This window comes from Alligator sinensis, unplaced genomic scaffold (assembly GCF_000455745.1).
Source record: "Alligator sinensis unplaced genomic scaffold, ASM45574v1 scaffold282_2, whole genome shotgun sequence".
Lineage (NCBI taxonomy): Eukaryota > Metazoa > Chordata > Crocodylia > Alligatoridae > Alligator > Alligator sinensis.
In genome coordinates, this window is record NW_005841879.1 from 1 (window position 1) to 57,120 (window position 57,120).

The following is a 57,120-nucleotide window of genomic DNA, read 5'->3' on the forward strand; positions in this document are numbered from 1 at the left end:
GGGGAGAGATCTTGCCAGCTTCTCTTCTACAGGAATTTTATTGGCCACCAGACTTCCTATTAATTAGCAGAAACATCCGTGATCTTGTAGATTGCCCCTGATTTCAGAGGTGTTGCACACTCACCCCTCACTTGCAGGGTCTCCTGGTGCTAAAAAGCTGGCCTCAGGCTTTGGGGATTCAATAAATCTGTTACCACATTCCTCTGATAAATATTTTCTCAGGCTGTTTAGTCGAACTGAACAGCAAAGGGAACTGCGGGTAGCCAGAGTAGCCAAATAAACATTCACATTAGTGAGTTGATTTTCCAGCAGCGTTGGTGCTACTGGAGCTGGCCACCATGGGATGCAGCCTGCTTCTAGCCACGCGTGTGCTTAGTTATGCCATTAAAGGTACATCGACATTTCCGAGATCAAAGGGGACCTGGGCAAACTCATTGGAAGCTTCTCTATGCAACAGGGGAATTGCCAGACTGGCTCAAGCTGGGGGGTCAACTAACCCAGTATCCTGCTTCCAACCGTGGCCAGCAGCAGTTGTCTCAGAGGAAGGGTCTAGAGACCTTACAGTATAGAAAAACCAGACACCAGGACTATATCCTTATAACCCTGATTCATTCGAGTTGGTCTAATAAAAGATATCAGATTTACCCAAAGAACCTGGTCTGCCTATGTCCTTAGACCAACACGGCTACAGCCTACACCCCTGATTCATTATAAAGTAAACTCAGGCATTGACAGGAGCTTATCCCTTCCAAATCTTAGTTGTATTGTTTTTCATAGATAGTCTTTAAAACTAGTGCTTTTTGGTTTTCCATATAAATATCCAATACTTTCTGGACTCCTTCTATAATCCTGGCTTCAGAGATCCCTTGTGGTGAGGAGTAACTGTGCCTCCCATGAGAAAGTCTGCATCCATTGTAAATGTGTTGTCTGAATGCCCACTGGTTATCATGCAACAAAAAAGAGAAATAAGGTTGGATGTGCTCTTGAAGAATTAGCATTTCAATTCAACCCTTTCCCCCCTGAAAATTACCATCTGCCTCAAATTAAATTTCATTTCATAAGTTGATCCACATTCACTTAAAATGGATATCCCAAAAATCCCAGCTGAAATTGCACTTGAAAAAATGGCCATATGTAAGCCAACATGCAGCCTATTTTCTGCAAAGTACAAGTAATAATGATTGCATATCTGGTACATTCACCTGAAGCCAAATAATTAAAAAAGGTCAATAAAGTGTTCACAGCTTCCTATATTCCCATTTGAAAATGTAGCTGCAGAAGCCATTTTTATCTCTTGTGCTACATTTGCCAAAATACTATCTGGGAAATGGATGGTGCTATTCTTCTTCGCTGACTTCAAAGACACCGCTCCTCTCCCAAAGTGGGTTTGGATCCAGATGGTGACCCTCTTTTGGTTCAGGAAGGTTTGCTCCTGGTATTTTGGTTTGGATCAAAATGTTCAGCTACTATTTTGTGTAACGTTGTATAAGGTTTTCAGGTTTGATCCTGCAAATACATACTGAAAAGCCTGTTATGTTTTGTGCCAACATCTTTCTAACCTTGACTGTGTGATGGCATGTCAGTGGAATCAGGAATGGGCTATTATCAGGGAGATAAAACTAATTTTTAAATGTTTCCTCATGCTTATACTATATTTCATCTCCTGCCATCCAAAAGTATCCATTAGAATAATATAAGAATGGAGGAAGAAAGGGAAAAGAAAATGGGTGTGGGGGGGAGGTTTAATAACCATAAATGGTAAACAACCAAAACACCAAAATATAGCTCCCAAAACAAATGAAACAACACTTAGGTTGTAGTAAAATGAATACTGTTTTTTTGTTGTGTTTTGTTTGAAACATTCCAAGGAAAGGTTAAAGATTGATGCCAAAAATGTTGAGAACAACTCTTTCACATATTTTTATGGGATATATTTTGTATTTACAGCCAGATATATCTACAATCTTTTCATTAAATAGCACTGAAAATCCATGCATCTAAAATGCTGCTATATGGTCTCTGGTTAGTAACCACAGCTATGCTCTATAATTAGTTATTGCTATGACTGTAGTAGTTAGGCTGATTCAATCAATCAACCTGCTTTTTATCTTTCTTAGCAGTGTCCCCACCCCTGTCTCTTTTCCTTCTATAGACTTTATTTTATTTCTGCCAGTCCATTCATGACTTTTGTGTGATGTGTTTCCCAGGGAAAAGTAGCAGCATAGGAGACTGGTAGAGGAGGCATCGGGGGGCACATGCCCCCCCAGACAGGGCCGTCCCCACCACCACTGGCAGTTTCTATGGGTGCTCACCAGTCCCATCCCCACCAAAGCTGGCAGCAGTTTCTGCGGGTGCCACCCAGACACAGGAGGCACCAGTTGCCCATGAGTAGCAGTGGCACACCTCCTGCAACCTGCCTGCTGTACCACATACTGCTTGTCTGCGCTTGTCTGGATGCACCCTGAGCTGCTACCCTGCCCTACCTCCTGCCAATTAGTTATGGTTTAATTGTTAGACCTGGTAGCATGGATCTTGAGTTTTGCTTCTGGTATTGCAAGTGAGCTGCCATTCTGCTGGGAGTTATGAATAAGTATAACGAGAGCAAATACAGTCCATCTCATTGTAGTGGAGTGAGGTTTTATTACTAATCCCTGTGAAGAGTCTTGAGACTCAGCTGAGAGGCACTGACACTGCAAAGAATCATCACAAAATATATTTCATAGATTTCATAGACATCAGGGCTGGAAGGGACCTTGGAAGATCATCGAGTCCAGCCCCCCGCCCAAAGGGCAGGAAGTCAGCTGGGGTCATAGGATCCCAGCAAGATAAGCATCCAGTTTCATCTTGAAGGTGTTCAATGTGGGCGCTTGAACCACCTCCGGTGGCAGGCTGCTCTAGACGTTGGGGGCTCGGACAGTAAAGAAATTCTTCCTTATGTCCAGCCTGAAACGATCTTGTAGTAGTTTGTGACCATTCGACCTCGTCATCCCTTGGGGCGCTCTGGTGAACAAATGTTCCCCCAGATGCTGGTGGTCACTCCTGATAAACTTGTAGGTGGCCATCAGATCACCCCTGAGCCTGCGCTTTGTCAGGCTAAAGAGCCCCAGGGCTCTCAGCCTGTCATCGTAGGGTCTGCTTCCCTGACCTCTGATCATGCGCGTGGCTCTTCTCTGGACTCTCTCAAGCTTCTCCACATCCTTTTTGAATTGTGGAGCCCAAAACTGGACACAGTACTCCAGCTGCGGCCTCACTAAGGCCGAGTACAGGGGGAGAATGACGTCCCGGGATTTGCTTGAGAAGCATCTATGGATGCAAGCCAGTGTTTTGGTTGCATCCCTTTGTAATATATTACAAAGGGAAAGGTTTCAAATTGTCATGGATATTGGCTTCTTCTAGTTCTGCTTTCCTTGAAAACCTTGCTAAAGAGAAGGCTGGCAAAGAAAGAAGCTGATAAATTGGACATAGATATATAGCGAGCAAAGGAGCCAAAGACCAATACCTCTAAGACATATGTCTTTATTTACTCAAATATAAATCAAACAGACCAGGAACTTGTGCAAGTAAATCGGATTCCATTTGTATGTTTTTCCTGACACATAAATCTGGCTGTGAGCAGAACGGCATGAATAATAGAGGAACCGAACTCCCACAGCGACTAATCTTTCACTGACGCTGAACTGATAACTTAGCCTGCAAAGATGGAGTTTGGCACTGCTCTGGTGAGTTCGAGGAGCACAAGAAGTAACTTCCATGTGTGTGCAAATTTATCTGGTTTTTGAAAATAGGGGGTCAAAGCTTGCTTGTATGTCTGATACTGTAATAATGACCATAATGCAGGAAACCTAGAAAGGAAACTGGCTACTTGTAGTTTGAGAAGTCAAACCCACTGCAGATGGGCATGCAGTCCCTGGAAGCAATGCCGGAACATCACCCTGGATGCATAAGCCTCATACGTTGTTTCACAACATTTCCACTAGCATGAGAACAAGTCTTGGCAAATTTCCCAAAGGTTTCCCTTTCTGGTTTGGGTATAATAGGAGGACATCAACTCTGTTGCTCTACATCCATTGTCAGTGTGTTGTCGCTGAACGATCTTGTTAGCCCAGAGCTCTTTGAGGACCTAAGACAAATTAATTAGTCTGGATCTTCACCAGTTATGCAGGTGAATAGCTATTGTCACGTCAATAGCTATCATCCAACTTACAACGTGTCTGGCTGACAATAGCTGTACTATCACCCAGTATATCTACTTTCAGGTGTAATGGTGATGGGTTTTCACAGCCAGGGTCATAAGGCTGTTCTAACAGAAGAAAAAAAAAATCTCTCTTACTTAGTAATGTTTTGCTGTCCAGGCTGCTGAGACTGCAGATTTGACCATCTCATAATTTGAGGAGACCTTAGGTGAATCCAGTCACTCCCAGGCATGTTATCGTTTCAATTTGGCAAACAGAGATTATTTTCATAGAGATTCCTCCTGCTTGCAATAAGATGGAGAAAGATGGAACATAAGAGAGGGTTTTACCCTTTTGGCTGACACAGTCAGCTTTGAATGAAAAAAAAGGATCATACAAAATATTATTAATGATCAAATCCACAGTTTTTACTAGCCAGAACATTACTCAAGGTCACATCCTCTGAAATCCTCCTTTGACTGATGGAGTGGTTTCTTCCAGTTTAAATGCAGTCACAATATTATCCCTAATGTAAACTGGCAACATAGATGTTTTTGCAGTTGGTGTTGGTAAAGCATTCCCAGGAGCAGGAGATTACTTTCCACCATGGAAAAACAAATTCTGCCCTCCCTGCCATCACCCCCAATTCCATTCACCTTTTCCAAACGGAACATTCGGTAGGAAATCCTGATGGTGTTACAGCTACTCACACTGAAAATCTGGCTACTTTAATTGGTCCTGCTCACTTGATATATGACATTTTCTAAGTTAAAGTTTTCCAATTTTGAGTGTTCATTAACTACGTCTCCAATGAGGCCTTCCTGGTGCTGTATTAAGTCCATTAAACCTATCTTGCAGTAACGGAAAATGAGTAAGCAGGTCCATTAAGAATAACAAAACAAGAATTTCCTCCAGGGTGTATTAAAGATTACATTAATGTAGTAGGACAGGTTGTCAGTCCTGTGGCACTAAACTGCCTTGCAGCTTTGAATGTTTGGATCTGAGAATTGACTTACAAGTAGTTCTTTTGGGAAGCAGACTGGCGGAGTTATCAGTGGACAGTCACGTACGTTAAGTGAGAGGATGCCGAATGTATTATAAGTGGCCCAGGCTATACTCAAGTGGCTACATGGAGTGACGAGCCTTGGCTACATTGCAGAGATGGAGAAGGGGTTCTCAGGTACCTACCTTATAAAAAAGGCTGACCTAGAGGAGGGGACCCGAACGGTGTTGTATGGAGAGTGAAGAGTGAGATGAAGGGAACTGTATTTAAATAGGGGTTTCTATTCCATCACCATTGAAGCCAATGGCAAAGATCTTGTTGACTTGAAGGGCCTAGACTCAAGGGTGGTATTTTTTAAAGTAATTGTAGCTCATAAAGGAATTTAGAGAAGTATGGTGTTATGCAAATTGATAAAGCTTGCCTATCTATATGGCAGTTACGTGTTGTTGCACAGTATATATGATCTTATATAGTGTCCCATGAATGCAGGACAAAGGGGAAAAATAGAGGAGTATTTCTACCCATCAATGGCTGATGGATCTTGTAGTATGATAGAAATGTAAGATAATATAATAGCTCGGGCTTTGATTTCTGGCAGCCACAACTGATCCCTGAGAAACGCTGTTGGAAGTGAATTCATTTCAGTGGCCTGATTCTGTTTACATTCAAATAGATTGGCCGTATCATGCTACCTTTTTCTGTTTTCTTTTCTTTATTTTTTCTTTTTTTTTAAAGGACTTGTATGTCAATTTAGTGATGAATTCTGATATAAACAGTTGACTGAAATTAGTTTATTGATTATTAATGGAAACCACTCACTTCCCTTGGGGTCAGGATCTGGTCTATGGATGCAAATGTGATTTTTGTTGAAATTTATCAAAGTTATTTCAAAATCTGTTTTGCTCTATTTGTACCTTTTAGGGTAGATGTGATATCTTATATTAGACCAACTAAATAGTTGGGAAAAGGTTCTTTGCAAGGTTTTGGGCACAACACCCTTCTTCAGGCATTGGGAGACTCTTCTGTTGTTCTGAGTTTCCAAGGTAGAAAAGAAGCTAAAGGTATAACATGAAGTCTTTATGAAGTGAAGTTTGTCTTTGGTGGATTTCCAGTGTGTGTTCATTCTGGTACCTGCACCTCCAGAAATGTAATATATCTCATCCAGTGCAGCAAATGCCCTAATGGGATATATCTAGGAGAAACCAAACAACAATGAATGCACACCGAAAATCCATCAAAGACAAAAATATCCAATTACCTGTGGGCGCCCACTTCTTACTAAACAATCACCCCCTCTCTGATCTCTCAGTTCTGGTCCTCAAAGGGAACTTACAAAACACCTTTCACAGACAAGCCTATGAACTTCACTTCATAAATCTACTGGATAAAAAAAACAACCATGGACTTAATATAGACATTGGATTTATGACACATTACAACCAGCCTGACATCTGATTCACCAGGTACCTGCCTGAAGCTTACCATTTGCATTCCTTCACACATTTCTCCCCTTTCTCTCTCTCCCCTCCTATCTCAACCCATTGTCTTCCAAATGTCCACTCATTTACATTTTCACAGACTTCTTGTTATACTGTTAGCTTCTTTTCTACCTCGGAGGACTCAGAACAACAGCAGAGTCTCCCAGTGCCTCGAGTGTTTGTGCCTGAAAGCTTGCCAAGAACGTTTTTTGAACTATTTAGTTGGTCTAATAAAAGATATCACATCTACCCAAAGAACCTTGCCTGCCTATGTCCTTAGACCAACATGGCTACAACCAAGAACCCTACCATTTAGGGTTGAATTCTGAGAAGGCACACAGTACTGATCCAAAGTCCCTTAGCTTATAGGAGCGGAGCAAGCCTACCACTAGGCTTGTCCTTCTCCTTCTCTGTACTCAGTTTCACTTAGATAAAGAATACAGTTATAATGACGGATGAATAATAGTACTTGCCATCTGAACCTAAGAAATCATGTACGATGTAAGTGTAAATATTTCAAATGTCTTCAGTAGCTCCTGTTAGAAATGCTTCTACAGATATAAAAGTGATTTTTTTTAAATCATATTCATGGGGAACAATATATATTTCCAGATATCCATCTATCCATCTGTCCATCTTAGTATGTATCTAGCCATCCACCCAGCCATCAAGTGTTTGTTCTGCTCATATCTTGCAGAATCCATCTAGCACCATATACTAAACTGTTTAAAGTTAGCCAATAGTTGTGAAGGACTCTTTATATTTCACTGTCTAGTTATCTGTGTTAACTTAGATAAATTAGGTCAGTCGGGGAATACAGTCCATGTGCTAAAACCATCAGTGAATGATGTCACAGTCTAACCGAGCCCTCTTGTAAGACTTTAAAAGGTAATTGAAAGGTTATTTTTTTTTTAAGTTAACTTTACTTTTTCTAATGGGAAGTAAATGAGATTCAGGACAGAAGCAGGCAAACTCAGGATGAAGTCATAGGGTGAAGAGAGGGAAGATGGAGTTGAAGATTAATTTGATTAGGATTTCTTAAGATAATATTTGATTTTATGAGGGGTTTAAAAGCAACAAGATCCTTTTGCTTCAGTCTGAATGCCTCCCTCACCATTTTTTTTCAGCCTTATTGAAAGGGACAATTTCATTTTGGAGTCTGGTGGCCAGAAAAAGGAGACAAAATTAATTCCAGTTAGAATAAGAATCTGCAAAGTGTTAGGAGACAAAGAAGTGAATTTGATCAATTATAGAGTGGAACGTCATCTGATTCTTAAGAATCCCAATTATAAGTTTCCAGCAAACACCTGATTTTTTTTTTAATGGGGTGGTGGTATTCTGTTACATTTTAAGTAAATTGTTAAATTATTATTTTGATTAGCCAATGAAAAGAATATGATACAGCTGTACATTTCTGAGGATATGTCATTGGGATGCAAAACAATGGTCTACAAAAGCCAATTAAAAAGGGAAGAGAAAAGAAATTGATCATAGCTAGTTGCCATCCATCAAGAGTTGTGTTATATTGACTATAATAGGAATAAAAATGGACTCTACATGTGAGTTATAAACTATATTGAAAATGACAAGATTTTATCAGAAACAAACCTCCCCCTTTTAAAACTGTAGGCTCATTAAAATAGAAATTAAATCCCTATGCCTTTAGAACTAAAGGAATGGAAGAATAGTGAAGATATCTAGATGTTAAACCACTACCAGAGAGAGAAAGAAATAGAGAGAGGGGGAGATATGTAGAGAGAAAATAGGTATAGATGAGCTTACAGTTCTGTGCCTATACCCCATTTGCTTTGTCACCTAATGATTTACGTACGTTCATTACCATGATTGCCCATTACATACCCATACCATTTCGTGTGGGGCTGAGCAAAATGATAGCCATAAAGTTCCACTACATGAAATATTTTCCAGGTTTCAAATATCATTTCCAATCAGATTCATTCAAGTGGGTCAACTGAAATATATGAATTTTCATTTTAAAAGTCATTTTAAAAGTCTTTTAAAAAATCAGATTTCCATTGTTTCCAAGCAAAATAATGTGCACATATTACTTTGATAAAGCTTTTGCCTCCTTTTTTAAAGATAATATATTCATATTTTGCAACTCCCTCTAGGAATTGTTCCAAAACTTTAAGTGCACAAGAGAAAACTTAATGCACTCATTTTTAAAAAAAAATTAAAACAATATTAAAATACTTCCAAAAACCCAAATACATTTTTTTTTAAGTAAACAGCCAACCAGCCAACCTAACAAAAACCTTACCCAAAATCCCAAACTTGAAAAAATAATATAGATTTTTGGAGGGTTAGGAGAAAGAGCATGATTTTTCTGTTTGCTCATCAAAGTGAAAAATTAATTATTCACACAGCATTTTCGGTACCTGTCAAAATCTCAACTTCATTTAATAAGAACAAGCATTTCTCCACAATCTTTAATCTCATTCCAACTTCAAAAAGTTACGCTAACTACTCGTGACCCCAAAGAAACCTTTATTTTTTTGTATTCAATACTCTATTCATTGACTTCTTGTTTTTGTATTGATAGAAGTTGTAAATACGAGCTGCTCTATTACTTAAAAGATTACTGAAGTTGGGAACTGGGAGATGGTCCCACAGTTACAGTAGTTAATTAGTTAGTTAGTTGTCTTCAAAAGGCCTGCTGCTTCAGTTATAGTTAACTGTTTATTTTTTTCTCATGTATGCCTGTATTTTATCAAACCTGATAATCACTGCAATCTCTATGTAGTTTAATTCAAATTTAGGTTCAGGCAATAGTAATACACTACTTTTCTATCTGTATTTAGTGCAGTTAGACTTCTCTTTTATGCTTGTTAATTTTAAACAGATGAATAATAAACATATGTTTAATTCTGATTAAGTAGGTAAGTCCATTTAGCTTTAAAGATGTATAAAGTCAGTAACATAGGAGCACAGGGCTGGAAGAAAAGAGTCATTTGAATCCGATCTTTCTGCTATCACAGGCAATTCAACCCCATAGTCCTGTTCCCAAATTTATCAAAATCCCTACTAAAAGTGACTTTTTGCTTGTCTCTGTTCTTCCTATGGGAAGAGGGCTGATTTAAAAAAAAACAACCACCCTTCTTCTAATTTCCAGCCTTAATATTTATTCATAGCCAGTTTATACCTATTTGTACTTAAATTCTGTTTTCTTAGCTCTTTATTTGCATTCATATGTATACATTTTCATGTGCACAGTGTTAGGCACTTACATACTTTCTTCACTTGGGGCTATGTCAACATTCACATTGAGTGGCATTGAACCACGATTTGTATTTTTAAGGAAAGTTATTTTGTATTCACTGGTTTGTGCATTATAACATTCTCTGGTTCTTTTATTCAGCAGCCTAGCACATGCAAAGATGTTAACTTTACTTTGTAGAGATAATGATAATATATTTTAAGATAGCCTTATGACTATCATGTGCAGCTGCAAAGTTAAGAATGCCGTTTTAATCATTATTTTTTGGTTGATTTATGTTTGGCAGTTCAAATCTAAATGAAGCTGCAAAAATCATTTGAACAATACTATTGGGGCTGTAGAGAGAAAGGATGAATATTACAAGGTTAATAGATCTATGCAGTAGAACAGCAACACAGTGTCCATAAGCAAATACTCATACTGCTAAGCAAGCAAAACTTGAAATATCAGTGTGATTCTCCATGCCATGAATATTTGTGAAGCAAGCAAAAGTCCAATATTTTGCTGTGCATAAAGCGGGGATTATTGACCCTATGTGACAATGGCAATTTGCTGGCATAAAGATAGGGAAGGGGACTAAGTGTCATTGAAATATAGCAAGACCTGAACTGGAGTAGAGGACACAGTCTAATTGTTTTGGTTTTGAGAACATTTGCTAAATTTTTGCTGGATGTCCCAGCTCTGGACAATCCATTAACATTGCCAAAATTACAAGATTTGAAGAAAGAGGGGCCAAAAAAGAACCTCTTTCAATTCACAATTTATGAATATGGCCCCAAAGGTGATAGAGTTATTAAATATCCATCTATTTCAGCTGTGCCAGCCCATCTACCAAGTTTGTTTTTCCAGGAAGTTTGGAGGGTCCTTCATTCAACTTCTTAAATGTACACACAGGCTGATGGGATGTCTGTTTTCTCCTTAATGCTGAAGTTCATAGCTCTATGCCAAGGGAACTAATGGTAGTTTTAAGAGCCTAATAATTTCCTCTTGCAAGACATAAAGACATATCCCTACCATAGATCTAAGAGCTGAGACATGCACAGCGAATTACTGTGACCCACCGCATGGTTTTTGGCAAGGAGCAAGGTCAGTAAACAATGGCAACTTTTACTGTATTAGAAGCACTCGACATTTGAGAATACAGAGCGTTAGCCTGAAGTTCAGAGGAAGTCTACCAGAGCCTCTGCCCACTAGTGGCCTTTTTCACAGCAAAAGAAAGTGCTGAAACCTTTTCATTGGTCAAGATTCTTTTCTTTTCTTTCTTTTTTGAGACCATGCAAACATACGACCAGATTTTTTAAAGTATTTAGCCACCTAAAAATTATAGGCGCAGAGAGCGGGTATGATCAAAAACACATCTGAGACTAATCCCCACTAAAAAGGGATTTGTCATTGAGAGAAAGGCTCTGAATATTTGAAAAATTCCTCTAGGCTTCTGCATCTTCAGAGACTTGAGTAGCTCTGAAAATCTGGCTTTTCTGCCCAGATCTTCATGGGCATCGAGGCAAAAAAAATCCCGCTGAAATTTAACAGAGTTAAACCCCTAAGCATCTTTGAAGATCTTATTTTAAGTGATTATGGACGTGTCTACATGAGATGCTTAATGAGCATTAGACTCAAACTAACTCTACTGCACATTAGTGTGTCTGGCAAACACCATGCTAATGCACAGTAGACTAAGTCTAATGCGCATTAAGTGTCACATAAAAAACGTTCATCTGTGCTAATGCACAGTAGTGCCACTTATGACGCATTAAGTTAGTACCTGTTATTACAGGTACTAATGCACTGTACTTACAGCTCATTAATGAATGCGTAGATGTGCCCTGTAGTCCTTAGCTGTACTGCCACATTTCTCCTCAAAATCTAAGGTTCACACAGCACACAGAGCTGAGGAAGTAAAAGAAGGAGGAAGGAACCCTCCATTGCCCAAATACCATTGGAGTTGTTTTGCCTGTGAAATTGTACTTCTCCGGTGTGGACGGGGCATCATGTGACATGTAGGAAAATATTTGAAATTCCTGCTACCCATGCATCTCTGCCACTACTTGCCATTGCCTCTCAGGAGGTGTGGGGTAGAGAAGTACGTACCACTTGGCTGCTATTCCCAACCCACAAGTCGTAGGAATCCATGCCTCCCTTCGGTGTGAACGCTAGGAGGGAATGGGCTTCCATCACCCTCTCTATTCCCATTTCAGTGAATCTGTGCAAAGGAAGCATCATCTCTTGCAGAGTTCAGCATCTCACGTCTCTAGCTATCAGGTCATTCTGAAAGAACTAGGTCACCGCGGCTGTACTGGTGACTGGGAGAAAGCACTGGATGTCTGCAGGAAGGATTTTTAGCGTGATTTATTTTACTTTAAAAGTGGTGACAACCAGTAAACAGCTAGGATGAAAACTGCATGTCACAAGAACACCAAAGAACAAAAAGATCTTTCTTCCAAGTGTAGTAATTGCCTCTTGTAACTTTTAAGTGGTTTCCTGAATCAACATGGTGAAGATGTTTCAATCAAGTCAGTGTGCAGTGCAAATTTGCAGACAACTTGCGAAGGGGAAAGAAGAAGAGTCCAAGTGAGCCTCCAGGGACCTTTTTTTTCCCCCAAAAGACTAGACTGAACCAAAGTCTCAGCATCTGAGAATCTGGGGAAAAATTTGAAGCCTAATGCAAATTTTGGGACTTCCCCTCTCTGACTGTAATGGGCCTCACATTCCTGATTGTAAACAGCCCCAGTTGCAAGGAAATTTTAATCTTGCTTTCAATTAACAACCCACCATTTCAATTTAGGGGGCACAGATGACTAAACCTCCATCACGTGTACACGCGCCCCTAGAGCTCCTTCCAATCTCCTGACATCCTGGTCGCGCACCCCACCGCCAGCCTCAGTGTTATGAGTAGTATAGGGACCTTTATCGCATTTCAGCTAGGATCAAAACAGAATGGCAGTGCAGAGTTTTTTGGGTTTTTTTAAACAAGATTTGGACTCCTCCTTTTGCGTGGGAAATGTATGAATTGTGAACTTTCCTCTGAATGCATAATAATAATAGTTGATGTCCTTATACTATTTGTATTTCATGTGGAAGTATGGGGGCCATCATAGAGGACATTCCGACTTTCTGCTACTCTGTCCTCTATTGATATGAAACCCCCAATGCCTTTATGTCCTCTATTTTTCTCTCCAAGAGTCTTTTGAAGTTACTGCTTACCTAATTTTTTGTCCAAGCGTGCGCTTGAATCTGCTTATTAAGATCTATTGTGTTGCTCTCCTATTTGCTCTCCCCCCTGACTCCCATTAAGTCAGACTGATGAATTCATACAGGAAATTCTAATGGCCCTGCATAGCTACACTGCTAACATTACCTCACTGGCCAGATCGCTCATAATAGCCAGGCTATAATTACATATCAGTATTTATACACATATTTCCACTCTTCATCCATCACAATTCATATGGCTTCTTATGTATCTGAGATATTCATTCTTTTTAATGTCTTGTGCTCACAACACTTACTGTGACAGAGAAAATAACAATTCTCCCCATTTTAAAGAAGATGGAGGCATAGTGGAGTCATAGGCCAAACAAGGAATCTTTAGCAGAGCAGGGCATGAACTTAATCCCAGGTAGACCAACAAAGGCACTATCCATCCTGTCCAACTCAGCAGGGTTTGAATTACACTCAGACTCATGGGGGGTCTGCAGCGGTGGCAGCTGGAAGAGGCTGCCGCCACCACCTGAGCTGCTTAGAAAGGTGCAGGGTGGGTTGGGGCTCTCATCTCTTATGGGGGGAGCTCTTGTCTCTTATGGAGAGGCTCAACCCCTCGAACCCCCACTCCCACTGAATCCCACCCTCGTATTTCAAACCCTACAACTCAGCATCAATACTAAGACACCGGACTGTACTTCTGACTTGATTCTGGGAAAGGTGAGAAGAGACTAAGGAGATCAATTTAAAGTATATTTTTCTTTAATCCATGACGGTCCAGTAGGCTTGGTCCTAATTTCATTTAGGGATGGGAGGGGAGCACAGGAAAACAAATGGTCTAATCCAAATTCAACAAGGGTGGAAGTCTGTATAATGAACTGAACTGGCCCGAGGATCATTTTGCTCATCCTTACTTTTGTGAAAATATTTGCAGTGCGACTTTTGGGCCAAGTGAGAGCTGCCTCTATTTGTTAAGAACCACAAAGAATGTTTGGAGTAGAATTCTGGAAATGGCTTTGAATAATGTGGATTAGTGGCTGCCTGTGTAACTTAAATTTTGCCATTAATACATGCCACCGGTAATTAAAAATAAAATCCAAATCATGGCTCTTAGGTAATGAGTTTTTCACCAAATGTCCAAATAACATACTAGAAATCTAACAACGCTAAGAAAACCAGTGATGAAGAGGCTGGCCCTTCTCTTGCACTGCACAAGTCATAGTTGGTTAAGACGAGGCAAGTATTCCGCCCGTGGGGTGGTCAGGAATGGAGAATGCAAAGATACCCGTACCACCAAATCCTTGAACCCAACCCTCAGCTTGGCCATGCCTAACTCCACTTTTGCTACGTAAGCCACTGCCTTGACCCTCCCTTCCTCTCCTTAACACAGAAGAAAAAACCCCCATGAATTGTGCTTCTTGAACAGTCCTCTGTGATAGTGTAGGATAAGGTAGGATAGCTCTAAAAAAGTAGGGAAGTGAACTAAATTAAAGGGTCTCCTGATGCATGTTCGTTGCCCATGCCTTTATCTGCAAGCCAGGTAGAGTACAGGCAGCTTCCCCACTTTCCCCTATTTTCTTGCCAGAGCTTTCAGCTCATGGTTGAAGGGACCATGGGGCAGGGATACAACATGATTTGGTCTTTGTGCTGCTTTGGCTCTGTAGCAGAGGCATGCAAATGTGCCAAATGATGTATGGGGATTACTGGAAAGGACACCCTTTGCTTACTTCAGACTGAGCACTGAGCAGTTCATGTTGGACCTTTTGTGGGAAACAAGCATCAAGAGGATGGCAGGGATGGATACGCATTTAGTCCAGTGGGAGTGCATGCAAGTAAGGGATGCTGATTTTTGGGGCAAGACCTTCTGAGGTTAGAATAAGGAACAGACACTTGGCAATTTGTCACTCCTCCCAGTCCTAAGAAGGAAAAGGAGAAAAGGAAAAGAAAAGAAAAATCTGTGGTTACCAGCAAGGAGACTAGAGATGAAAACTAAAAGAGGTGGATTAATGGACACTCTTGCACAGCAGAGTTCATGCAAACCTTTGCGTTTCATAAAGCATCTAAGTAGGCTACACTCATGCATGTGCTCTAGGAAAAGGAAAACACCCACATGTCATGCCACCTTACTGACTAAGCCACATTTCGTGGCTATTTTACACAAAGGAGCCAGAGAACGCTAGCAGTAATTTAATAAATATCTGTAACTTTTCCCCTATTCTTTTTCTAACTTCTCCTTATTAGTTCCCATTATGAGAGTATCTGACCTCCTCATCTTCAATGTTTCTATCCTCATAACCCCTGTGAGGTGGGGAAGTCTAGTTATCTCCACCTTAAACCCAGGAAACTAAGGGGAAGGGAGCTAGCAACTTGTCAAGGTTGTGCCATAACTCTGTCATAGAGCAGAGAATCAAAACTGAGTCTCCATCATCCCAGGCTTCCAGGTGTGTGCTACTAAGTTCTCTACATTTAGTAGCAATTGAAGTTATTAAAAAATCCAGCATTTAAAATTATTCAGTGATCCAGCCACCTTGAACTTCTCTTGAAGTATCTCCAAAGAAACTCACCGAGTTACAGCAAACGTAGTGCTGAGATGTAAGCAGAACACCATGTTCCTGCTCTGCTCATTATTTATTATTCACATTTAGTTCTCTCTTCCAAGTTGCACCCTCAGATACAGGATATTAAATACCCACAGTCTTTCTCAAATCCTTACTGCATTCTAGAAGTGGGTGGTCAAGAGTCATTTGCATCACTGAATACATACATCATTAATATCTTTCATATTCCCCATGGGCACCACAGAGACCCACGCTTATCTGCGAGGTAGCAGAATCGATATGCTCACCCTGAGCCAGAAGGTCTCTGTCTGAAATCTACCTTGTAGCACTTGCATATTTCCCTGATTTCCTACAGACACCAGATCCAGGTAAAACGTTTGGTCTTCTCCAAGAAAAAGGAATGCCTTCAATGCTGAAATGTTCATTTTATTTATGACTTATAACACATTTTTGCAATTCCAGGCCATGCCACAAGACTTTGACTGCAGCCATTTCCATCAACCCATCCAATTCGCCCCTGACCTCAGGACATGCTGGCTCCATCTAGCAAACACCCATTCAATTCATTTTGCAGTTGCTGGGTACCTGTTTGCTCATCCAATGCCCGTGGAACATCTATGCCTCCCTAAACCGAATACTGTACTTTGTGGAAGCTGAAGGCCAGTAAAATCAACATGTTATTTGTGTTGCCTTCACTGCAAACTGGCACCGATTAGCAATGATAAAACTGACCCATCGCACCTTTCAGTTTTCCTTTTATAGACTTGTCCTCTGGCTGGACTTGTTTAGAATTATCCCAGGCTAGTTACAAACCAGGTTTTACTTATACCATGAGAAATGCTCAATAGATGGGTAGAGTTCAGTTTTTAAAAGCACCCAAGTGATCCAGGAGTGCCTGTGCAATGGGAGTTGTATGTCGGTATAATTGACTTTCCCCTCCCCTGCCCTGACTACATTGCTAAGCCACCCCCCTGGAAAGCTGTGCGAACAGTAGCAGCTGCTGTCTTCAGCCTGTCCTTATTGCGACCATAGGGAGCATGCACCATTATACAGAGGCCCAGAAACTCCCCAAAGTTAAACCAATGAAACAATAGATAAATATCTTTGAGCCATTGGCCCAAGCTTACATCAATAGGAAGCCTAGGAGAGATGGACAAGTGGGATTTGTGCACTTATGCACACCAGGAACGCATGTCAGCCATACAGTCCCATGCTCCTCTTCTTACATTTTACACTGATGTAACTCCATCAAATTTTTCCTGGCGTGTTACGTTCAATGTAGTTTTAGGACTTGCACTGTTGTGGTTTTTAGGTCTGTTGTTGTTTAATCAGAGGTGCTGGGTTTTCCTAAATCCTTCTCTGATGGACCTAGGATCACCCTTCCATGGGACTAGATACCTTCATCACTTGTAGATACCTTCATCACTTAAAAAATCTGACCCTCCAAGATGCTGTACTACATTAGTACATAGGACAGCGTATAGTACAAGGAGCTGTATTAATTTTACCCAAAGTGCCACCTTTTTTGCAAAAGGTGAATCTCCACCTTTTTACAAACGACATATGCGAGCAGCAGTGCTGCAGCTTGTGTAGCCATACCTAACCTAGATAGCTCTCATACTGCTCAGAGTAGTATAGAGAGCTTCCAAACGTTCCCTAGAAAATGAATAAATACCTGAACATTAAATAGCTGTCCCGTCCCCCACCCCAAACCTCAATGCCTTTTTGAGCCCTGCATTTCTGCTTGTTAGCAAAAGAGGCAACACCTGGTCATTCCAGAAGCCCCCGATCAACGCTGACCCTATCAACCCATTCAGTGATTTCCCCTGTACAATATGCACGTGTGACTTTGCAACTCATTCATGGGGATTTTTTATTCCTCTCAAGCTTGGTGCATGACGCTTCAGGCCATCATTGTTCCAGGGAACAAAAAGGAGGATTTTTTAAGCCGCTGAGCGATTTACTACCAGCGAGTTGTGGTGTCATCTTAATTTTGGGAAAAACAAAAAAAAAAAAACAAGGAAGGGGAAAAAAAGAAAGAGCGATAGAGGGAGAGAAAGGAGGTGGAGAAAGGATAGGGAGAAAGGAAGAAGAAAAAGAAAGCAATGAATCTTGCATATCGTATGTAAGCTCCAGGGGCACTGACATTCAGTGCCAGGGCCTTATTTGCATGGCTATTTCAAAAGAAAAAATAAACAGAGCCGGCCACAGCTGCCGATTAGTATGCTAAAGCTGTCCGGTTTCTGGCACTGCCTTCGGCACAGCCGCCGCGCGGAGCTGCTAAGGCCGCTGATGACTAACAGCTGAATCCTCAAACAGCTGAGTTTATCAAGGAGAGGTGTCATTCATTTAAAGCTCGTTTGCTCTCAAGCGATACAGGTTGATTATAGGGGAGGAGGAAATATGAATATTTTGTTTTCTCACGAAAGGAGCTAATAAAAAGAGTTTGAGCAAATGAGACATTAAACCCAAAACACACAATGCTTTCTTAGCAGAGTATAATTCAGCAGTGCAGACTCCATTTTTTTGTGTTTTTTTTTTCCAAGGTTTCTACAGCATTATGTCAGAACATGATTTAAATGTAATAACAATTGTTTGGCTTGTGATCCAGAAGGAACATGTGGTACCTTTTTACTGTTTTACTGTTTTTATAAGCTAAACTACATCAGTTTTGTGTTAGCTTAGAGTATCTGTGATTCCAAGGGAGAACTTGGAGTCAAGATTTAGAAGTTGTGTTTTATTTTATGTTTTGGACATATTTTTCCTTTTGATTTTTTTTTTTTAATGGCTTCAATTGTAATGCAAGACCAAATAAGACCATCCCGGTTTTGTCCCTAGCACTCTCTCTCTCTACTAACTAGAAATGGGTATTAAATTATTTAATTCAACTGGCTTTTTGCCATTCACTCTAAAACCTCAGAGCCACCCAGGGACACATCACATGCAAGATAGCAAACATCCTTTTTAACTGTTGCTTCACTATTGCAAAAGGCAGCCTGTCATAGATGCCCTCCACTTCCACACTTCTGTTGAGTTGCAGATGAACGATGGGAGAAGTGAATTTCAAAGTCACGCACACACATGTCCATGAAAATCAAATACTGATTTTGCACGTGCAGCCATTTATACCAATACTGCACCGGTAGTCATCCCATTAAGGAAGAGAAACAATGAGATGCAAGTCATCTGACTTATCAAAGCCAACTGATATAGCCTGAATGTTTTACATTAAGGATCAAATACTTGTAGAGAAGGGTGTATATTTATTTTATATTTTATATGAGTATTGTACATATATATGTTTGCCTAATTAATCAATTCAGGCAAAAGCAGTCTGCTTACAAAGCTTTCACAAACAGAGAAAGCAACTACCCATGTTGGATAAGAATTTTGCCCGATCCTTTCCCTTGGCTCTATTTTTACAAAATAGGAATGCACTAAAGATGGACTCTCAAATCCAAGCACCTTCCAATTTCAGGACAAAGGCGAGTCACGTTTGCATTCAAATCACTCGATGGTTTAGCTAGGGCCCCTGAAAAGTATCTAACCACCAAAAGATTCACCCATCCTAACAAATACTCTTGTACACAGATAAAGCATTATGACATAATTTGCAAGATGTATCAAATTAAGTTTGAGTAGTCCCAATTTAGACTAGTTAACCATAACTAAATATATATATACACATATTTTGCTCCAGCTGTATTTCAGTGCTAAAGATGGACGCTGCTAGTTAATAAGCCGTTATACGGAAAGTATCAAGACCATGAGCACTCAGCAACAGGTTATCTGCAACCTAGATCAGAAGGATGCATTTTAACCTTTTATACTTTTAGGAAAATGCCACAATATCTTTAATGACTACTTCCAGGGTTAGCCCTAAACCTGACCAGCTAATGTCTCCATCAAAGAAAAGTGCCGTTAAACACAGACCATTCCCTAAAAATGGATTTCCTTGATTGCATGTAGCATCAGTGAATGATTTGCAAAGCAATTGGATTTTCATTTGCTTGTTACTATCGGGTAGCTCTTTTGGCATTGTCTGAAGTCATTCCTTTTGATTGCATGATGTATTTTCAGGCATACACTTTCAGGGCTTCTCTATATGGGGCAATTTCTCAGAATAGCTATAGCAGCATAATGATACTGTACCTTTATGATGAAATTATAAAAACATTTTTGTAGCAAAAATCAGGTTGGTCTAATAAAAGATATCACCTCTACCACGAGCTCTGGTTCCTTTTGCCTCTAGACCAATGTGGCTACAACCTGCATACTTGACCGTTGTGATGAGGCACTCTTAACTCCACAATGAGAGTTCACACAGACAATATAACTATAGTGCTACTATCAGTAGTATCCTGATACCTGCAGACACAACTTTAGCCATGCTCTTCTTTTTTCCTTATCCCTGATCCAAAGCACAGTCCGGTGGGTGGCAAATTGGCTAGAGGGTCGCACCTAGAGAGTGGTGGTGGATGGGTTGCTATCGACCTGGAAGCGTGTGGGAAGTGGGATCCCACATGGCTCGGTCCTTGGACCGATACTCTTCAATGTCTTTATCAGTGACTTGGATGAGGGAGTGAAGTGTACTCTGTCCAAGTCTGCGGATGACACAAAACTGTGGGGAGAAGTAGACACACCGGAGGGCAGGGAACAACTACAAGCAGACCTGGACAGGTTGGACAAGTGGGCGGAAAACAACAGAATGCAGTTCAACAAGGAGAAATGCAAAGTGCTGCACCTAGGGAGGAAAAATGTCCAGCACACCTACTGCCTAGAAAATGACCTGCTCAGCAACTCAGAAGTGGAAAGGGATCTCGGAGTCCTAGTGGACTCCAAGATGAACATGAGTCATCAGTGTGACGAAGTCATCAGCAAAGTTAACTGCACTTTATCGTGCATCAGCAGATGCATGACAAATAGATCCAAGGAGGTGATACTTCCCCTCTATCGGGCTCTGGTCAGACCACAGCTGGAGTATTGCATGCAGTTTTGGGCGCCACACTCCAAGAGGGATGTGGATCACCTGGAGAGGGTCCAGAGAAGGGCCACTCATATGGTTAAGGGCCTACAGACCAAGCCCTACGAGGAGAGACTAGAGAAACTGGACCTTTTCAGCCTCCGCAAGAGAAGGTTGAGAGGCGACCTTGTGGCTGCCTATAAGTTCATCACGGGGGCACAGAAGGAAATTGGTGAGTATTTATTCACCAAGGCGCCCCCGGGGGTTACAAGAAATAATGGCCACAAGCTAGCAGAGAGCAGATTTAGACTAGACATTAGGAAGAACTTCTTCACAGTTAGAGTGGCCAAGGTCTGGAACGGGCTCCCAAGGGAGGTGGTGCTCTCCCCTACCCTGGGGGTCTTCAAGAGGAGGTTCTATGCAGGGGGTCGGAATCAATGATCTATTGAAGTCCCTTCCGAGCCTAGCATCTATGAATCTATGAATCTATGAATCAGAACCGCTACCCGAGGTAGACTATGAATCTATGAAAGCCTACAAACCTCAGTGGAAAGACCTATCACTTCACAAATGTGTGTTGCATAATTTGCTCTTAGCCCTTATTGTATCGATAGGTTGTCTGTACCCATATCCACGAACCCCTGCAATGTAGCTTATAAGATAGCCACAGCGTTGATTGAAGAACAGAGCTTTCCCCTGTATATTGGACTGTAAATTAGTAGTGCATGCTGTGAAACCAGTCTTCAAGCCACACCATGAGATTTCACGTCTTGAAGATCTAGAACATGGTCTCGTGAGATGAGCCAGCCTCCAAAAAAGTTCACCTGAAGCCCCTCCTTTTTGGTCTATGTATCAAGCTGGAAATCTCACCAGAGCAGGATTTCTTGTGAGATTTCCAGGTCTTGCCAGCATTTGGTCATGCTGGAAATAATACGAAAGTCACTTTATTTAGAGCATCCTATGCTACATTTATTCTCCCTGCCAAAACTGGGTAATTCAGAGATGTGCCACAAATAAACAAAGCGGCTCAAGCTTTTCCCAATGTCTAGAAAACTTTCTGCCCATCCCGTCATCACTTGAGCCGTGACAACCTGATTGATAATTGGCCATTTGTCAGTAGCTCAGACGCACTGGGTATCCTGAGAGGACAGGATTTTTTTCTGCATTGAAAGGAATCGCATCGATTCGCTGCTCTAAGAGGATTCCATGCTACTAAACTTTTTTTTTAGAAATGAAAGAATGAAACCCCAAAGCAAAACAGAAATTAGCTCAGTCTGTTATTAGTGGTTAAAAGGGGAGAAGCTGTAATATTCTGGTCTGATGTGGTTCCACTTGTTTCTAAAGAGGGTTAATTTTGTTTTTCTTTTTTTTTAATAGTAAAATGCAGGGAGCAGCTTTACTTTCGTTCCTACTAGGTGGGTCATAAAGAGCTTTAGTGCCCTCTACAGACACGCAGACTTCATTTATATCCAGAAATAGTGAACTTTGTGTTCCCGTTCTTTCTGTTTCTCAAGTGAGCTGCAATGCATAGTCCTTTAAACGAGCTTTCAACACTGCATTAATCACTGGCCTTAATGGGCAAATTCTGCTTTTTTTCTTGTTAATATATTTGCATGTTCTTTATGTAACAGAATGCTAAAAAGTACAGTCTGTGCAGCTAGAGATGTACAGGGTTATTTCATTTCCAACCAAGCTCTGGAACGTGTGATTTATATAGTGAAAAGGAGAAACAGAAGGAACAGTTTTACTCCAATGGCACTGACACCCTGTCTCCTCTCCACGCAGCCAGCCAACTACAACGGGTTAGATCCCCCATGGCCAAGTAAGAGGGCCTGAACTCAATTAATTAATTTGAAGCCTGGTAGATTATTATGAGAGATTTACACAAAACATAACAAGCAAGTGTGCTGCAGGAGGGAAAGCAATATATGTATGAATTCTCCACTCAGCCCATATAACAGCTTTTATGCGGCAGGATCTTAAAGCACTTTCCAAACTGCAGGGTTGATCCAGCTCTCCAATCAAAATAAATCCGTTGCAATTAAAAGCTAAATCCACAAAAGTCGAATCGACCAGTGAAATGCATCCATCTATGCTGAGCAATGGACCATCTATCTGCCCTTGGGTCAGAGTTTTGGGTATTTGACCATGCTCTATGGCCAATGTATATAGTTTCCTACCCAAAAGCAGCATCCAAATATGTCCTTAAAATGTGCCTCATCTTTTTTACATTTCAGTGATAGCTTTCACAGTGGGGCACAAACTGTCATGGCCCATACATCCGAAGAAGTTGGAGCTGCCATCATACCTCTGGCTTGCAGTGTAGACATGAAGCTTAAATGTCTTCAGTCATGGAAATGAGGAGGTCTATTGAAATAACTTTGCGTGCTCAATAGAGAGGAATATTTACTGTGGTGGCTGCATTGTAGCTGGCATACTATTTGTCACAAAACACAGCAGTTTGCATAGGACGTTCAAAAATCAGCAGCTCCTTCCCATCCTGGAGAAGTATTTGTTACCTAAAAGAGGACTGCAGATACCTTTTGCTAATCAAAGAACCGCTATCTTTTTATAATGCCATTTTTTTAAGCAGAAGCTTCTGCAAATGATGCTAAGGAAGAGATATCAAATAAGCGCGATTCTTTTGCTACACTACAAACTTTAATTCCCGGGACAGTGCAAAACAACCCACATCAGAAGACTGTGTCAACGAGCTACCTTCCAGGAGAGTCAGGAAATCAAATTATAGCAGATGCTGCTCAGCTGATGGTTTGTTGTCTGCTTTTTACGTATATGGGAATTATTAACTCACATTACCAAGCTGATCCAAAACCTTAATGAATCCAATAAGTGTTTTGTTTTGACTTCTTGCTCTTTACTTGTTACATGCTATAGTGAAATCACCAATTGCCCAGCTTTTTCTGCAAAAAAGGGTATTTTTAAAAAATAATTTCAGCTAAAAAATGTTGCACACCCTATGGGAATGTGCTTTTTTAAAACATAATATATTTTGATTAGGAAATGAAACTTTGAACCCCCCCCAAAATTTCTTTTGAACTGCCAACATGATTCTTCTTGTTGTTTCATGTTAAATTAAAATAGCATGTTTTTCAGTTTCTGGAAGATGCAAATAGTTTTATCTTCCGTTTTCAATGTTGAGGTTTTCTTGTATTACTTCCTCTCTTTCTGTTACTGACCCAATCCTCCTTGTCTACCCATAGTTAAGAATAGAAAAGATTTTTAAAGTGTGCACAATTAGGACAATCTGAATTTTCCTATTTTTTCTTCTTCTTGTTAAGTGGAAAAAAAAAACAACAGGTTTTTTTCAGTGATCAAACAGTAAAGAGTTGTGAAAAGTGTGTTCCTCTTTACCATACGGTGGAGAGGAAAAGAGAATGAATAGGTATTTCTAAAAAGACGGGGGGGAAAAATCCAAAAACTGAATGTGGAAAGCTGTTTCCTTGGGCTTCTCTAGTTTCACAGGAAATACAACAAAAATGCTATTTATGTCAAAATGAAATTTGAAAAGTTTGCCTCATTTCCAAATGCAACTTGGAAACAACATTTTTTTTTTGTAATGCTGAGGGGTGACATTGTGTTACATTGACCACAAAACATTTATCATGGCCATTTTTCATTACATTATCATTTACATTTAACATGGCCACTGTCTCTTCTAAGGAGAGAACTTTTGATGGATCGAGATGTTGCTGAAAACCAATAACTAAACTTCCTTCAGGTTATTCACAAGTCCAATTAGCCTTAGAGCAAGGAATTAGACCTGGGAATGAAATCCAGGCCCTTGTAAAATATAACAGAGCGCTGTGACCAAGCACCTGCAGCTGGTTCAATTCCTCCCCCAGCATAAATATAACTCCTAATGCTCTAAATCAGTTGTTTTAACCTTTTTTTTTCATTTGTGGACCCCTAAAAAATGTCAAGTGGAGGAACAATTCCTTTGAATTGTAAGTGTGGGTATTCACATACTTTTGATTGATCACAACATCTTTCATGAGCCCCTTAAGCAGATATCTGGAGGGTCCATGGGCCACAGGTTGAAAACCATGGCTCTGAATTCATACAGAGTTAATGCAACTGCCTGGTGTGATGCAGAGCGGGAGTAAGTGCTTTGTGGATGAGCACTTCTGTTACCAAGCAGTTAGGGTACTAGTGCTTTCAGCTGTCCTTGCACTGGCAGCAGAACTGTGTTTAAGTTTGGGCAAAACATAGTGAGCAAAAAATCAAAAATAATTTAAAAAAAAATCACCCACTTAAAATGCCCCGGGCTCAGAAAAATTAGCCACACAAAAGTTCAAGGTACTTCCAGGTGCAAATTAGCACGTGCTCAGTGACGTTCCACACCATGAGAGAGCATCATCCACTACCACACGCACATGGTTTATGACCAAAGATACAAGGGCAACATAACTGATCACAACAGAATAGGATTAGAGAGGGAACCTGGACTCTGCTTAGTGAAAGACAAGCAAAAATCCACAGAAGACAAGTTGAATCCAGTTAGGAAAGACTTTTGTGCCACTCTGTCAATTATAGACTAGTATAATCAAGAAACCTATGACAGATAACGACGAACAGTTACAGTAGACATATAGTCTGTTGATCATTAGATTGAAAAGTGTTTCCCCAAATGGAGAAATTAGGGTTTTTGCTTGTATTCTACATATAAATATCCTTGAATGAAAGCAAATAATAAGGTGGATCCAGGCTGTTTTCAGGAAAGGGAACAACACTGGATGATAATCATGAAAGAAGCATGAAATGCTGACCTGATTCAAAGCTGACTTATTTTAATTCCGTCTTCCTTTCCCACCTCAATCCTCAGTTTGCTTTTCCTATATATATATATATATATATATAGGAATCCTCAGTTTGCTTTTCCTATATATATATATATATATATACACACACACACACACACACACACACAAATATATGTGTATATGCTTTTCATATATATATCTTTTCTATAAAGAGGAAAAGAGAGATATGTATATATGTATATGCATATATATATGTGTGTATATATTCCTACATATATAGATAGATGTATCTATCTATCTATGTATATATACACACACATCTATCTATCTATCGATAGATAGATAGATAGATAGATAGGAAGTTTGTAGGAAAAGCATACACAATCACTTTTAGCTCATTCATAAGTATTTCTGCTTGCCTGCTATCTTACAGGTATGGCACCTCTACAATGGCCCCTTCTTTGACAATCTTGCAAATGCTACAGGATCCCTTAGTCCAGTGCTTATGTATAGTTACCATTTGGAGTGGTAGCATGCAACTTCATAGAAAAATTGTGGACAGGAAATGAGGATACTAAACAAGTATAAGAGTTATCTTTTTAAAAATTATTAAGGTTGAAAAGTGGCCTCGGGTTTTCCCCCCACCTCATCTTGTGGAATTGGCCAAGATTGAAGCAAGAATTGTATAGAAATTAAAATTACAAAGCCAAAATTAAGGAAGATGTATATAATTACTAAGATTGCACTGAAGTCCTAGTATGATTAGCTCCCTGTTTTGGGTTTTTTTTTTTAACACTATGACCAGTGTGAAAAACCAATCCAGTTATCAGCCATCCTTATCAGTCCTTGTATCTAACTTCTCATCCTTATTCTGCATATTCTCCTTCCCGTGCATCCCTGTAAGATGTCAGTACGTTCTTTGCTATGGAAAGAATGGATATAGGAAAGAAAATGAGGAAACTTCATCAAATGAAATAGAACAGAGCCCTAATCTTATCCTTAGATGAAGTGGGGAGTATTTCTGTTTTAATAATCAATTAGCTTATCACGTCACAGATAGCATATTGACGCCATGACTCATGTACTTTCTGCTATTGGCACCAGCTAGGTTTCCTGTCTGTGTCTCCCTAATTATTTTTGTTGTCTTTGAAACTCTTTAACCAAACTTGACACTTCAAGGCCAATAATTAATCTTTCAAACAGAGTAGCCAAACCCCCTAACTTACATGCCTCTTCTATATCTGCAGATACCTTCACAGGGCAGATGAAGGGTCCCCCAAATCAGCAAAAGTTCCTAAAGCAAAGAAGAATAATATTTTCCTGAAAGGAAAAGAAAAGAAAAAAGCCACTCCAACTTCCAACCCTCACCCCAACCCCCGCAAAAGAAGAAAAAAGAAAAAGCACATGTGCAATTTTCCCCCCGCTCACTCCGTTTCCTTTATGCGCGCTGGTTCAGAGCTGCTGGTGGAAGATGGATACATATATTAATTCTCCATGCAGAAAAATAAACAGTGGGCTGAGTCCTCTGGGACTCAGACGTCTGGTCTCAGCTGTCCCGGTGGAATCTTCCTCCATTGCCTAATGGTCTTTGACCACAGCAGATCCATTTAAGGGATGCCGTATCATTTTCTAAAGCCTCATTTAGACTCATACATAAAATAACCTCATCCTGTCACACTGAAATGATTTCAAACCCAACCCCCCTTTTGCTTTATTTCTTGTAAGTAATTTAAAACACGGGGATGGATTTTAAATAAAAGGAAAAAGAAAGAGGTAGAGGAAGGAAGGGGGGGAAAAGGAAATGAGACAGGAGCTAACTTTCAAAAATGGCATTAAATGATGAGTTTTCAAAGTCCATTTTCAAGAAAGTTATGTAACATTTATGGACAAAATTACCCAAGTCAAAGGGGAAAAAAATAACATCTTATTATCTGGTCTAGTAGTTTTCCAAACAATGTAGTCACAATTTCCTCCTAATAGGTTTGTTTGCCACTATGTGCATTTTATTTATTAACATATTTCTTGTATTGCTACTGGACCTTGAAACCCCAACAGAAATTGGGGGAAAACTGTAAAAAAAAAAAAAAATGCAATAAGGCACAGCCCATGTCTTTGAAGAAGATCCTGGTTGGAAATCCTAAAAATAGGAATTAAGAATTTTATCCAAAATTCCAAAAGTTCATTTATCCCTTCAAGTTGGACAAAAGAAAAGAACATCAAATGATCAGAATTTCTGTGATTTAAATATTTCAGTTTGACATTATGGAAATGCTTCCCTGTGGGAAGGTTGATGCTTTTTGTTTCAAGAAGCAAAACCATTTCCTTTCACCTTTCCTGTTTCGGTTTGCTAAGTGAGAATAGACGAGAGTCGTTAAGAATATGATTGGGGTGAAATATTTCCATAACGACCGTGGCCATTTGGAGAAAATGGATCTGCTTCTGAGAAACATTTTTATTTATTTGAATTTATTTTTATTTATCATCGGACTGGGTGACCTGTTGAGATGTCTTCTGATCCCAGCATCTATGAATCAGCATTTCCTTATGGAAAACTGATTCTAGTTCATCCAATGACATTTGCAATCTATGTAAATACACCAGACAAAGATGGGAGTGGAAAGAGGCATGGGTGGGATGCTTAACCATCCTCAGCCACACAGCAGGTCACCGATAGGCATCAAAACAGAGCCCTGTCTCCATGTGTGGGAAAGAGATCCGAAGAAGGGCACCTTGTGCCCAGAAGCTTATCTGCCAGCCCTCCCAACTATATAGTTGATCCAGTAAATGCATTATCAAAAAGATCTTGCTTCTAGAGGTACAGAAAGATATTCCACTGGTGGTAATTGGAGTCGTTATGAAGTCAACATAGTGATGCAAACAACCAGACCCTGGAGTTTTTAGAAGCACCCAAATTATTAGATGCTTCTCCGAGCTTTAGTGAAACTTCTTGAGTCAAGTTCTTGTTTTGTCCAAAATTAATTCCTTTATATTAAAAAAATAAAATGAAATGTTACATAGTACCTAGTGTTATTGCAGATAAAGGTACAATGCACATATTACAGTTGGGAATATGCATGTCCCTAAAATGTATTACTAGTCTAGACTAAACTGCTGCTTCCTAATCATCGGGAAGCACAAAACACTGGTCTGAGCTGGATCCTGTGTTAGGGTACCACTGCCCTCTGCTGTACTCTACTGTATGAAATCTTCATTTTACAGCCTTGTGTCAGGAACCTAAAATAGTTGTAGATATTCGATGTTCTCCGTTAGCATGAGCGGCCCGTGCTTATCTTCCGAAGCAGTGGGATTTGATTTCTCCCCCTGTTGCTCTCCTTAAATTCAGAGTCAGGCTTTGAAGGGTAGGGACAAACCTAAGGAACTAGGGAGTTGCTATATTACAATGTACCCGTTAGACAAGGTTCTTTGGGTGAATCTGATATCTTTTATTAGACCAACTTAAATAGTTGGAAAAAAAATTTAAGCAAGCTTTCGGGTTTTTAAAAACCCTTAAGTTGGTCAAATAAAAGATATCAGATTCACCCAAAGAGCCTGGTCTGCCTATGTCCTTAAACCAACACGGCTACACCCTACACCAGTGTACCAGTTAGTGATTCGTTGCTAAAGTTCACCGTTGAAGGAGTTCTGCATCCCAAGTTTTTAAATCATCTTGTTAAGATTATATGAGTCTGAGGGTGCCTAGAAATCCCCCTGTTCTTCCCTGCTGGAGTTGAATTTTTTCAGTCTTTCTCAAAGGGCATACAATAAATAAATGAGTTTGTAACTTGGAAGAAAGGTGATGGAAAAACTGACCCTTCCTTACAACCAGCTTACATTACCAACTACAGTGCTGAGGTATGTTTCCAATTTCTTTTCTCTCCACAGCTTTTGAAGCAAGATACCCATGACAGCCAACTCCATTTGCCATGAACTTTGATTACATATCGGCCTAGGGTCATTCATCATCCTAATGTCTCTTTAAAGAATCCACAATAATGAAGTCTTAAGTGCATGACAAATGTCTCTATGATCTCAGAAAGATGCAGTTTTATGAAATTCACCTGTGACCAGAAGTTCCCGAAGAAGGCCAAAGCCAATATTTAAGACCTCATTATGCCTTTGGAGTGGTTTTCTCCCTTGTGAGAAATGTCTCTATGGGCTTGAATTTCACTCTTTGTTCTTCACCATCAAATGAGGCTAATATTAATTATTCCTTCACCCCAAACTCAAACTTCCAATGGTGCGAAAGTCTGCCAGCATTACAACATCTATAACTGTTCTCTATAGTACTACAAAACATTTGGTTGTAGAAGAGATGATTATTCTTTATCTACCTCCTCTTAATATAATTTAGAGGGCAGTTAAATATCCTGCCAGCTATTAACATCAGAAAATTTAAACTAGAAGGAACGGTTTCCTCTTGGATGCACCAGGTTTATTTTACTCTGTTCTTAGGGTCTGTGCAATTAGTGCTGCTTTTTTTTGCTCAGGATGTGGAGAATTGCAAATTTTAATTTTTTTTTTCCTGACACACTGTAATTATTGCAGACATCAACTGTTTTTTGCACACTCCTCCAAAAATATGGTCAATCGTGTTTGCACAGGAAATTCTGGAGTAGAGGGAACGCCCTAGGTCACATCCGTTCCATGCTTGTAACTCAATCTTTTTGAAGATCAGAAAATAGCTGGTTTGTTTGCCTAGTTTGTAAATTGTGTGAAACATCTGAGTTGGGTTCAGACAATGCTTTTTGCCCATGCTGCCTATGCAGTTTTCCATTATATTTTTCAATGTACTGCCATTTACTTTTCAAAATTTTCCTACCAGCCTTATCGAACTAAGAAGCTGCATTCTTGGGTCTTTTTCCTTGGATGCCCTTCTCTCTCCTTTTATTCCAGCATTATAGTGTCATTTTGATAGGATGTATCCTCCTCCCTTATGTTTTCTGTGGTGTCTGTCTTATGCAAATTTGCTTGATAGACACAAGGGAGAGCGAGAAGAGGAGATGCACTTTGGCCTGTTTGACATTAAGGATGAATGAATGCAGAGCTTGTCCGTATGAGATGCAAATAAAAGGAAATTGCTGGTGTTGTCTAGAGGATAGGGAGTTGGATGGGGTAGCTGGGATATTTGGATTCTCTTCCTTGCTCTACTACTGACCTGCTAAGTTGTGTTGGGAAAGTCACTTTACCTCCCTGCACCTCTAGTTCCCCTCCCACTATTGCTTGTCACGTCTGAATATAAGTACTTTGAGGGGGCACTGGGACCTTTCAGTACCACCATAATGCAATTAATTGTAATCACTATCATTTAATTTATGCCATGGTCAACGAGCCACAGTGATTGACTGGATGCGAATACCTTCCAATTGAACCTTAATTGTCAATACTCTATCTGTTAACAGGGTTGTGGTGTGGCCTTGCAAGGATCTGGATAATATAAATATCCACTATACCTATGCAGCAGTAGGACCTCTGTATCTAGAGGACTGCATGTGAGACTGGCCACTATCCATGGATCATCAGTAGGAACAAAATTTGTGTCTTTCAGCAGCTAACCGCAGTCCTCTGCCGTGTGAACTTAAGGAGTACTACACCTTGCTGGTAGCAGTAGTAGGTTTTTATCTTGTCCAAAGACCAGCCACTAGAGGAGCATGTGCAGCATAGAGCTAATGAGTCATACATGACTAGAGCTGATTAAAAAAAGGTGATATATTTGGATAGAAAAAAATGTGCTATTTCTGTTGGAAAATTTCAGTAGTCTTTTTTTTTCCCCCCAAGCAGCTCTACATATGGTCCCATAGGGAAACCCCAATAACTTTGAGCAACGGTACAGCAATACTTCCATGAATTCAGAGAGCAATGCATGTTTAGGAGCCAGTGTCATGAGCTGAGCACCATTTACTGTCTTTGGCCTTCCTAGGATGTTGGAAAGCTCACTTGATCTCACGGTAAAAGTTCATTCCATTGATGAGCTCATAAAATCTCAATGCAGAATTTTAAACCATCATTTGAAACCAAGTGCTCTGCCTCTGTAATAACAAGAACCTTAAATTTTCAGAAGAATTCTCAGCGCCTTTTTTTCACTATTTACCTAAGGCCTCGTTCAAAAATTGCTGTTGTGAAAGTTTCAAGACAAATTGAAACTATATACCGAGAGAAAACGTATAGACATGCCTCTTTATCTATCAAGATATATTCTTCATCTAACAGAGGACAAATCACAGCAGGGAACATTTCTACAGCTGTGATCCCCAAGGATTGTGAGATCGCTTGACTGGCTCAGAGTGTCTCTCAGTTGCAGCTGCTGATATCATTATTGGCAAGGGAGGGAGGTGGAAGGAGGAAGCCTTTTTCTCTCAAGTTTCCCCCTGTCCCTTCCTCCACTGATAGACAAAATGATTGCCTTTTAATTAGCAGGCCAGATTCCCAGCAGCACTGAGGCCTACATTTGTTCACAGCTTTAGCTCGTATTTTATTAGGCCTGAAAGATAACTGTAAAAGGAATGGTTTATATTTTTAGTCATGTGAGTAGCTGATAGATAGGACCCCAACAGAAAGTGCTCAAGAGTACGTAACCTAGTTCCTATGCTGTAGATCCATAGGTTTTGCAGGATCAGTAAAGCTGATTTTTGGGTGGAGGATAAACAGCTTCCCTTGGGCGTGTTTTTTTTAACGTAGGTTCTTAGCCATAACCACTGTGGAAAGGCCTGGTTTTCCATTCTCCCACACCAATGCAAAGAGTGTGCTGAATGCATAAGTAGTGCTAATATTTGCATTTGATCAACTTTCCATGTACTGTGAACTTTGTACTGGCGCTAGTGAGGGCACAGCATGTAACCTGGTTCCAGGGCCGCAGCACTAAGAACTGTATACACTTTCTTCAGCTACACTAAGGGGCAAGAGGGAAAGATGGATGTGACGGTAAGGTTCTTCTTCCCTTTCCTGCAGCCAAATGCACTAGACCCAGATGAAGCACAAACTGTCCATACATAATGAATTAAATAATAACAACAGCTGGATTGAGTACTCCAGCCTTTCACTGGTCAGGGAGGGACATGACACAACGTGGTTCTGTTTTCTAATATCAGCGTGTTTGCTTCATTTTCCCCTGCCTTGGTCCTTTCCTTTTTTGTGTCCTTGTGACAAGGTATTTAGCAGAATTTGCAGATATTCATTGGAATCTGACAGGCACCTTGAGTGCTTCTGCTATGGCCTTGAAATTGTGACCTCTGGGCTATCAACCGTGTGTCTTAGCGCCCTCGGCACCCCAGCCTCCCTCCTGCTTTGGTTATGTGTCATTATGCACTGGGAAGATGTAAGGTGGAGCAAGATGGTTTTGCCAGGTAGCAACGTGGCCTTTCTGGAAGTAGACTGTCAGGAGCCAAGGAGGGCAGTTCCCCTGTGGAAGAATGACCGGGCAAACAAAATGGAAACCCCAATGGCTGGAAATTAATTTGCTTTGGTGCCCGGAAGTAGGAATCAAAGTAACCTAATAGAGGCAAACTGGCTTGTAAAAAAGAGACATGCCTTAGAGGCATGGCTGCATAGGTCTGACTCTTGCTGGCTCTCTCCTGCTTAGATTTGGCTTAGCCATTCTGATCAAGGACTTCATTTGCCGTATTTCAGTTGACCGCTAAATGTCATTGTGCTTGAGAGAGACTTCCTGCTTGATTTCATCCTTCCCTGAAAGAGGGGAAGTGCCCCATCAGGAGCTGAGCTAACTGGCCATCACTAATGGAGCAGTGGAGAAGCCAAAAGGGAGCTAGGAGTCCTAGTACATGGCCATTACAGCCTGTTTGGGTGAGAGCAGGAATAGCATTTAGGGAAATGAAGTGGGGTCCTTGTGCTTCTCTAATACATCACTGGATCTGCTGCCTTGGCTCAGTGGATTAAGGCTAGGATCCATAGTCACTCCCCTTTTAATGCCTCACCTAATGAATAGCATCCCTGTCTGTACAGCACACATCTTATTCCCCCTTCAAGCCAGTACTGTGTATTCATGCGAGGCCTGGACCTGAGCCCGTGGCTTGTTATGAGGCCAGAAGCAAGACTGCTACCAACTGAGCACTTACAACTTTAGAGTAATAAGGACTGAACTCCAGAAACAAATGAGTACAGTCCTTTCCTCTGCAAACTTTACCAAAGTATCAGATACAGTGTACCAGGAGCTCTTCCAAATTGTTATTTGTACTTCTCATTGGTCCAGACAAAAGAACACTAGCTCCTGAGATGCCAGCTGCATTGAACATATATCTCTTTTATAGCTGCCCGTCATTGCAATTGAAGAACATAGACTTGCACTTTGCAAATGTGGACTATGGACACATTTTGGATTTTTTTCCTCTTTATACTTGTTTACCACGGCATCTAAAAGAATTGGTTTCCATTTGCACATATTTATAAAATATACAAGTAAAGGATGCAGACAGATAAAGATTAGACTGGATTAATTTGTCTTCAAAATAGTGTGAAACACAAGGAATTCATAGGGCAATGTGTTTTCTTAACTATGTAGTTGGTCCAGTAAAAGAGATCACCCTAAGAAATCCTTGCCTCTTACATAATGGCCCATCACAGTAATAACTTCACTCTAACTCTCTCTAAAGTAACAAAACAACTTATAATGTCCTTCAAATAAAAAGGGAATGGACTAATAGATCTAGTTTCAGCAAGTAAATGGCCATTGGATTGCCAAATACTAAAGTGCATTTCATTTCCTCAAGGTTGGAGCGAGTCAGAAATGTTTCAACTTAACATTTTCCCATCATCAAATGTTGATTTGTCCAAGTCAGAGCTTTATGGTGGTTCCATACTGAAAAGAAAACAAATATCCAAGCCTCAAGACTCCTTGCAAAATGTGATTCATATTTCATGCCCAACTCTACTTGTAGGCCACAGGTTTTAGTTTTCAGTTCAGTAAGTCAGAACTTGCTGGAAAGACTGAACTCTTATACCAGGACCTACTTTCTAGGAATGGGCATACTCAGTGAGACCCACACTGTGATGGGAACAGTGTGAGGTGGAAAGAGTACATTTATGTGACTGACCGATTGAGTGCTGTGTGAAACGGTGGCGTGCTATGTGCACGAGTGCAGGACCGTGTGCACAAGCATTTGATTGCTTCTGTCAATAATTGACAGAGATGGTGTGACTGGATTGTATAAAAGGGATCCCATTCCCAAACTTGGTGCCCAAGTAGGATTGAATGGTATGGTATGGTGAGTGTGCTCAAGTGCTCAAGTCGACTTGAGCTTGAGTGTGTGCTCAAGTCGGCGTGAAGGTGTGATCATGCATGTGAGGGTGTGGGGCACTAAAGGTCTGTGAGACACTGGTTTGTAAGAAGGTGATGTTTGTTAGTTTTTGTGCATGTGGAGTGAGAGCCTGGGAGGCCAAGATCTCCGTTGCGTTGTGTGTATGTGAAGTGAGAGTTGGGGGAGGCCAAGATCTCCATTGTGTTGTGGATATGTGGAGTGAGGGCCAGAGGGGCCAAGATCTCTGTTGTGTTGTGCATATGTGGAGTGAGGGCTGGGGGGCAGGGGATGCAACATCTTTGTTGTGTTGTGCGTATGTGGAGTGAGAACTGGGGGAGGCCAAGATCTCTGTTGTGTTGTGAATATGTGCTGGGGGGGCAGCTCTGTGTACGTGTAAGTGGTGCCTGTGGGAAGGGAGAGCGTGAGATTGCTCTATCGTCTCGTTATCTTGTGTTAGTTGATTTGTTGGTATACCTTGTATTTGGTATCTTGTATTTGGAAGTGTATCTCGTTGTGTATAGAGTTGATGAGTTGTTTATTCATATACCATTTCTTTGAACCATAATTGAAGTGTCTGTAGTTATTGGCCCATTCTCCAGTCTTGGGCTGGTTAGAGTTTAGCTACCCACCACCCTTTCAACTAGAGCAGAGGGGCCTGGAGGATTAATGACCCTCCCCTGTACCCACATGTGGGGTCTCAGGGCCCTCCTTCTACAGACTCACATCCTTTAATGTACCAGTATTTATCCTAAGACCACTTCTGTGGAGCTCTATTAACCTCTATTTTACAGATATTGCATGTGGCACAACAGACAAAGTGGCTGGCCTACGGCCACAGAGAGAATCTCTGATAGATCAGAGAGCTGGATCTTTATATTCAAAGTTTCAAACCAGTACTTTAACCCCTGGACAATCCTTTCACTTCCATCAATATGTTGTGTTCCTTCAGTCTGATTAATTTTACCAGCCTCCTCTTTTCCTCTCTACATTTTTGCATAGTAGTGCCAAAAATGCATACTTTGCATATTTTGTCTTCTCTTTCCATATTCTTGCATTCATGGCATAGACATACGGTATCCCCAACTATCTGATTTTCTCTAGGTGATTACTCAGGATTTCATATTCAGCTGTCCTCAAAAGGAAAAAGTGAGGCCAATAAATAAAAATAACAAATAAAATTGTGCTCCCACTCATGTATAAGCCCGATGCTGGAATTCATGGGTGAAAATCTGTGGTCTGTGTTATGTAGACTAGATGATTATAATGGTCTCTTCTGGCTTTAAAATCTATGAATCTATGATGAGCTGAACGGCACTTAAAGCCCCTTGAAGGATTAGAGTTGACACCCACAAGAGCTTTTCTGTCTTCGGCTTGCTATCCAAACATCAAGTGGTCCACGAAGATGTTTGCAGTCTAAAAATGCTGCAGTAAGGAGTACAAGTGGAGTGAGATCCTGCCTCGGTGTAGGCCAGAGAAGCCAAGGGAATTAGGCTGAATTTGACCAGCCAACAATTCTGGACCAGCACACCGTGTCTACTGCACGAGGTAGACAGCACGCACCTTGGAGAAAGAGACACTCTGTGATAAATTGTTCCTGAGAATGAAAACGGTGTTTAACTTAATCTAGTTTCACGAAAAAGCAACAGCTGATGACAGCCAGCCAGTCAGGGCACATTGCAGATGGTGTTTTTCATGGCTGTAATCTAATGTCATCGTTTTTACAGAAGTGAAATTAAAAATCTTCAATGCTTTGTGGTGAAGACAGACAGATGCCTTCCTGCTTTAATTCCTGAGTGGCCATAACATGTTCGCTGACATTTCAACTTGATGTTTTAATTGGCTTATTTGAATAAAACTCAGACAGGTTATGTTGCTCAGTTTTATTTTGTGTCTCCCAGCCCAGCAGCCAACAAAAAGAAGACAGCAGGACAAGGAGGGGCAGTGACTTTTCACCTCTCCAATTCTCCCAGTGTTTTGTTTAGCTCTTAATGTATTTAAATTCATGCCTTGTTAAATTATAAACTGCATCCTGCCGGGATTAAAGTCAGCCAGGGTGCTCCAGAGAAGGGTCCCCCTACCTTCCTCCCATTTGTTCAGTCAAAATGTTTTCTTTCAGGTTGGGGAGGGGGGTTGTTTGAATGTAGTTATGCCATTCCTCCACGTTGCACCAAAAGACACCTGAACAACATGCTGCTGTACCTGCCCTGAGAGTCAGCGAAGGTTGTCTCATACCGTTTATAAAACACAGAGGGCAAGTCATGTGCTGGGATGGGGGCACCTCACCTTTAGGTGATATCCCAAACTGGAAAGCATCAACTTCATTATATGCTGCTCAGCTGTACTTTACTGCATATGCAGTGGTTTTACTAGCAAAGGGGTCACTAGTTTATAGCACGGGCCTCATCTGTAGAAGAAATGAAGCCACAACCTGAAGAGCAACGACTGTGACTTTGGTAGCCCTTGTCACTGAAAATCAACCAGACCCATGTGCGGTTATTTTGTCTTGCTGAGCAATGCAACCAAAAGCAAGAAGCAAAGTTCAAAAAGTACCATCCCGATGCAGATAATGGGAAAAAACTGAACTGAAAACCTCTTTCCGTTCTGGTGATGGGATCATTTGGATTAAAAAATGACAGGTTCTCACTTCCAGCTAGTTAACTCAGTTCTCTCCCTTTCTTGTTCCCTATATAGATTCCTCCTTGTATGCTGATAGGATTTGCATCTTTCTCTACAAAATAATATGTGTATATAGGATAGATGTATCAAAAAGTATATTAACTTCTGTCTTTTTAGCTTTCTCTACAGTAATGGCAACCTCAGCGATTCCATGTTTTTGTCGTCTTATCCATCTGCTTAGTGTGCAATGATGTAGCTTTCCCCACGTCTGGATCTCAGCCAACTACAACTGTGTGAGTGTGTATGTGTGTGTGCATGTGTGTTTTTCGGCTCAGTGATACTCACTGTTTGTGATGGTGCATGGAGAAGAGGCCTGGCAAGAGCATACAGTATGCCATGCCCTGGAGATCTAAGCGGTTGGCAAGTGAAGTGGCAGGTATCTCAGGTACAATGGATCAAGCACTGTCTGAGTGGGAAATGATTTTGCTAGTCCCTGGTTAGTGCTTGGGGTGCAGGTCCACAACACAAAACCGCCACACATAATTAGCACAGCTTGGCATCCATCTCTGTCGAGGGAAAGGTCAGGGCTCACTTAGCATGGAATCTGAATTACCCTTCACCCAAGAGGAATAGGTTCTCTCTGGTTAGGTTAAGGTCACTGGTAGGGCTCCGTACATTGCTACCTTCATAAAAAGAGATTGAAAATCCACCTATCAGACATGTATAAACACAATTTATTCTGCTTCTTTCCCTTCACATAAAAACTTTTGCTCAGGTGCATAAAGTTAGTCCAAGGTCAGCCATGCTTATCATCAAGGCACAGGGATGTTTGTTCAGTCTATCCAAAATATACCTCAAATCCCAGAAATAATCCAGGCATAATAAGTAAGCGCCAGGTTTTGCTATATGGGTAATTTCAGTGAGTCAAGTTTTCCTCCGGTTGACATACTAGTAATTCTACTAAAGTCAGTGGAAATACACCAGTCTGAAGCTGTGTAAATCAATTTGTCTCTGATTCTCTTCTCAAGTCCAGGGAGCACATCCTCAGCTGAACAGATCCTCAACTTCACTGTTACATTTCCAGTGAAGACAATTAATCATTTTATGTTGATAAGCTGAATATCTGGGCTCTACAAATTGTTGACCTAGTTTGGATACAGGAAATATGAACTAATTAACTGTGTTATTCTGTTAGGCAGAAGGCAGGGCAGGGTGGGACCTTATAGACTAACTTATACAGAGAGACATGAGCTTTCATAGGCTACAGCCTACTTCATCAGAATGGATTTGCATAGAGCTGGAGAACTAGACAGAAAGGCCAAGGTGGACCTTGGTCTTTCCATTAGTCTAGATGGACATATGCATTAATGTTATACCGACTCTCTTCATCATGTCAGTCAGGGCTCATATTGAATTATTCATTTACGCAACTCATTAGATCCCTTTTGAAAGCTAGGTACTAGTGCTCTGGTTGTCCGGTTTGTCATCAGCTTAAGGTTTCTTTTCCACAAAGTATTGTGTGGTTGCTGATACGCACTGACATCCTCATATTAAACTAAGACATGCAAGCATCTTCTCTGTCACCATCGTGTTGAGGGACTGCTACTGCCACCACTGCTGTTAACAATTGGTTCATCTAGACCACTTAGTGTCTGAGCATGTCCAGACATTCACTCGTACAGGAGAAATTCTCCTGGAATCGGTTTAACCCTGGTTGTTCCCAGGTTATTTTCCTCCTGGAGCAGCCATTTTTACTCAGTGATAAAGATGCTTATAGCTATAGTTTTTCCTGGGAGAGCAGCGACTCTCCCAGGAGAACCTTAATGTCTGTATGCAGCCTTATTTTGCTCTGAATCATCAGTCCAAGGTTTTATTGCCTTATACTCTTATTGTTTTAAAAACAAACAATAGAAATAACCTAAAATGAAACAGCAAAAGTAAATCAGATGAGGAAAAAATGGAAAGAAAAAGCCTATTTTCCCATTTAAAAGGCATATTCTTGAAGTGTCTAGTTCCCCTCCATGTACATGTTCGACTCTCATTGACTTCAGTGAGCAGTTCAGAATTTGCACTTATGCGCTGAGACTGAGCAAAAGAGAGAGCCCCTCATTCTGCTCCTGTGGAGGAGAGGAAATTGTGCTTTACTGTATTGTTTACCCTGCCTTTTCTTTAATTTACCCTTTGTTTGATATATCAGCAGAAACCATTTATCTGCCTCGATGATCAAATAAGCTGGCTGGTAAAACAATGGACGTGTGATTCACTGGGAGTGGAAGAATGGTAATATAAAGGTAGGCTGTGAGGATAAAGTTTAAAAATTCAGTAATGTGTGATTTGCTACCTCAAGCTCGCCACAGTGCCTAAGGGAAAATATTGTTTTTTCATACAAAGTAGAAAAGAGAAATATGGGTTATCCTTTAGTACCACTGCCGTGAAAGGGATTCCAGCACTGAAAGCTGATACTATATTACTTAAAAGAACCATATCCAATTCAAGCTGAGATATTTTTGTTTCTTCAACCAAGATAACAGGTAATGAATTCAGTGATCAGTATCTGGTTTTCTTGAAGCAGGGGGAGATAATCTGAAAAGGCAGGTTGCCTGGGTGAGAAATAAGCAATTTTAGATCCACGCATTGAGGGCAAAGTCATGTCACCTGAAAACTGAAATTTCTGTCTTCTGCAGTCACTGATTTGAAGTCAATGAAAATCATCCCATTAGAGTTCAAAGGGATTTTGGATTCATAGGAACACAAGTCACACTTCTGACATCTCAGCAAGCTTCCTTGTAGACAAATGATTCCAATAATTGCAGCTTTACATATTACACAGTAATATGAGTTATCAAATTCACTGAAACTAGTAGAGACAGATGAGTTTGTCCAACCAAGGACCAACATCCAGGCCTAAATCCATTATGGAGATTATTACACAATTTAGAAATTTAGACAGCATGTGGATTCTACTGACTGATGAATAGGTTTGAAAAATAATCAATGTAGAGGCAATTTAGGTTGCATTTTCATGCGTGTTCTGTTTTTTCCCTTTTCTGTGACTTTATTAAAAGACTCATTTGTAGGAAAAGATCTATCATCTTCCAAGATATCATTTAAGAAAATGCTTCTTCTAAGGAAAAGATTCAGTGGGTGCAACTACACAAGATGCTTAATGCCCATTGGACTAATTCTACTGAATATTAGTGGCTGGCAAAAACCATGCTAATGCAGTAGATTACTCCAATGGCAATTAAGCGTCACAAAAAATGCATTTATCACTAATGCTCAGTAGTGCTGATTATGGTACATTAAGTTAGTACCTGTTACTACAGGTACTAAACTTAATATGCTGTAATTATGATGCATTAATGAACGTGTAGACACACCCAGAATAATCAAGGAGAAGACTTCCATTACAATGGGCTTTGGACATGGAGGGCAGTGGAGGGCAGTAAATTTTGTTGCTAAAGAAAGTACTTGTGTTAAGAACCAATTGAAACTATATATTTGATAATTCTCAATAATACTCCAATAAGGCATTTTGTTGGTGATAATAATACAAGAACTCTGTTAGAGGGGTGTCCATGTAAGCATATCATAGACCTTTACAGAGTAAAAGATGGTTTATTCTTTTTTTTTTTCAGATAGGAAAAGCTGAGCCAAAAAAAAGCTAAATGACTTATACAGCTACTCATCAAGACAATGAAAGAATCAAGAGCTGCACCTAGTTTTTCTGACTCCCAAGGCAGCACTCACGTAATGGATCACATTGCCAATTTAACTGACGTTTGGTTGGCTAGTTGGAGCAGTCCTGCCTCTGAAGATTTTTATTAGTTACTGGAACGGTTTGTGTGAAGAACGGGGCCCCAGAATTCGAATTCTATCCAATATTCCTCATTTCTTTCATTTGATCTTGATCCCTGGAGGAAGATGAGAAGCCAAACAATTCTGGAAGCCAGGATCATCACAAATGAGTTGACAGATGTGATTGTGAAAAATGCAAAGCAAAATTCTTCCTGTTCTTCCAGATCTATGATCCCTCTTTTAAACATGTCACTTGGAGTTCTTCAAATGGGGTAAGGGCAGAACTGTGTTATGTGATCAACTGGAAAACAGAGAAAATGGCGAACTTTACTTTGTTTGGCCTTGGATTGCATCTACAAGTTAAAATAACTAAAGAACCCTTCCAGTCCTACACCTCTATGAATCTATGAAACTCCATGAATTTTGTACTTTAATCCTGAATTAACCGAATTAAGAACAGGAAAGCATACCGCTGCCACATGCCTTCTGAGGACCAGCCTTCATTTTTCCAGAGCATCTCATTTAACCACAGGAATATTTTTTTCCCTATAAAGTTGTATTTAAATATTTATTTTAAAATAGTGAAGTACCTTCATATAAAGACACGGAAAGTTGTTTTAGTTGGCAGGCCTAAGATCAAATAAAATATCTAAATGTGGTTTAGATATTGACATTTATTATTTTTACGAGAAAAAATGCACCCTAAAAGAGGAACTCAAAATATTTTATTATTTTTCAGGACTGGATCCTGGGTCAGGAACTGGTGGAGGTGTCTCTTGTTTTTCGAGAAAGGAAGGCTTGAAAGATGAGGTAGATAAGCCTTCTTAAGTATTTTTTGTGTACATCAGAATAGATATGCCTACTGTCTTATGTATTAGATATATTAATTATATAATTGATTTAGAATTCTAATTGCCATCCATTATGTTAGGTGTAATGAGCCGAAGCCTGCCAGGCTCATAACCTGACAACCCCACAGAAATCTATTGCTCATTTTTTAGTGAAACTGGGATTCTGCTCAGTTCTACAATCTTTTCAGTAGTGAATCAATCCTAGAATGGCACGTGTCTGTGAACATGAAAAGTGACACGTAGCACCAATCCTGGCAGCATAACAGAATCACCGAAATAAGTTTAGCACTATAAAGAGGACTTAGTGAGAACGACTAACTCTAATGGCACTCCCTCTTTCTGCTTCACCACCCATCTTTCTGCTAGAAACTTAAAGAAATAGTACATGCAGCTTCTTGTGAGCCAAGAATATGCTGCAAAGCCTTGCAGTCACCAGGAACAGACCTTCCGAATGTGATGTCACTTCATATGCTACTAGCTAATTGATTTCTCACAAGTTACAGTTGTACCTCAAAATTGAGTTTATTTTTTCACCTTCTGAAATTCCATAACATGTAATAACCCTACAATAGTTATTCTGTTCTCATTTACATCTGTGCGGCCCATAAATAACAACTTGATTACTTCACTGGCTTCAATCTTGATACCATTTACTACAAAGAAGGATCGTAGGTGGGGCTGGTCCTGCTTTGAGCAGGGGGTTGGACTAGATGTGACCTCCTGAGGTCCCTTCCTGCCTTCATTTTGTATGATTTTATGATCATTTCCTAATGATGATTTTTTCCTTCTTAAAGGCAAAGCTTCACATGGATTTTTGTTGTTGCTTCCAGCACTTTGTAACACAGAGCATAACTTTGTCCTGATTCCTACTTGCTGTGATACTAATAACTGCTGCAACACAGTGAAGTGAAAAAGAAACTCAGCTAGTTTAATTAGAGTTCATTCTTTTTATTTAGGTCAGTTAAGATGTGTAAGTTGTGTCTGTTCCAGGTCTGCTCACACGTGTAATGTCACTGAGAGTTTGGTTTGGAGAGTAAAGTTTGCACCAACGTCTTTAAGAGGGAATTGTGCCTCCCCTTTGAAATGTATATGAATTAAAAAAAGATAAAATTATCCAAAGCACCTTAGTGACTTAGGGACTGAAATCCAAAGGGAAGTCAAAGAGACTTAGGATACCTAAATCACTTAGACATTTACTAAATTTTACTTGGCCTATCCTCAGAACTATTGCAGTTCATCATTTTGCAATAGCCTGTCTAATATATTCTTTTCTTCATTAAAAATACATGAAAACATGTATTTCTGCTCCTCTGAAATCAGGGGCTAGGGACAGAAATGACCCCCAAACTGGTATAAGTGATTTGAAACCGATTCAAATCTGTAATACAACATAAGTTCAGTGCACATAAACCACTTTCAAAATGGCTAAAACCAGTTTAAGGTAAACCTGGGTGGATACAGTATCAGACTTAACTGATTTAGGTTAAATTGGTCTATTGAACTTCTGTCCCAGATCCCTTTCAGATTCAAGTTAAGGCCCTCTAGACTGAAGTTAACTCCCAGTCCCCCAGCATCCCAGGATGCTTTGCACTTCCCCCACAAACCCCACCTCAGTGGGTGGGCAGGTTAGCCTTGGTTTAAATTCCACTGAGTAGGGAGGCATACTCTAGCGCCCCCCGGCTTCTGGCCTGGGCCACTACAGGCGGGGGACTGCATTTCTGGGATCAAAAGTGGATGTCTGTTCACTGGCTTATTGGTTCAATCTACACACTTACACTAACCTGCCAAGTTTGAATCGATTCAACCACAGGCTTTTTGACGGTCAGTACTTAGCCAGGGTGTGAAGTCTTATCTGCAGTTGAAGCTTTCAGGCTCTTTTCTCCTGACACCTGTTGACAAAGAGTGACACTTAAGTGTTTGCAAAGAGGCATGAGCTTTTTCTTGCCAATGCTATGACAAGACTGGTCCTTTCTCTTAGCTGGTGTAAATATTGATTGACTTTGCTGGTTTTATCCCAACAGTTTAGCTCTGACTATCCCAGCACATATTTTTTTAACTGCCCCAAATGTCAATTGGGCTCCACCTTTCTCAAGAGCTTGAAGAGCCACAGCAGCATATTTTTGAAACCGGGTTATGTTTCTAATTCGTTCTGCCTGGTGATTAAATGTTGCTGGTTATGCTTTAAATCATTTACTCCAATAAATGTGACAGCAAATATGGCATAGTGGTAGTGTCCATGATGAGACATAAATTAGATTGTAGGGGATCTGGCTTGTAGCTATGTCAGAAGTAGGCTGGAAATCAACCTGAACTAACCACCACAGCTTCATTAAAAGCTTGAAAATGCTGTCCTTGTATGTTAAAACATGTTGCATTTCAGTGTTCAGACAGAAAGGAGATTCATGGTGTTAATTCTGCAGGACTGCAGACTCCTAAAGACTCTGTAGGAGTCTTCATTCTGGAGAAGACTCATTCTGTCCAGGCTTTGTACATAAATGTTTGTGTGCATCTTTGGGTGACATTAGGAGTATTGGTCTAACAAGCTGGTTTCAGTATAACAAACGATTGAGCAGGAGGCCTGAAAAATATCATAGAAAAACTATTTATGTCATTGAAAAGAACATTTTTTTTGCCTGCTTTTTTATTGTATAGAAATTACCTTGAGAAGTGAAACATGGCACCTCAGAATTCAAATGGTATCTTTTTTTTAAGGAAAGACCTGAAAACATTCATCTCTGTACATGTGATAGCATATTTTCAAGCTCCTTTTGCAATATCACACATGGTTAGTGCAAACTATGTAGCTGAATGGTATAGCTAGTGCACCATTCAAGGGAGACAAATTTATTTATTCATATTTAAAGTTACAGGTGTATAAAAGAGGAGGAGGCAGTTGTAATTCCAAATGCTGTTTAGCCTCTTGTAAGTAGTGCCATTGTCTCAAATTAATTTGGTTTCTTGATCTCTGGAGGAAGTTTGGTAATATGAAAATAAAATAACTAGCTAAAGTAGTGATGCACTATATGGTTTCTTTTAGTCCTGCATATATAGCCATCAATAAGAATCTCTCAAGGGCTTTTGGAATGCAAACTCGGGGTCTATATACATTGTGTATGAGCGTGTATATTATTTATCTTTGCATTAGCATCTCTTTTATCCAAGACCACTGAAGTACTGAGTTTTACAGTTTTAAATTGTGAAAGAGATTTCTTTAGAAAATTGGACCAAATTCAGTCACTGTTGTTTGTTTGGGGTTTTTTTGTTTTACTGATCCTAAACTGGTGGTAAAAGAAGAATAAGGAGGAAAAAAGACTTTTCTAAAATGCACAGACCTTTTGAATTTGAGCTTAACAGAATCGAATATCTGTAAAACTCCAGACATACCAGGCACTCACTTAAAATTCAACAGCATGTTGTCACTTCCATGATGAAACGGAAATCTGAGCCTGATGGTTGTACTTCACAGGAGAGGCCACCAAATCAAATGCTAACAATGTCTGACACGCAAAGCAAACACAGCTTCCAACGTGTTTGTTGCAACAAGTGGGGCTCCAAGCCTGGAAGAGGGTTCTGCGCATTGGAAAACTCTAAGCAACGTGCCGTGGCTATGATTAATGAAGAAGTTGACTTGGAACAGTCCAGCTCAGAGGGAGGTGGCAACCCAAGGAATTCATCATAGAAAGCTGTAAAACAGGACGTTAAAACAGACATTGGGTTAAAATATACAACTGAAAAAAAAAGTTAATTTGTTTTCATCTGCTGGTTACATTCCAAAAGGTGAAGTTTGTTTTTTCCTTTTGAACCTGCCCTGGAGAGGAGACACGCACCATATGCCACCAGTGGCCCTTATACAGAGAACTCTAACAAGATGTTTGCCAGAGTTTTGTACTGTGTTCACCAAGCCCTGCCTCCCAGCCCCATTTCAGGCTGGTTAGTTGAAATTAACTTTGGACTGCAGAAAAAAGGTGCTGTATGAATAAGCCTTAAAAATGAAATGGCCATCAATCCACCCAACTGGGAAGGCACACGGAAAACTACATGATGGCTGCTGCACCAACTTGCATGGGTTGGGTTATGGTGTTGTGTGTTGTAGTTGACTTGGTTGGATTTGTATTTGATACCCCCCTTCCTCCCCAACACACAGAGGCCACAGCAACATATCTGCTTCTTCATACATGTATATATTTCCAGACCAGAAAGCACCACTGTGATAATATAGTATGACCTCTTGCATAACGCAGGACAGAGAATTTCATCTAGCGATTTCTACAATGAAGGAGAATCGTTCTTCAGTGCCCTGTAAGTGAATGGTGATCCCAGTAAATTGGACTTGAACTACAGCACTACATGCATGCTATATGCTATTGGTTATAGAAGTCAACACCATTTTTAATCTCTCAAGGTCCTTAGCATCGTTGCATATCCATAAGCTCCAGGAATTCAGCCTTTCAACTGTTGGCAGAGATGCAGTCAAACTTGTCAAAGGCTGACTACTTGTAAAGGGAGCCAAATTTAATCAGGACAATAATGCAAAGCATAGCGTAGACTTAAGCAGCAAGGTTCAGTCTGTCATTTTCTATTAGTCAATACCTAAAATAGAATAACTCCCCTATGCCGCTCTGTGCTTTTCAAACATGCCCTGATTGTATCCTTCCAATACAAATAAAATGTCATATTGTGTCAGTTGCTGAGACAATGTTACAAGAAGACACCCCTCCCCATTCTCTTCCTTCCTCGCTGTTTCGGTTTAGACAAATAAAAAGTTCCATTTCTCCGGTTTGTAGCTCAGTCTTCCGGGTTCTGTCAATAGTTAAATCATCCATGATTAAATTTGCTGGTCCACTGCAAAGTAGTGAATTTCCATATCCAAACTGAAAGAACAGTCCATATCGCTAATTTCTCCATTGGTTTCCACCTTTGCAAAGTAAGCATGAAATGTTGCTTTCCTGACTTGAAAGCCTTTTAAACTTGTTTATTCCAGCAAGAAGATGACATGAGGCACAAGCCAATCAAACTGGCACATCCAGATGCCTAACTTGTTGAGACTGGGTTTCAGTCTACAATTTGGGGGAACTAGATTAGGGTGGGTGTCATGTTTGCTGGTTGTGACCCCCTGGGTGGGGATCTTGCAATGCCATCCACTGACAGTCTGTCCAGTCCTAGACTGTGATTGGTTAGTGAGAATTTTGTCATCGTGAAGTTGTATAAACTTTCCTGTCTTACCATCAGTCAGTGTTTGCTGAGGCTCTTGTCTCCTCCATGCTCTGAAAAAAGAGCAGAAAGGCACCATATAATTCTCTGAATTCTGGAGACCCTGTTTCTTTTTCTTCTTCTTCTTCTAGACTCAATGAAATGACTTCAGTGGTTTTAGATCAGGTGCCTGTTCTGAAACGAAGATCTGCACTGTTGGCCAAGAAGCCAATGCCTAATCTAAAACATGTTCTTTAAAAAAAAAAAAAAAAGCACATGGCTTAAACAGATGCTTAAGTTCTATTAACCTTAATGGAAAGATCTCGTGATTAATAAAGGACACAGCCTGACTCCTTTTGGTTAAAATAAAATGTCAAATGTCACTTTACATATAAAAGTAAAAAGATAGAAGAAAAGGGTTGATAAGAAGAAAGAAAGATTGATGGGTACATGGTTGATAGAAAGATAGGCAGATGGGAATAGGTGTAATACTTATGGAGGCAAAATCTGTAGTCCAAACAAAGGCAAAATACCCTTTAGCTACCATGGGAGTTTAACTGTTGAAAGGACAATAGCATCAGAGCTTTAATATGTTAAAATGGGGGTCCTGGCACTCTGTACTCTGGGTGGGCCCAGAGGGTCTGGTATCCATTAGAGTTCAACATTTAGCCGAACCAAAAGATTAATTCTTTTGCAGGAACTTAAGCAAACCAATAGCAGCTGAAAGTTAATCAAGCCATGATCCTCACAATCCTCTTAATCACAGCCAGCTGCTACTTAAAGCCTAGAAGGAGCAACATCCCCAGGGCAACCATCCTAGGGGGTGGGGAAAGCAAGTCCACGAGAGCACCCTCTCTTCTTGAAGGGCATTAAAAAGTTAATAAAATAAAAGTTAATGCCTTCAATCAAGGGAAGTTCTGAAGCTTCCAATATTAATCTCTTCCCGCCATCCCCAGCTGCATATCCCTGGAAGGCATTTGATTTGTACTAAAATATTTGCTCATAACCCAAGTTTCCTCCATAGTCCATGCAACAGTCGACACTTGGGTGTGTGTCTTTTTTTTTTTTGCCTTTGCATTCCAAGTGTCTCTACAATTTTAAAACATAATCCATGCCAATATAATTTACATTGGCTTGATAATCTTGTCTTCAGTTTCTTTTAAGTTGCCCATGTCAGTCTCTTGGTATAATATTGCACCTAGTTTGACAAATTTGTTATTCTCTGTTTGAACTGGATTCTTTTTCAGGGTCTTTAGCAGCATAGCTGCCCATTACGAGGCCTTTATAACCTAAGTACATTGCATAGGCCCCATGACAACAACTTTGAGTGTCCTACAATCCCTAGCATATTAATCCTCACAAGATGCATAGGAGATAGAGAAATGCTGTTATGGAGGAAACGAAGTCTTGAGAAATTAAATGATTACACATGTCCACAATGGACATCTGAGGCAGAGCAGAGGTTTAAACCTGGGTCTGCAACATCCGTCAGAGATTCTGCAAGGGCCCTCATGCCACCTTTTCATAGATACGTCCTGTGTTTAAGCTGTTGTAATAATGAGATCATCTGTTACAGCTAAGAGCCACTGGGCACGTCTACACGAGACTCTAAAAGCACAGTAGGCTAATTCTACTGCACATGAGCACATTGCAGCAAAAGCTATGCTAATGGGCTAATAAGCAGTAGAATTAGTCTACTGCGCATTATTAGCGTCATGTCAAAAATGTGCACCAGCACTACTGCACAGTAGCCCCAATTTTGGCACTAAACTTAATGTGCTGTAATTAGGGTGCATTGATGAGTGTGTAGACGTGCCTACTGTTTGAAACAGGGTACTGTGAACACAAAGAAGGTAGAGGACTTCAGTTGCAAGTGTTAGGGGTTCCCTTCAATTAATTGAGAGGTTGCAATCTTATTTATGAAAATGGGATTTAAATCGAGTCATGCCCATAGGGTTTGAGAAAGAATGGGCTGACCAAGCACCAGGAGACACGTCCCTAGCAAGGCATGGCTGAGAGCAGAAGCAGTGACAGCACAGTAACAAAGTGTGTTGTAGGAGTGCTCACACCTGATTAAGCTAAAACCCTGGGGCCAGGGATGGATGTAACATGAGGTACAAATTTGTTCCCCATGTAATTTTTTATATAAAAAGTTACTTGATTCATCATCATCATCAGATTCAGGAAGGAGTAGGGTTTTTTTTAATTTCTTTTTCTTACAGAAAAACAGGGATGCCATCAAAGGAACCTCAGTTTTATTCAACTATCTGTCTCATATTTAACAAGTCTGTATATATATTTTTTTTTTAACTACAAGCTACGGTCAGCAGCTTAATGCCACTGTTTATTATCTTTGCCGTGGCAAATACTTTCCTTAATATTTGGTTTTCTAGAGTGTTCCACCATTCACCGCTTAATGTACGTACATTCCTGCATGTAAAAGAGGCAGCAGATTGGACAGGCCACAGACTTTTAATTTTTTTCTTAGTACAGGAAATGTCAAAATTTTAAGCAAATATATTTCCATGAAAGGAAAAACACCCAGGCAATCCCATAAACATACCGTTATGAAGGTTTCTGCCATACAATTAATGTTTTGAAAATATGCTGGCTCACATTATAAATCAATTGCAAGGTTTTAACTTCATAGATTTAGTGTTACATTTTAAATATGTTTATATCACTTGAAGTTTGTTGGTAAACCACTAGCGAGTAATCTAACTCTTATGCTGGCAAGGACCTAAACTAGAATGACCTAATAGGTTTTTTTCCATCTCTACTAGGATTTTCTGTAATATATTTTGATGGGTTTATCCATGTACTAGGAATTTTCCACTTGAGTAAAGCAGGAACCATTCGAAATGGACACATTCTGGTTTTTGCCCTGCATTTACACATTTCAATTTAATAAGTGTTCTTTCAAGTTGTTTAGAGAGAGTCATTGGACGCTTCACTTCTTCACATTGTTATCCCCGCACACCCTCACCCACAACAGTGGTATACCTCTGTAGGGATCTGCATTCTGATCTTCTTCATTCCCAGAGGTGAAACATCTGCAAATGAAATTATGATGCAAAGGTTTCTGGTGCTATGACATCATATTGTTGTATCCAATCTGCTGTCAGGATTCCTCAATTTCTTCATCACATCCTAAAATAAGGGTGCCCAGAAGCTGAAGTTTTAGTAGAACTCCTTAGTGAAATGTTTTAATGTAGTGGACGGAGAGGAGACTTGGGTGCTGTGTAAGATGCATCTTTAATAATGACAGTCGCTTTTGCTTATTTTACTAAGACTGGTGCAGAAGTGACACGTCCAGAAGTGACCACTGGTCCAGAACAGACATGTCCAGAAGGGACTGGTCCAGAAGTGACCACTGGTCTAGAAGAGACATGTCCAGAAGAGACTGGTCCAGAACAGACTAGTCCAGAAGTGACCACTGTTCCAAAACGGACATGTCCAGAAGTGACCACTGGTCCAGAACAGACATGTCCAGAAGAGACTGGTCCAGAAGAGACTGGTCCAGAAGAGACAGGCGCAGAAGTGACACATCCAGAAGTGATCACTGGTCCAGAAGAGACAGGCGCAGAAGTGACACATCCAGAAGTGACCACTGGTCCAGAAGAGACATGTCCAGAAGAGACTGGTCCAGAAGTGACCACTGCAGCTGTAAAGCTCTATCCTGGCTCTTGCCTGACGTAGAAACCCCTTTAAATCAGGTGCTTGAAAACTTAAACATGGCAATAGCAACATTGACTAAAATATAATTTTAATGATTTAATGATAAGCACCTGAGCAGTTCTGGGTTACACTTGCACCATACGAAACCTGTGGGATGTTAAACAGTGTTCAGGCTAGAACATGCTGTGAGCAGTTGCCCATCAAGGGCTAATACTGTTTCCTGCCTGAACAGCTTTGACTTGCCCCTAAAAGGCTGGCAAGCAGGGGTCTGGCAAGGAGCCAGGGCACCTGGAGCCTATCCCTGCTGTGGGTGGATGAGCAGGGTTGGGGGTACCTGGGATGCTGGAGGACTTCAAACTGCTTGTTTGATCTCTGTGGAGTAGACTGAAGTTACCCTAACATGAGCTAGGTAGTACAGCCCAGGGTTAACCCTCAACTGAAGTGGCATAATTTGGATATGCTCAGAAGGTACTTGTAATGTGAATGCCTGCACATTAAAGCTCATGAACTCTTGCTAAGTGCCTTTAGTATGATCTAAATGTAATGCATAACTGTACCTTGAGTCTCTGGATCATAGGCCAGAATAATCAGTGCCTGGCAGGATCAAACACCTAAGTTAGCTGGTCTTACTGTGGTGCCACAGTGCCAAGTCAGTGGAGAGTTCAGTCTCTTTAGGTGCGTGTACCATGGAAAAAGGCCACATTTTCAAATAACTCTCTATTATACCCTACCAGAATCTGGAAGGGACCCAGTCTCAAGGAAAATGCCATCAAATCCCTAGAGGATGCCAACAAATTTGATGGAAGGAAACTTGAAAGTCTCATAGCTGAGTCTATAAGAAGTTCATTGCCCATTGCTCTCCTCAGTCGTTGCATTTGTATGGATATGCTAGCCTGAGAGGAATGCTTTATATCCCTTGCAGTTAATTAGTCTATTTAATGACTGTTTAGACCAGGCCAGAACTTTACATTATAGGGCTGCTGTAGTCAAGAACAGGGCATCTCTAGGCATTGAGCAAACATATAGCACAAAGATGATGCTGAAACTATCCAGGACTTCACTAACCAGTAGCCGATTCCCCAAGCACCCAATCTTGTACTGGAGGGGTGCTTGCTGGAGCTGAGTAAACCATCCCAGTATCCATAGAAGATAACATAGTTGCTCGGTGTAAAAGTTACATGAGATCAGATGGGAAAGTTTGACACTAGTTTTGCAAGGTCCTGGTGCCTATCTTCAGCAGAATAAAAGGGGGGGAGGAGGGGGAGGAAACCAAAGAACATCCTTAAAATGTAAAACATCTTGCTTTTTTAATAATCCCATGCGGTATGTTTTCACTTTAGCAGTAATTGTATTTTCTTTTTGCGTATTTTATTTAACAACATTGCAGGGCCCGGCTAATCTGTTCCATCTGTCGAGAGGGTTAGCAAAGTGCTGAGTAGAGAAACAACTGCCTTTATCGAGCTGCTGTAGCTTGCAGAAGCAATATAACACCCTGAATTATTCACACTGCTGAACCACATGCTAAGGTACCATAGGCCTTGCCATCTCTGGGACCAGCAGTAGCCACACTGCAATCCCAAAGAATATGGATTTATGATTGAAACACATTGATATGATAGTAACAGTAGGATGACAGAGAAAGCTTGGGAAGGGGTAAAAATGATTTCTAAAGCTGGTAGGCCCTCAAGGCTTTCAGTGGCTTGATTTTATTGTACATGACAGCTTTCAGATTAAAGAGTCCTGTGTCCAGATTAAGTGACATAGTGATTACCTTGCCTGAACTTCTGTTATGTTCCAGGGTCTTTTAAACTGATGCAGTGTGAAATACAGTATGCTGGATAATACCAGCCCTCTGGACTTCATAATGGCCTATAGCTAATGATCTCAAAGTACACCTTATGAATGTGTAAGGCTACGACTACTAGAATGGTCTAGCTGCTTTATATAATAATGCACAAAGCAGTTGTAAACCAACCACTCCAGCTAAATAAATAGTTGCTTTTCTTTGCTAGAGTACTGCAAAAAAGCCCAAGTGTACTGATGAAGCTGACCCTCATAATTAAACCTTGAAATGTTCTTGTGATGTATTGTAAGGTTAAAGTGGAATAGTAACGAGTCACTGATGAAATGCAGCCCTATGTGGGGAGGAGCAGGACAGCTGTTTAGCATTGCACAGTAACACAAAGGTGTAGGACAATAAGTGAAGATTAAATCGGGGGCTCCAAAGGTTGCAGAGACAGGAAGAAGGTAAAAAGCCTTGCCAAAATGTGAGCCAGTCATTGGAGTTGATAACTCTACTCTTCATTTAAGTCCGAAAGTAATTTAAACACATACACACATATATATACATATATATATATACACACACACATATATACACACACACATATACATATATATACATGCATACATACAGACACACATACATATACATATATACATATAAATTACCTGGTGCATAACTGAATCTTGACCTTTCTATACCTTGGAAAAGTGATCTTGATTGAGGGAGACATGGAGATTCATAAATGTTCAGGATAAGGAGGAAACATGTATTGTGGCAGTTTGATTTAACAGCAGTAGCCAAAATCTAGCATCCAGTGACTTGCATCTGCTCAGGAGTTGAGGTTATTAAAATAAATCCCTGGGGGAAGGAATTAGGGGGCAAAGGGTCAAATGAACCAGTCAAAGAGGTGTGATAAATCCATGTATAACATCAGTCTGCAATTTATCATATGATTACCATGTCTACATACATGAAAAAAAAGATTTTTTACTGCCATATCCAGGGTTTGAACATTTTGCTTCTGTAGACGATCCATTCATCCTGTTACATCTGTATATATTTACAGTGGCATCTTGTTCATATATGTTCAATTATAGACAGGTTGAATGGCAATCAACTGAATTAAAAGAAAAGAAAAAAAATCCTTTGGGTGTGCTTGTGAAAATTCAGGGCCAGATCTTCAGATGATGTCAATCCATGCTGTCCCTTGGACTTTAAGGGAGCTGTGTAGATTGACTCTGGTTGAGGATATAATCTGCAAGGCCCACTTTGTTTGTCCTTTACTGGAATGGATCTCTAATTGGGATCCTTCTGGTAAAAGCCCATTCTGGCAGTCCATGGCAAAGAACATTTTAAGAACCAAGCAACAGTAATATGAAGTCATGGACTCTGCCAGATGGGTCCCAGAGAGGATTTTTCTTTAGAGAAGTGGTCTGCAGAATGGAAAAGCTGGAGAGCCCCCCTGAAAAATATACTCTGACCGCCTAAAGCAGAATTATTTGGGTGGTGTCCCGGATACTGCTAAGCAACTCCGAAGTGCAGACTAGTGACAGACTAGTCAAGGTGGGCTTGATTGTCTTCCAGTATCTATAAGTGCATCTAAAGGAAGTTAGAAACAGAGAGCAGAGAAGTTGCAGAGACAAGCCAGTTTAAGCTCCTTTAACAGCTCCCAAACTGCGTATCGTCTCCCCGCCAACATTATAAAGTGAGCCTAAGCCCCTTCTCACCTAGCTCCCATGAGAGAAGAAATTGATTTCATATCACATTTCATGCTTCATTTCTTCTGCCTCCCCAGAGAGAGGCCCCCATACAGTAACACAAAAGACCTCATTTTTATTTACTGCCCATCTACTTGTCCCTTTGTCGAGTTGCGGGAGAGCGAACCCGTGTGCAAAGCCATGGATTCAGATTGCTCAACGAAGCTTGCCCGCTGGATGCTAGCACAGTAAATCATGCCTGACAGACTATTGTTGCAGGGGCTTTTGTTTTGTTTCAAGTGGTGTTCATTTTTTGCTTGGGATGGTGGTATAACACTCTGGCAAAAAGGGACGGGGGAGTGAGATGTACATGTGGCACAATGGAGGGACGCACTGGCATTGAGCCCCTCCCCGTGGAAAACTGCATTGAGTCTTCACATCCTTTTTCCCCGATTATCCTGTGCCTCCAGATATGCTAATGAGTTTGGCATCTCCTTAATCATAACCCAGCAGGGCAACAAGTGAGACAGCTTCAGGCTGCATTTCTACTAGGGTTGTAAATGCTGATTAAAAAAAAAAAATCCATTTAACGTGTTGCAATTACAGTGGTTAAATGATTAATTGATATGGCAACCCCTAGCTTGCCCCATGTGGGGCTGCTCCGGCCCACCCTAAGGGGCACCCTGCCTGGCATGGCACCAGCCGGGCCACCCTGCCATATGGCAGAGACGGAGCGGCTCCGTGGCAGGCAGCAGGGGCCTGCCCACAGCCCAAGCTGCTTGTGGCAGGCGGCAGGGAGGCTGCAAGTGGCTGCACCAGGGTTCACGGAGCTGAGCTATAGGCAGGGCTGGGTTAACCCTTTAGTGGGCCCTAAGCAAACAAACTCATGGGCCCCGGGCCAGTTGAGACCTCTTCCCTCCCCACCCCGGTATTGCCACCCACGGGGAGTGGGGCTTGGAGTTACCACTGCAGCGGTGGGACCAGTGGAGGCGAGGGGAAGGAAAGGGAGGTGGATGGGGCCATTTGCTGTGCTGTTGCAGAGGGAAGGACCAGGGGGAAGCCCCCTAGTTTGCCTATGTATTAACCCAGCCCTGGCTATAGGTACTCGTCTGCCCTCCCGTCCTCCTTGCCTCCCAGTACCCCGCTGCCTCCCAGTTCCTGCTGGGGCACCTCACAGCTTCCTTTCCCTGCTAGACTGTGCCCTGCTCCACGTTAAATGGTAACTGGTAAGCTATAACTGGTTATCACTGGGCTTCCCAGTTAAGCAATTAATAGTATAAAAATAGTGTAAAAATAATAGTATAAAAACAATTAATCGTTTAACTATTCTCTACCTCATCAGAGGATTTCCCTTCTCACACAGCCCTGAATGTTATCCATTATTCAAGGTCCTTTTCACCTGATTCACAGTCTGCTCCACCTTTCTGTTTCGATTTAGCCTTCCAAGTCAAGTTGTTAAAGCTTATCATTTTAGGCCAAAAGATCCCATTTCCCACTGCTGACTATGAAGGTTTGTATATGATGCTCTTCTTTTCCTGGCAGCCTGGCATGGGGGATTTCTCTAGACCCCAGTGGCATCATTCTTTGCTCATCCAAAGGCTGGAGTCAAAAATAGAGGATAAAAGGAGTTCCCAGGATCTGAAAAGTATGAATCACCACCCCGCTCCAAAATTACTTGCGCTCTCTTTTTCCGAGGAAGGAAAAGGATGATCTACATACAGTAAAAATATCAAACTATTTGGTACCTAGGTTGTAAACATGTTGCATGCCGTGGCTTCTTGGACTTATGCAGCGATGGTGATGGTGGAAAGAAAACTCCCAGCCTCCTCAAAGTGAATAGATCTGTCTTATGTGAGCTGAGGAGCAAACTGTTGACATCTTGTGCCCTTTCATATGCACTTGTGCAGTTCAGATACTGCCCAGGAGGAGGTGTGGTTTGCATACATATTAGCCTGTTCATTATAATAAGAAAGTTCCAATATAAGAGACTGACAAAATTGCATATATGAAATAAAAAAAAAGCTTTAAAGAAAAAAAATGCCTTCTCTATACCCATCAACATGATTAGAGTTTGTCTAATGAACACCAAGGTATATCTCCTACGGTATATATAGTTACTTTCTAAAGTACCCGTTTTTCACCTGGGTTGTTATTTTTGTAATTGTAGAGTTTTTATTTTTATTTTCAAAGAACTTAGTACAACATATTTAGGTCAAAAATATTGTTCATTTTTCAAGAACATAGTACAACATATTTAACATTTAATATTCAACAAGGAGTGAAAAAGAAAAGGCAAGTGTCAATGTAATAATGACAACTCAGTTGAAAAAAAAGGCAAGCGTCAATATAATAATGACAATTGAACTGAATTCACTGCACCCAAAATGGAGTGGTACCAGTTTGTTATCTGAGAAGCAAAGTAATCCCAGTCACTGGAAGCCCCAAAAAGGGTCAAGTGAAAAATAACCCACCTGTAAGTTTTTGGGGTGGTATTCAGTGATTTTGGAAGGTTTAGAGTAGATAGGACCAGCCATTCTCAAGTTATAAGTGAACGTACAGACAGACAGACATACACTTCATTTTATATATAATATGGAAGTGCTTAAAGGGGCTACCAGAAAGTTTAAAAAGTGACGTCATGGGGCTGACAGTTTAAACACTTTCACCTGCCATAAAAAAAACAACTCAGTGAATGTGCAAAAATAATTTCTTGCATATAATATTCACAAAACACTTTTCTGCTAGTTTTGAATGAAATGCTTTGGTTAGTGCTTTCAAAATATATTTTAAGGGTTTTCATAACCTCCAAGTGTTGGTCAGACTGAAGTCAATGGGAGTTTTAATAGTGCCGTCCCTGGGGAA

At 40.6% G+C, this 57,120-nt stretch overlaps 1 long non-coding RNA gene across 1 annotated transcript; it reads left to right on the forward strand.

Moving 5' to 3' along the window:
- Positions 1-5,111: 5,111 nt before the first annotated feature.
- Positions 5,112-46,742, forward strand: LOC112549190. Its single transcript, XR_003092541.1, has 4 exons — positions 5,112-5,352; positions 37,436-37,551; positions 39,456-39,549; positions 40,897-46,742. It is a non-coding gene; the product is annotated as an uncharacterized LOC112549190 (long non-coding RNA).
- The last annotated feature ends 10,378 nt before the right edge of the window (positions 46,743-57,120 follow it).